The following is a 72,089-nucleotide window of genomic DNA, read 5'->3' as shown; positions in this document are numbered from 1 at the left end:
GCCCGATGCGGGACTCGATCCCAGGACCCTGAGATCATGACCTGAGCCGAAGGCAGCGGCTTAACCCACTGAGCCACCCAGGCGCCTCTTGATTTCTTTTTTTAAATTAAGTTCAATTAACCAACATATAGTACATCATTAATTTTTGATGTAGTGTCCAATGATTCATTAGTTGCATGTAACACCCAGTGCTCATCAGATCACCTGCTCTCCTTAATGCCTATCACCCAGTTACCCTATCGCCTCACCTACCTCCCTATCAACAACCTTCAGTTTGTTTCCCAGAGTCAAGAGCAGTTGCATCCATGTCAATGCAAAGGGTAAGTATTCATCTTTTCTGAAGGTGGAGTAATATTCTGTTGTATATATAAACCACATCTTCTTTATCCATTCATCTGTTGAGATCTGGGCTCCTTCCACAGTTTGGCTATTGCGGACATTGATGGTATGAACATTGGGGTACCTGTGTCCTTCTTTTCACTGTATCTGTATCTTTGGAGAAAATACCTAGTAGAGCAATTGCTGGGTGATAGGGTAGCTCTATTTTTAACTCCCTGAGGAAACTCTATACTGTTATATATATATATAACAGTATATTATTATATATTATATCTATATATTTATATATATATTTATATTTAAAATATATTTATATTTTATATAAATATATTTTATAATTAATATAGATAAATATAATATTATAATATTACATATTAATATTAATATATTAATTAATTAATATTAATGATTAATATTGATAATAAATATATTATTTATATATTTATATATAAAATATAATATAATTTATATATAAAATATATTATATTTTATATATTTAAAATATATTTATAAATATAAATATATTTATAAATATAAATATATAAATATAAAAATATATATAAAAATATATAAATATAAATATATAAATATAAAAATAAATATATATATAAATAAATCTATATAAATATATATAAGTATATATATAAAATATATAAAATATATAAATATATATACTTATATATATTTATATATTTTATATATTTTATATATATAAATATATTATATTTTATATATAATATATATAACCATATACTGTTATATATATAACATATAACATATATATAACATATAAACATATAAACATATAAAAATATATTACATAACATATAAAATATATTATATTTTATATTATATTTTATTTATTTATATTTATAGTTATATTTTATATATTTATATTATTTATATTTATTTACTATATTTATTTATTTATATTATTTATTTTATTTATATTATTATTATTTATTATTATAGTATATTATATAATAATATAATATATTATATTATTATATTATATTATTTAATAGTATATTTTTATATTGTTATTATTTATATAATATTATTTATATTATATATATAATAAATATATTTTATATATTTATTTATATTATATTATATTATATATATAATTATATATTATATATATAACAGTATAGAATTTCCTCACGGAGTTAAAAATTATATATTTTTATTATATTATATAATATATATATTTCTATATATTCTATATATTACATATATATTATATATTATATTGTATATATATTATTATATATATAATATATAATATATTATATATTATATATATATATTTCTATATATGGAGAGTGGCTGCTCCAGCTTCAATTCTTACCAACAGCGTAAGAGGATTCTTTCTCTGCACACTCAGCAACATTTGTTGTTTTCTGCCTTGTTGATTTCTGCCATTATAATTAGTGTAATGTGGTATCTCATTGTGGTTTTGATTTGTATTTCCCTGATGGTAAATGATGTCTCCACTTGCTTTCTAAGAGATGTTTTTAACTTTATCTTAAACTCCGGCTACTGAATTATTTTTATTTTGGATATCCAATTTTTAATTTCCAGGAGATCATTCTTTCTACTTTTTCCCTTTAAAAACAGTGCTCTTGTTTCATAGATAAAAATATCATTTATTTCCTTGAGGACATTAATGATAGTTCTTTAATGCTTTCTCTTTCATACTTCTACTTCCACTGGGTTTCCCTAACTCTTGATTATTTGTTTTTATCTCTGTGTCTAACATTAAGGGTTTTCCTCAGCTAGCCCTTCACATTAAAAAGGATAAGCACAAGCGTGCCTGGGTGGCTCAGTTGTTTAAGCATCTGCCTTCTGCTCAGGTCCTGATCCCAGGTTCCTGGGATTGAGCCCTACATCGGGATCCCTGCTCAGTGGGGAGTCTGCTTCTTCCTCTCCCTCAGCCCCTCTCCTATGCTCATGTTCTCTCTCTCTCTCTCTCTCTTTCTCTCTCTCAAATAAACAAATAAAATCTAAAAAAAGAAGGAATAACCATAAAGTATATGGAAGTTCTGTGTGGGATGTGGTGTGGTGTGTGGGTATGTGAGAGAGTGTGTGAGTATGGGGGTAGATATGTCTGAGTGTGTGAATGTGTGTGGGAAAAGCGTGTGTATGTAATTGCATTTGTCTTAATGTGTGGTAGGTGCTTGTTGACTCTTATCTTCCCCTGTAGGTAATTAGACACCAATCTAATGCCCTGGCCAGGGCATCTCACAACTTTTTCTGAGGTGGTCACTTTCTGTCTGGTGCCTCAGTCCTGCCCTCTGATGTGGTTGATGCTCCAGTTCTGGAGCATTTCTGGATCAATTTCTTCAGAGAAATAGCCCCAGCTTCTGGAAGGCAGGGAGTGGAGTGGTTCTGTCATGGAAAGGGATAGCTTCTTGGAAGTCTACTTCTTCCAACAGACTTCCCCTGCTGTTAGCCCCAGGACTAATCCTGCCCACCCTGGTACTTAGGTCTCCAATTCTGGAAACTTTCTGTGTCTCTGTGGCACACAATGCCACATTTTATTGGTGTTCCTACACAGGCCATCAGGACTTTCCAGCTCTGCCCCTGGAGATACCCATCCCTCATTTACTGTATATCTTTGATTTTTGTTGACCTTACTGTCTACTATTATCTCCTACCCCATTTGTGTTTGTAGGTTTATATATCTTCCCTCCTTTACTTTCATTTGGCAGAAATTGGGGAAGCAATGAAGAAAAAAGCTGCTGCTCAATTTACTACTGGTAACCTGTGTCAGTAATTCCTGTGTTAATGGTCACATCATAACCAATCAAATGAATTTATTATTATTTATTTATTTGCCTTAAAGGGGTATTTTAAGCTGTTCTCAGTTTTTTGTTATTTAACAAATGCTTAAATGGACATCCATGTAAATAGAGTCTTATATTTTTGTTAAAATTTTTTTCACTCAAAAACAAAAATAGATATAACTAACATATAACATTATAGACATCTGAGGTGTTCATTGTGTTGGTGTGATGTACTTATATATTGCAATATGATTATTAAAGTAGTGTTAGTTAATACCTTTATCATGTGACATAATTATTTCTTTTTTGTCTTGAGAACAGTTAAGATCTAGCCTCCTAGCAACTTTGAGTTTATAACATAGTATCGTTGACTATAATTACTATGATGTGCATTAGATCTTCAGAACTTATATATCTATGAGTTGCAAATTTGTATTTATCTATGAGTTGCAAGTTTGTACAACACCTCTCCAGTTCCCCCAACCATTCTATTCTCTTTTCACCAGTTTAGTTTTTACAGATTGAAAATATAAGTGACATTGTATAGTATTTGTCTTTCTCTGTCTGACTTATCTCACTTAGCATAATGCCCTCCAGTTCTAGTCACATAATTGTCACAAATGGCAGGATTCCCCTTTTTCTCTTGACTGAAAAATATTCCATGTATTTATATGCCATGTCTTCTTCATCTAAGCTTATACTTAATGACGTTTAGATTGTTCCATATCTTGGCTTCTGTGAATAATGCTGCAATGAACATGGGAGTGCAGGTATCTCTTTGAGATCCTGATTTCAATTCCTTTGATTGTATACCCAGGAATGGCATTGTTGGATCACATGCTAGTTCAAATTTTTTGAGGAACTACCTTTTTGTTTTCCATAATGACTGCATCAATTTATGTGCAATCTACAATGTATAAGGGTTCCTTCCCTTTCCTCTATATCCTCACCAACATTTATTATCTCTTGTCTTTTTTGACAAAAGCCATCCTAACAGGTGTGATGTGATATCTCATTGTAGTTTTGATTTCCTTGACAGTTAGTGATGTTGAGCATCTTTTCTTCTGTTAAATTATCTCCTCAGGATAAATTTCCAGGATGGGGCTAGTTGCCATCCTCATAAACTTTTGTGTCTACTGCTTTCCTCACTGGTAGCTGCTCCTATCAGAGGATGTGTCCACACTGGCTTTTATTTTCAGTTGGCAGCAATGGTACTGTTAGTCCCAAAGTGTCCTCTGTGTTCACTTGGGGACAATAAGGAACATATATGTTTATCTGGAGAAGGCTTGCAACTTTCAGGGAAATGTGGGTTTTTTGACAAGTGATAACATTAGCTTCATGAAGAAAGGAGCAAGCTGTAGGTGAGAGGGGAGTAAGGGAACCTCACAGAGGAGGAGATGTCTCTGCAATGACATTTAATCACTGGACATTAACAGGGGACATCTGTCACTGCTCTCAACAGGGAGGGCAGGTTTGCAGCCTTGGTATGACAATATGTTCTGGGCCTCATAATCACTTGAAAAATACCACTTTTGCTGAGGGTCCTTCCAGCATTTGTTGCAAATCCTTCTATTTTATTACAGAAATCCCAGGCAAATCCTTCACTGGGGGGACTTTCTATTAACACACAGCTGTTAAGTGAAAATAAACAAGAGCAAAACCAAACCAGACCCTGAATAATCACACACTGACCCTGTGAACACAGCACTGTCAGGCAGAGCAAAGCCTTTAAAGCTTTGAGCAGTGCTCTTTTGAAAGGCAGAGCAGGAATCACAACCCCAATGTTTTAAAATTTAAGTTTATTTAAATTCAATTTATTAACATATAGTGTATTATTAGTTTCAGAGGTAGACTTCAGTAATTCATCAGTTGATTATTACACCCAGTTCTCATTACATCACATGCCCTCCTTAATCCATCACCCAGGTACCCCATCCACCCACTCCCCTCCCCTCCAGCAACCCTGGTTTGTCTCCCTCTCTGATTTTGTCTTGTTTTGTTTTTTCCTCTCTGCCCCTGTGATCCTCTGTTTTTTTTTTTTATTTTAAATTTATTTATTTTTTTCAGCGTAACAGTATTCATTGTTTTTGCACAACACCCAGTGCTCCATGCAAAACGTGCCCTCCCTATTACCCACCACCTGTTCCCCCAAGCTCCCACCCCTGACCCTTCAAAACCCTCAGGTTGTTTTTCAGAGTCCATAGTCTCTTATGGTTAGCCTCCCCTTCCAATTTTTTTTTATAAACATATAATGTATTTTTATCCCCAGGGGTACAGGTCTGTGAATCGCCAGGTTTACACACTTCACAGCACTCACGATAGCACATACCCTCCCCAATGTCCATAACCCCCTCCCCCTCTCCCAACCCCACCTCCCCCCAGCAACCCTCTGTTTTATTTCTTAAATTCCACCTAGGAGTGAAATCACATGATAATTGTCATTCTTTGATTGACTTATTTTACTTAGCCTAATACCCTCTAATTCCATCCATGTCATTGCAAATGGTAAGACTTCATTTTTTTTAAAGATTTTATTTTATTTATTTGACAGAGAGAGAGATCACAAGTAGGCAGAGAGGCAGGCAGAGAGAGAGAAGGAAGCAGGCTCCCTGTGGAACAGAGAGCCCGACGCGGGGCTCGATCCCAGGACCCTGAGATCATGACCTGAGCCGAAGGCAGCAGCTTAACCCACTGAGCCACCCAGGCACCCCTTATTTTAAATTTTTATTTTTTAAAGAAAATGTATTTACTTGACAGAGGGAGACACAGCGAGAGAAGGAACACAAATGGGGGGCATGGGAGAGGGAGAAGCAGGCTTCCTGCTGAGCAGGGAGCCTGATGCAGGGCTCCATCCCAGGACCCTGGGATCATGATCTGAGCTGAAGGCAGATGCTTACCGACTGAGCCACCCAGGTGCTCCCATCTTTTTTTTTTTTTAAGGCAGGTTTTAATAAAATTGAAAAGCAGTGAGATCCATCCTGTTTTATTTTACCTTTTTTTTAAATTTAAATTTTAGTTAGTTAACGTACAATGCAATATTATTTTTTGGAGTAGAATTCAGTGATTCATCACATAGGTACAATACCCAATTTTCTCCAAACAAGTGCCCCCTTTAATATCCATCACTTACCTAGCCCATCCACCTCCTTCCATCAACCCTCAGTTTGTTCTCTATTGTTAAGAGTCCTTAGGGTTTGTTTCCCTCTCTCCTTTTTTTTTCTTTCTCCCCTTCCTATATGTTTATCTGTTTTCTTACTTAAATTCCACATATCAGTGAGATCATATGATAATTATCTTTCTCTGATTGACTTATTTCACTTAGCATGATATGCTCTAGCTCCATCCACACCATTGCAAATGGCAAGATTTCATTCTTTTTGATGGCCAAATAATATTCCATTGTGTATTATACCATATCTTATCTTTTTTATTATTGTTATTAGTATCAGGGATAGAATTTAGTGATTCATCAGTTACATATAACACCCAATGTTCATTACATCAAGTATCCTCCTTAATGGCCATCACCCAATTATCCCATCCCCCCATCCACCTCCCTTCTAGCAACCCATAGTTAATTTCCTATAGTTAAGAGTCTCTTATGGCTTGTCTCCTTCTCTGTTTTTATCTTCTTTTTTTTTTTTTAAAGATTTTATTTATTTATTTGACAGAGAGAGATCACAAGTAGACAGAGAGGCAGGCAGAGAGAGAGAGAGGGAAGCAGGCTCGCTGCTGAGCAGAGAGCCCGATGCGGGACTCGATCCCAGGACCCTGAGATCATGACCTGAGCCGAAGGCAGCGGCTTAACCCACTGAGCCACCCAGGCGCCCTGTTTTTATCTTCTTTTATTTTTTTCACTTCCCCTGTGTTCATCTGTTTTGTATCTTAAATTCCACATATAAGTGAAATTGTATGTATACCATTTCTTCTTTATCCATTCATCTGTCTATGGACATTTGGCCTCTTTGCATACTTTGGCTATTGTTGATAATGCTGCTATAAACATTGGGGTGCATGTGCCCCTTCAAATATGTATTTTTTATCCTATGGGTAAATACCTAGTAGTGCAATTGCTAGGTCACAAGGAAGTTTTATTTTTAACATTTTGAGGAACCTCCAAACTGTTCTTCAGAGTGGCTGCACCAGTTTGCATTCTCACTAACAGTGGAAGAGGTTTCCCCTTTCTCCTCAACCTTACCAACACCTGTTGTTTCTCCTGTGGTTAATTTTAGTCACTCTGACAAATGTGAGGTGGTATCTCATTGTGGTTTTGATTTGTATTTTCCTGATGGATGACGATGAGCACCTTTTGTATGTGGGTTTTTTTTTTAACTATTATTTATTTATTTGACAGACAGAGATCACAAGTAGGCAGAGAGGCAGGCAGAGAGAGAGAGGAGGAGGAGGAAGCAGGCTCCCTGCTAAGCAGAGAGACCAATGAGGGGCTCGATCCCAGGACCCTGGGATCATGACCTGAGCCGAAGGCAGAGGCTTAACCCACTGAGCCACCCAGGTGCCCCCTTTGTATGTGTTTTATAAGCTATCTGGATATCTTCTTTGGAAAGTGTCTATTCCTCTATTCTACCCATTTCTTAACTGGATTCTTTGTTTTGGAGTGTTTCATTTTGTAAGTTCTTTATGTATTTTGAATACTAGCCCTTTATCAGACATGTCATTTGCAAATAATTTCTCCAGTTCCTGGGCTGCCTTTCATTTTCACCTTTCCTTTTGACTGATCAATATATTGTATTGTTGGGGCCAATTCTATGTTAAAACCTGTTAAACCCCTAGGGCCTGCCTGGGCCTACTTAGCCATAGTGACTGCATGTTGCCTTGGTAGCTATTTTGTTGTTTAATAAATGCCTCAGCAGTTACTGATACCTGTTCCGGGTCACCGTTGCTAAAACACATACCTAAAACAAGGCCATTTTGTTCTTTAATAAACACCTCAGCAGTTACTAGTATCGGTTCTGGGTAACTGTTACTAAAACACACAGGTAGGAGACATCCAATCAGCCAAAGCCACATATGTAGATGTCTGCAGTTGTGCCCTATAAAACTAGCCTGTAAGACCAAAGAGGGGTGGCTCTCTTCAGAGGCAACCCTGGCCGGTCAGTCTGACTTCCAATGCTTGGCATAGAATAAAGCTTTACATAACTTTCACTTTGTCTCAGTCTTGTTCCTTTGATAATGGACCCAATAGTATTTGCCTATAAAAGTATTTTGTTGATTGTTTACTTTGCTATGCAGAAGATTTTTATCTTGATGAAGTTCCAATAGTTCATTTTTGCTTTTGTTTCCCTTGCCTCTGGCAACATGTCTAACAAGAAGTTGCTATAGCTGAGATTAAAGGGATTTCTGCCTGCATTCTCCTCTAGGATTTTGATAGTTTCCTGTCTCAAATTTAGGTCTTTCATCCACTTTGAATTTATTTTTGTGTATGGTGTAAGAAAGTGATCCAATTTCATTCTTCTGCATGCTGCTGTCCAATTTTCCCAAAACAAATTTTTGAAGGGACTGTCTTTTTGCCATTGGATATTCTCTCCTTTTTTTTTTCTCCCATTTTATTTATTTTTCAGGGTAACAGTATTCATTCTTTTTGCACAACACCCAGTGCTCCATGCAAAACGTGCCCTCCCCATTACCCACCACCTGTTCCCCCAACCTCCCACCCCTGACCCTTCAAAACCCTCAGGTTGTTTTTCAGAGTCCATAGTCTCTTATGGTTCGCCTCCCCTTCCAAATTTTTTTTTTTTAATAAACATATAATGTATTTTTATCCCCAGGGGTACAGGTCTGTGAATTGCCAGGTTTACACACTTCACAGCACTCACGATAGCACTTACCCTCCCCAATGTCCATAGCCCCCTCCCCCTCTCCCAATCCCACCTCCCCCCAGCAACCCCCAGTTTGTTTTGTGAGATTGAGAGTCATTTATGGTTTGTCTCCCTCCCAATCCCATCTTGTTTCATTTATTCTTCTCTTATCCCCCTACCCCCCCATGTTGCTTCTCCATTGTCAAATATTAGTTTACCATACAGTTGTGGGTCCATTTCTGGGTTCACTATTCTGTTCCATGAGATCCAATTTGTTTAATGTGCAGTTCTATGAGTTACACTCATGTACTCACCACAGTCTTGGAGGCCCATCCTTCTGTAGCCACTTGGCGCATAGGTAGGTTTCATGGAATCAGAGTCTGAGATGGGATTTTTGCCTGCGGTTTGTTGAGGGAGAGCTCTTCGGGAGTGAGGAGGTAGGACAGGTTAGGAGAAGGAGCTAAGCAAGGACACAGAGCAGCAGTTGAACCACAGTGAATCCATAGTGAACGGGGCTATGCCTGAGGGCCTGTTCAGTCAGCCAGTGGCTGTTCCTGAGAGGAGGTTCATCCTCAGACATTTGGGGGCAAGGTGGCTCTGCCAGGCTCAGGAAGATTCCCAGGGAAGGATGCCCCAGTGAGCTCACACCCATTATCTCCCACAGCAGTGGGGGGTTGGTGGCACCAGACCAGCAAAAACATCTGGGTAGGCACTGATCTTCCTACTAAACTTCCTTAGAATCAGAATATTTAACATTTACAAAAACTATCTTGGAAAATACCGGTGTGCTGGAAGCATGTCAGTTCTGCACTCCAGCCTTCTCAGTTATGGGGAAAAGCTTGCAGAGGGTATGGCCCCTGTCTCTGCTATACATTTTAATGTCAAAGCAAAGGAGGTGAAAATACTCACCTTTCCTTTTGACTGATCAATACATTCTATTTGCATATGAAAATGTTGGAAAAAAAGTTCCTAGTTTATGTATTTTTAGAAAATTCATCTAAATTTGTAGGAAAAATACCTTACTTTTGCCAAAAAATTGTTGGATATTGGAAATCCATAAAATAGAAAATAAAAATAAAAACACATTTTATCTTGCCACAAGTCTCCTGCTCTCAGTCATGATCCATTTCTCTTCTGTTTCAATGATGGGGGAGTGCATTGTGGCATGCTCTGTAAATAACACACTTAGAAGCAATCATTCATGCTCCTGCTGTAAGCCTGGATTATAATGCTCTCCTACCAGCAGAACGTACTGCATGTATGTGCAGGATAAACATCTTCCTACAACATAATCTAGGAATCAATTCCCTGAATTTGAGAAAATCGGCTTCATTTGAGTAGGATTAATTCCTTCCTCTCAGATATGGTGAGGCTACACTAAATCTGTCAGAAACATTATTTTAAAGTCAATTCCTATGTCTATGTATTATACATATATCTATCTCTCTTTCTATCAAGCATTTTATTTTTAAGCACTGTAAGATAACACATAAAATGAAAATTGACTGAAAATACTGTTCTGTTGGAACATTTTTAAAATGCACATTTTCCAATCTTATCTCAATTTCACAGTTTTGTTCCTTAAACACTACCTAACAGATCTTAGTGAATAGTAATAATTGAGGTACCTGTAAGTAAGAGAATAAAAGCTACAATTGACAATCATTTGATAGGCCTAAATAAAGCTTTTTCAGTTATGCTTTTTTGAAAATGAGTAAGTAAAAGATTCCAATGACTGGATAAGAAATGACTTCATCAGTTTGTTTCTTATTCTTTGTTTTAACACACTGAAAGAGTACCTTATTAGGTTGTCAGTTAATAGATAATCAATAGATTATCAACGAGATTTGGGGCATGGAATCAGAAAGGGGTTCAAAAAATTAAGTGATGTTGCTCTGAAGAAATTGCTTCTAGCCCCATCCACTTCTTTATGTAAACAGGTGATCTCAATGCTCCATACATAAAAAGTTGAAATAGATGATGCAAGCTCTCTCAGGCTAGTTTCAGGCAGTATTCACCCATGCATACATGAAGTAATTGAGAAAAGTTTCAATAAAAGATATATTTCCAATAAAACTGAAGTTTCAATATTCAATGGTTCTTTAAAACTAAAATATATTATAGTGCACTATTCATTTGTGCATTAATAATAATTGTTACAGTTCAACTCAGGTGACTTTTTTTAGTTTTTATTTAAATTCCAGTTAGTTAGCATACAGTGTTATATTACTTTCAGGTGTACAATATAGTGATTTGACACTTCCATACATCACCCGGTGCTCATCACAACCAGTGCACTCCTTAATCTCTACCACCTGTTTCACCCATCCTCTGCTCACCTCCCTTCTGATAACCATCAGCTTGTTCTCTGTAGTTAAGAGTCTGTTTCTTGATTTCAATATCTCTCATTTTTTCCCTTTCCTTTTTGTTTTTTTTTTCTTAAATTCCACATATGACTGAAATCATATGGTATTTGTCTTTCTCTGACTGACTTTTTTCACTTAACATTATAGTCTCCAGCCCCATTCATTTCATTGCAAACGGCAAGATTTCATTCTTTATTAGTTCATTTTATATTATTTCTTTCTTTATTATGAACAAATAATTATAATTATTATATTATATTATAACATATATTATATATAATATTATGGCCAAATAATAATAATTATATATGTATGTATGTATGTATATCACATCTTCTTCATTATCCACTCATCTATTGATGGACACTTGGGCTGCTTCCACATCTTAGCTATTGTAAGTAATGCTGCTGTAAACATAGGGATGCATGAATCTCTTTTCATTAGTGTTCTTGTATTCTTAGGTAAATACCCCATAGTGTGACTACTGGATCATAGGTTAGTTCTATTTTTAGCTTTTTGAGGAAGTTCCATACCATTTTCCACAGTGCCTGCATCAGTTTGCTTCCCACCAATAGTGTAAGAGGGTTCCCCTTTCTCCTCATCCTTGCCAACTTCTTTTGTTTTATGTGTTGTTGATTTTAGCTATTGTGATACCTCATTGTGGTCTTGATTTGCACTTGCCTGATGATAACTGAAGATGAGCATTTTTTCATGTGTCCATTGGCCATCTGTATGTCTTCTTTGGAGAAATGTTTACTCATGTCTTCTACCAAGTTTTTAATTGGATTATTTGTTTTGTGGGTGTTGCATTTTGTAAGCTCTTTATATATTTTGGATACTAACCCTTTATTGGACATGTCATTTACAAATATCTTCCCCCATTCCCTAGGTTGACATTTAGTTTTGTTGATTCCTTTTGTTCCTTCCCTGTGTAGAAACTTTTTATTTTGACGAAGTCCCAATAATGTATTTTTTTTTACTTCCCTTATGCATTTTTTTCTTTATTTACAGCATAACAGTGTTCATTGTTTTGTCATCACACCCAGTGCTCCATGCAGTACGTGCCCTCCCTATTACCCACCACCTGGTTCCTCAACCTCCCACCCCCCCGCCCTTCAAAGCCCTCTGGTTGTTTTTCAGAGTCCATAGTCTCTCAAGGTTCATCTCCCCTTTCAGTTTCCCTCAACTCCCTCTCCTCTCCATCTCCCCATGTCCTCCATGTTATTTGTTATGCTTCACAAATAAGTGAGACCATATGATACTTGACTCTCTCTGCTTGACTTATTTCGCTCAGCATAATGTCTTCCAGTCCCATCCATGTTGCTACAAAAGTTGGGTATTCATCCTTTCTGATGGAGGCATAATACTCCATTGTGTATATGTACCACATCTTCCTTATCCATTCATCCGTTGAAGGGTGTCTTGGTTCTTTCCACAGTTTGGCGACCATAGCCATTGCTGCAATAAACATTGGGGGTACAGATGGCCCTTCTTTTCACTACCTCTGTATCTTTGGGGTAAATACCCAGCAGTGCAATTTCAGGGTCATAGGGAAGCTCTATTCTTAATTTCTTCAGGAATCTCCACACTGTTCTCCAAAGTGGCTGCACTAACTTGCATTCCCACCAACAGTGGAAGAGGGTTCCCCTTTCTCCACATCCTCTCCAACACACGTTGTTTCCTGTCTTGCTAATTTTGGCCATTCTAACTGGTGTCAGGTGGTATCTCAATGTGGTTTTAATTTGAATCTCCCTGATGGCTAGTGACGATGAACATTTTTTCATGTGTCTGATAGCCATTTGTATGTCTTCATTGGAGAAGTGTCTGTTCATATCTTCTGCCCATTTTTTGATGTGATTATCTGTTTTGTGTGTGTTGAGTTTGAGGAGTTCTTTATAGATCCTGGATATCAACCTTTTCTCAGTACTGTCATTTGCAAATATCTTCTCCCATTCCGTGGGTTGCCTTTTTGTTTTGTTGACTGTTTCCTTTGCTGTGCAGAAGCTTCTGATCTTGATGAAGTCCCAAAAGTTCATTTTCGCTTTTGTTTCCTTGGCCTTTGGAGACATATCTTGAAAGAAGTTGCTGTGGCTGATATCGAAGAGGTTACTGCCTATGTTTTCCTCTAGGATTCTGATAGATTCCTGTCTCACGTTGAGGTCTTTTATCCATTTTGAGTTTATCTTTGTGTACGGTGTAAGAGAAAGGTCGAGTTTCATTCTTCTACATATCGCTGTCCAGTTTTCCCAGCACCATTTATTGAAGAGATCGTCTTTTTTCCATTGAGTATTTCTTCCTGTTTTGTCGAAGATTATTTGACCATAGAGTTGAGGGTCCATATCTGGGCTCTCCACTCTGTTCCACTGGTCTATGTGTCTGTTTTTATGCCAGTACCACGCTGTCTTGGTGATCACAGCTTTGTAGTAAAGCTTGAAATCGGGTAACGTGATGCCGCCAGTTTTGTTTTTGTTTTTCAACATTTCCTTAGCAATTTGGGGTCTCTTCTGATTCCATACAAATTTTAGGATGATTTGCTCCAGCTCTTTGAAAAATATCGGTGGAATTTTGATCGGAATGGCATTAAAAGTATAGATTGCTCTAGGCAGTATAGACATTTTAACAATGTTCATTCTTCCAATCCAAGAGCATGGAACAGTCTTCCATCTTTTTGTGTCTTCTTCAATTTCTTTCATGAGTATTCTGTAGTTCCTCGAGTACAGGTCCTTTACCTCTTTGGTTAGGTTTATTCCCAGGTATCTTATGGTTCTTGGTGCTCTAGTAAATGGAATCGATTCTCTAATTTCCCTTTCTGTATTTTCATTGTTAGTGTATAAGAAAGCCACTGATTTCTGTACATTGACTTTGTATCCTGCCATGTTACTGAATTGCTGTATGAGTTCTAGTAGTTTGGGGGTGGAGTCTTTGGGGTTTTCCATATAAAGAATCATGTCATCTGCGAAGAGAGAGAGTTTGACTTCTTCCTTGCCAATTTGGATACCTTTTATTTCTCTTTGTTGTCTGATTGCCGTTGCTAGAACTTCTAATACTATGTTGAACAAGAGTAGTGAGAGTGGGCATCCTTGTTGTGTTCCTGATCTCAATGGGAAGGCTGCAAGCTTTTTCCCATTGAGGATGATATTTGCTGTGGGTCTTTCATAGATAGATTTTATGAAGTTCAGGAATGTTCCCTCTATCCCTATACTTTGAAGCGTTTAAATCAGGAATGGATGCTGGATTTTGTCAAATGCTTTTTCTGCATCAATTGAGAGGGCCATGTGGTTCTTCTCTCTTCTCTTATTGATTTGTTCTATCACATTCATTGATTTGTGAATGTTGAACCAACCTTGCAACCCAGGGATGAATCCCACCTGATCATGGTGGATAATCTTTTGAATGTGCTGCTGGATCCTGTTTGCTAGGATCTTGTTGAGAATCTTTGCATCCATATTCATCAGTGATATTGGTCTGAAATTCTCCTTTTTGGTAGGGTCTTTGCCTGGTTTGGGGATCAGGGTGACGCTGGCTTCACAAAAAGAGTCTGGAAGTTTTCCTTCTGCTTCAATTTTTTGGAACAGCTTCAGGAGAATTGGTGTTATTTCTTCTTTGAAAGTTTGGTAGAATTCCCCAGGGAATCCGTCAGGTCCTGGGCTCTTGTTTTTTGGGAGGTTTTTGATCACTGCTTCAATCTCGTTACTAGATATCGGTCTATTCAGGTTGTCAATTTCTTCCTGGTTCAATTTTGGGAGTTTGTAGCTTTCCAGGAATGCATCCATTTCATCTAGATTGCTTAGCTTATTGGCATATAACTGTTGGTAATAATTTCTGATGATTGTTTCTATTTCCTTGGTGTTAGTTGTGATCTCTCCCTTTTCATTCATAATTTTATTAATTTGGGCTTTCTCTCTTTTCTTTTGTATTAGTGTGGCCAATGGTTTATCGATCTTATTGATTCTTTCAAAAAACCAGCTTCTAGTTTCATTGATACGTTCTACTGTATCTCTGGTTTCTACCTCATTGATCTCTGCTCTAATCTTGATTATTTCCCTTCTTGTGTGTGGAGTTGGTTTGATTTGTTGTTGATTCCCAGTTCTTGAAGGTGTAGAGACAGCTGGTGTATTCTGGATTTTTCAATGTTTTTGAGGGAGGCTTGGATGGCTATGTATTTCCCCCTTAGAACAGTCTTTGCTGTATCCCATAGGTTTTGGACCGAGGTGTCTTCATTCTCATTGGTTTCCATGAATTGTTTAAGTTCGTCTTTGATCTCCTGGTTGATCCAAGCATTCTTAAGCAAGGTGGTCTTTAGCTTCCAGGTGTTTGAGTTCCTTCTGAACTTTTCCTTGTGATTGAGTTCCAGTTTCAAAGCATTGTGATCGGAGAATATGCAGGGAATAATGTCAGTCTTTTGGTATCGGTTGAGTCCTGCTTTGTGACCCAGTATGTGGTCTATTCTGGAGAAGGTTCCATGTGCACTTGAGAAGAATGAGTATTCTGTTGTTTTAGGGTGGAATGTTTTGTATACGTCGATGAGGTCCATCTGGTCCAATGTTTCATTCAATGCTCTTATTTCTTTATTAATTTTCTGCTTCGATGATCTGTCTATTTCTGAGAGAGGCGTATTAAGATCTCCTACTATTATTGTATTATATCAATATGACTCTTTATCTTGATTAATAGTTTTCTTATGTAATTGGGTGCTCCCATATTGGGGGCATAGATATTCACAATTGTTAGATCACCTTGGTGGATAGTCCCTTTAAGAATTACGTAGTGTCCTTCTGTATCTCTGACTACAGTCTTTAGTTTAAAATCTAATTTATCTGATATGAGAATCGCTACCCCAGCCTTCTTTTGAGGCCCATTGGCATGAAAGATGCTTCTCCATCCCTTCACTTTCATTCTGAGTGTATCCTTAGGTTCAAAATGGGTCTCTTGTAGACAACATATGGAGGGGTCCTGTCGTTTTATCCAATCTGCAACCCTGTGTCATTTTATCGGCGCATTTAGGCCATTCACATTGAGAGTGATTATTGAGAGATAGGTTTTTATTGACATCGTGTTGCCTTTGAAGTCTTTCTGTCTGTAGATTGTTTCTATATTTCTGTTCAATGATATTCTTAGGATTTTTTCTTTTTTATAGGACCCCCCTTAATATTTCCTGCAGTGTTGGCTTGGTGGTTGCATAGTCTTTTAAGCCTTGCCGGTCTTGGAAACTCTTTATCTCTCCATCCATTTTGAATGTCAGTCTTGCTGGATAGAGTATTCTTCGCTGCATGTTCTTCTCATTTAGTACTCTGAATATATTTTGCCAGCCCTTTCTGGCTTGCCAAGTCTCTGTGGACAGGTCTGACATTATTCTAATGGGCTTTCCTCTGTAAGTAAGGAGCTTTTTTGTCCTAGCTGCTTTTAAGAGGGTCTCTCTTGAAACATAATTCCTCATTCTAACTATAAGGTGTCGTGAGGACTTTCAAGAATCTAAAATCTTGGGAGGAAATCTCTCTGCCTCTAGTACATGAACGTTGTTTCCATTCGTGAGATTGGGAAAATTTTCATAGACAACTTCTTCCACTATATCTTCTAGACTTCTTTCTTTTTCTTCCCCTTCAGGGATTCCAATAATTCTGACGTTGGAACGTTTCATGGCATCGTTTATTTCCCTGATTCTGTTTTCGTGGCTTCTGAGCTGTTTGTTCCAGGCTTCCTCCTGATCCTTTCTCTCTATCTGTTTGTCCTCCAGATCACTAATTCTATCTTCTGTCTCAGTTCCCCTAGCTTTTAGAGAATTTCGATTAGATTGGAACTCATTGAGAGCATTTTGAACATCATCCCTGGTGGCTTTCAGTTCTGCCCTAACATTGTGAACATCATCCCTGGTGGCTTTCAGTTCTGCCCTAATCAATTCTGTTTGGTCATCCATGGCTTTCTCCAACCTAGCTATTGCCTGGATAATTGTTAGTCTGAATTCCTTTTCTGACATATTGCCTATGTCGATAGCCATTAGCTCTGTTGCAGAAGGCCCATCCTCTGTATTTTTCTTCTGTTGGGTATTCCTCCTCCTAGTTATTTTGGAAAGAGATGACTGAACAGATGCAGCTGGACTTATCGATTGTGGTGCAGTCAATGTGCACCCTGGAATGCTTCTGTGCAATCAGGATTCCCCACCCAAATGAGAGAAAAAGGAAAAGAAAAAGAAATAGAGAAGAAGAAAAAAAAAAGAAAAAGGGGGGAAAGAAAAAATTAAAAAAAAGAGAGAGAGAGAGAGAGATAGGAAAAAAAGAGAAGATAAAAGAGAAGGCTCAGACCAAATGGGCTACAAGGTAAGATTTATGAAGTATGCAAACAAAAACAGACAAACAAAAAGAGTGATAAAAGTATATGAGAAGAGAAAAAAATATATATATAAGCAAAAAAAAAAAAAAAAAAAAGGGAAGAACCTCATCAGAAAGAACCCCAAGTATAAGATTTATATATTATCAGGACAAACACAAATTCACAGAAACACTGACAGAAGGAAAAATTGGGAGAGTGGTTATAAATTCTCAGTGTGGATGAGGAAGGTTATTTTGATTCTTCCTGAAGGTATCTTGATGTTTTTGTTAAGGGACTCAACTTTCCTAAGTTACAGGGGGATTAGAAACTGGTTTGCCTATAGTGGTAGCATTGATTGAGGAAAGGGGATTACCTTGAACTTTAACTCTATATGTATAGTAGAAAATAAAAATTAAACACGAATAAACTAGACTAAACTAAGTTAAAATTAAAAAAGAATTAAAAAAATAGAAAAGCAAAAGAAAAACACAGGTGTATGTATCAAAAAAGTTCAGGTTAGAAGGTTATTAAAGAATTTGATGTACTGGACATCTCAGTGTGGTGGTAAATAGTTTAAAAAATTATCTGTATGTATAAAAAAAAGAACCAGAATATGGGTAAAGAGTTAAAAATAAAAGTTGTATTTATGAAGTAGTGGTGGTTGTTCTCTTGTAGTCTTTTTTTTTTTCTTCCTTCCTGGTTGGTTTTCTGGGTGAGGGGCCTGCCACGTGGGTTTTCAGACAATGATGTTCCCTGAGTTAGGTCCTCCCACTCCCCTCAAGGGGGTGAGCTCTGAGGAAACTGTTTTTTTCAGCCTTTAGTTCTCTGGGGGTTTTTATGTTCTTTCATCTGCTTTCTCTCGCCTTGACAGCTTTTGATGGTTTTTGGAGGTTTAGAGGAGAGCAAACTGCACCCCGACCTCCCTCTTAGAGAGAAGCCTCAGAATGTTTTGCAAAAGCTGCTGGCAGAGTCGGTTCTGAGTCACTGTCCCTGGGGATGCAGGAAGTCCTCGTTGTACCCAAAACCAGGGCAGCGGTGGCTGTCTAGGCAGCTCCAGACTGCCAGAGAGGTTCCGAGCAGAGATCGCACACTGAGATTTTCCCGCTGTCCCGGGCTGGGAATGTCTGGTTTTTCTGGATGCCAGGGCTCCAGGCTAGCACCTATGAGCACATATCCCAAGGCGGGGTGTGGGACATGCGCATTTCAGGATTGCCATCTGGCCAGGCTCCCAGCCCCTCACGGGAGCCAGACCCCACTCGTTCTAGGGCATGCTGGCGTTCAGGCGCCCTGGCGGCTCAGGAATGGAGACCTGATTTCTCTGCCGCACTCTCTCTGGCTCCGCGCCAGGGGAGGCTGTCCTGGGTCCGGGGATTTAGGTCCCTGACCCTAACCACCCAGGTTCCCAGTATTACCCGCGCGATCCTTTGCTCTTTGTTTTTTGAGTGCTTTCAACCAGACTCCAAGTTAATGCTGGTCCCCAGATGCAGAGCACTCTCGTGTTGGGGTATTACTTTCCAATCGGTCACCTCTGGTGGCTCCCTCCCCCTTTTGTTTATTTTCCGATATCAGTCCGACGTTCCCAGTCTGCTTTACCTGCCACTGGCGTCTTCTGCTCCTGTAGAGATCCAGACGTGTATAATTCTGATCTCAGGCTGATTTCATGGGTGGTCGGTGTTCTTTGGTAGGTAATCAGCTCACTTGAGGGTACAGGTTGAAATGGTGCCTCTTCCTACTTCCTCGCCATCTTGAGTCCCCCCCAATAATGTATTTTTGTTTTTGTTCCCCCTGCCTCAGGAGACATATCTAGAAAGATGTTGCTGCTGCCAATGTCAAAGAGGTTGCTGCCTATGTTCTAGTCTAGAATTTTTATTGTTTTAGGTCTCATATTTAGGTTTTTAATCCATTTTGAGTTTATGATTATGTATGTGTAAGAAATTGGTTTAGTTTACTCTTTTGCATGTTGCTGTCCAGTTTTTCCAATTCCGTTAGTTGAAGAGGTTATCTTTTCCCAATTGGATATTCTTTCCTGCTTTGTCAAAGTTTAACTGGCCACACAGTCTGGGTTCATTTCTGAGTTTTTTATTTTGTTCCATAGATATGTGTGTCTGTTTTTGTGCCAGTATACCACAGTGTTTTGATCACTACAACTTTGTAATATAGCCTGAAATCCAGAAATGTGATGCCTCCAGCTTTGCTTTTTCTTTTTCAAGGTTGCTTTGGCTATTCAAGATCTCTAGTGGTTCCATACAAATTTTAGGATTGTTTATTATAGTTCTGTGAAAGATGCTGTTGGCATTTTGATAAGAAATGCATTAAGTGTGCAGTTTGCTTTGGACAGTATAGACATTTTAACAATGTTTATTTTTTCAATCCACGAGCATGGAATGTCTTTCCATTTCTTTGTGTCATCTTTAATTTCTTTCGTCAGTGTTTTATAGTTTTCAGAGTGCAGGTCTGTCACTTCTTTGGTCAAGTTTATTACTAGGTATCTTATAGTTTTTGGTGCAGTTGTGAAGGGGATTGAGTCCTTAATTTTTCTTTATGCTGCTTCATTATTGGTGTATAGAAATGTAACAGATTTCTGCATGTTGATTTTGTATCCTGTGACTTTACTGAAATTATTGATCAGTTCTAGTAGTTTTTTGGTGGAGTCTTTTGGTTTTCTATATAGAGTATTATGTCATCTGCAAATAGTGAAAATTTTACATCTTCCTTGCTGACTTGGATGTCTTTTCTTTCTTTCTGTTGTTTGATTGCTGAGACTGGGATGTATGGTACCATGTTACATAGCAGTTGTGAGAATGGACATCCCTGTTTTGTTACTGTTCATAGAAAAAAAGCTCCCAGTTTTCCCCTGTTGAAGATGATATTAAGTGTGGGTTTTTCATATATGGCCTTGATTATATTGATGTTTTTGAGGGTTTTTATCATAAATAGATATTTTATTTTGTCAAGTGCTTTTTCTGCATCTATTGAGAGGATCATATGGTTCTTATCCTTTTTTTAAATTAATGAGGTGTATCAAATTGATAGATGTGCAAATATTGCATCACTTTTGCAATGCAGGAATAAATCCTACTTGATTATGGTGAATAATATTTTTACTGTATCATTGGATTTTGTTTCCTAGTATTTTATTGAGAATTTTTGTGTACATGTTCATCAGGGATATTGGCCTGTAGTTCTCTTTTTTAATGGAGTTTTTTATCTTGTTTTGGTATCAGGGTAATTATTACTGGCCTTCTAGAATGAATTTGGAAGTTTTCTTTCCTTTTTTATTTTTTTGGAATTGTTTGAGAAGATGAGGTATTAACTTTTTAAATGTTTGATAGAATTTGCCTGTGAAGCTATCCAGCTCTGGACTTTTGTTTGGAGATTTTTGATTATTGATTCACCTTCTTTGCTTGTTATTGGTCTGTTCAAGTTTTCCATTTCTTCCATTTTCAGTTTTGGTAGATTATATGTTTCCAGAAATTTATCTATTTCTTCCAGGTTGTCCAATTTTTTGGTCTATAGTTTTTCCTGATATTCTCTTATAATATTATTTGTGTTTCTGTGGTATTCATTGTTATTTCTCCTGTCTCATTTATGGTTTTATTCATTTGGATCCTTTCTCTTTTCTTTTTGGCTGGCTAGAGGTTTATCAATTTTATTAATTTTTTCAAAGAGTCAGCTCCTGGTTTCACTGATATATTCTATTTTTTTCAACTTTCTGTATCATTTATTTATGACCTAATCTTTATTATTTCCTTCCTTCTGCTGATTTTAGATTTTGTTTGTTTGACATTTTTTTTTAGCTCCTGTAGGTGCAAAGTTAGGATTTTTCTTTCTTCTTGAGATAAGCCTGTATTTCTAGATACTTCCGTTTTAGAATCTCTTTTGCTGTACCCAAAAGTTTTGGACAGTTGTGTTTTCATTTTCATTTGTTTCCATATAATTTTTAATTTTTTCTTTCATGTCCCAGTTGACCTATTCATTCTTTAGCAGTATCTTATTTAATGTCCATGTATTTATGCTTTTTCTAGATATTTTCTCATGGTTGATTTCTAGCTTCATAATGTTGTGGTCAGAAAAGATGTATGGTCTGACTTCAGTCTTCTTGAATTTGTTGAGGCTGGTTTTGTGAGTTAATATGTTATCTATTCTGGAGAAGTTCTCATATACACTTTCAAAGAATATGTATTCTGTTGTTTTAGAGTGGAATGTTCTGAATATACATGTTAAGTCCATTTATTCCAGTGTGTCATTCAATGCCATTATTTCCTTGGTTATTTTCTGTTTAGATGATCTGTCTATTGATATAAGTGGGGTGTTATGGTCCCCTACTATTATTGTTATTATCAATTAGATCCTTTATGTTTGTTATTGAATTATTTATGTATTTGGGTGCTCCTACGTTGGGTGCATGATATATATAATTGTTAGATATTCTTGTTAGATCGTCCACTTTATGATTTTATTTTTTTCTTTTAAAGATTTTATTTACTTATTTGACACACAGAGAGAGAAATCACAAGTAGGCAGAGAGAGAAGGGGAGGCAGGCTCTCCACTGAGCGAAGAACCCAATGTGGGACTTGATCCCAGACCCCTGAGATCATGACCTGAGCTGAAGGCAGAGGCTTAACCCACTGAGCCACCTTATGATTTTATAGTGTCCTTCTTTGTCTCTTGTTATAGTTTTTCTTTTAAAGTCGGTTTTGTCCAAAATAAACATTACTAACCACTCTTTTCTTTCTTTCTTTTTCAGTTCTTTTATTTTTATAAACATATAATATATTATACCACTCTTTCTTTTGAATTCATTTGTATTATAGATGTTTCTCCACCCCCTCACTTTCAATCTGCAGGTGACTTTAGGTCTGAAATGGGTCTCTTGTAGGCACCATATAGATGGATCTTTTTTTTTTTTTTTATCCACTCTGTCACCCTATGTGATTTGTTTGGAGTTTTTAGTCCATTTATATTCAAAGTATTTATTGATAGATATGTATTTCTTGTTATTTTATTACTTGCTTGTGATTGCTTCTCATAATTTTCTCTGATCCTTTCATGTCTTCCTCTCTTTCATTGTTTGCTGGGGTTTTTTAGTAATATATTTGGATTTTTTCCCTGTTTTCCTTAAATATTTATTAGTTATTTTTGATATATGATTACCATTAGGTAACCATTAGGTTCTTCTGCATATAGCAATCTATATTAAGTTGATGATCATTTAAGTTTGAAACCCATTTTTTTCTTCTCTCCTCTCCCACATTTTAGGTATATCTCATTAATTTTCTATCCTTTTTTCTTGAGCTCCTTCACTTATTTTTTACAGAAATATTCATTTTCACTGCTTTGTGTTTCCTATCTTTATTCTGTCACTTTTGGTCTCACTTTTCCACTCAAAGTGTCCCTTTAATATTTCTTGCAGGGCTGATTTAATAGTCATGAAGTCCTTTAGTTTTTCTTTGTCTGGGAAACTCTTTATTTTTCCTTCTGTTCTGCCTTGCAGGATAGAATATTATGGACTGCAGATTTTCTCCCATTCAGTGCTTCAAATATATCATGCCACTCCCTTCTTGCTTGCAAAGTTCTGCTGAAAAATCTGCTAGCCTTGTGGGTTTTCCCTCGTAAGTTAATGACTTCTTTTGTCTTATCAGTTTTAAGATTTTTCTTTATTGCTATATTTTGCAAGTTTGGTTACAATATGTCTTGGTGTTGCTCTGCTTTTTAAAAATTTTGTTGGTAGTTCTCTGTGCCTCCTGGATCTTGCTATCGGTTTCCTTTCCCAGAGTAGGGAAGTTATCAGCTATTATCTCTTTGAATAAATTTTCTGTCCTCTTTTATCTCTCTTCTGAGATGCGTATAATATGAATGTTACAATGTTTGATGGACATACTAAATTCTCTAAGTCTATTCTTATTTTGTGTAATTCTTTTTTCTCTTTTTTGTTCATCTGGATTACTCTCCATTACTCTATCTTCTAGGTCACCAATTCATTTCTCTGCTTCTTCTATCCTGCTTTTCATTTCATCAATTGTGTTTCTCATTTTGCTTACTGAGTCCTTTATCTCTGCTCTATTATTCCTTATCTCTGTGTTGAGGGACTTACTCATGTCTTCCACTTTTTTTCTCAAATTCAGTAAGTATCCTTATGATTATTGTTTTAAATTTTCCTTCAGGTATATGATTTACATCTGTTTCACTTAAATCTCTGGATGTGTCTTTGAACTGTTCTTGTATTTGGGATAAATTTCTCTGTCTCCTCATTTTGTCTGCCTCTCTGTGTCTGTTTCTCCATGTTAAGACAGTCAACTATGTCTTTGGGTCTTGAAAGTAGTGACTTTATGAAGAAGAGGTTCTAGGGTGACCCACAGTGTTAGTGTACCCTGTTCATCAGAACCTGGCACTTTAGTAAAGTATCCTCTGTATTATGTATGTCCTGCTGTTATGTCTGAGTTACTTTTCTTTTCAGTGCAGTCTTCTTCACTGACTCTCTACCTGGTGTGAGCTGTGCTTGCCCTCTGTGGTGTTAGCCCTGTGGGGAACTCTGTGGGGAATGCCCAGAAGGGAACTTGGGAATGGGGTGGTGGTATTAGAAAAAAATTGGTCTGGGCCACTAATCCTATGCCAGATCCTCTGAAGCACTGTGGTGGCTTGGGGCTCCATTCCAGCTCTGCTGGGGCTGTGGTTGGCAGCATGTGGCTAGGACTGCACAGTGGATATGTGCAGTGCACTGTGGCACGTGTGGACCCAGTGGCTGGTCAGGGTGCATGCACAGTTTTAACAATATTTTCACCAGCCCCAGAGCTGAGACCAGCAGTTGTGGAGTGGGCTAGTACTCAGAAGACCTCGTGAGTGTGGTGCACTGCCAGCAGGTCAGGCATCAAGTGTCTGTGCAGCCCACCACTTGCAGTCTGCTCTGTATTTATGCTGGAGGGTAGGGGAGGAAAATGGCACCTGCTAGCTCCTCTGTTTTCAGAGAAGTCCCCCAACATGCTTCAAAATCAGTATGAAGAGATCAGTCTCCCATTTGTCCCCTGCACTGCAAAACTGCTGTTTTTGTTATTGTTGCCTGGCTGCTTAGGCTGCTTTCTCTTTAAAGGTTGCAACACAGCTATCACTTGCCATCCTGGCCTGCCCAATACTGAGTCAGCAGACTTTTAAATCTCCATGTCCACTGGTTTTATAATTCAGCCCCTCTGGGTTTTAAAGTTATAAGTTATGGGGATTAGTCTTCCCTGTGTGTGTCCCTGGTGCAAGGGCCTATTTCTCTGCCTTTCTGCACACACAGATCCTTCTTGCCTTTCTGACCTTCATAAGCTTTGAGCTGCAGGTTCTTCTCTATATTTAGTCATGGAATTTGCTTTTCCAGTCTTTGGACTGCTCTCCAGTTTGTTTATTTGGATGTGGATGGTATCTAGTTAAAAATGTGTGACATGATGAGCTCAGGGTCCTCCTAGTCTGCCATCTTCCTAATCTTTGGGTTCAAGTTGTTTTTGACACCTGCAAACAGAAGAGCCTTGAAATTTTTTCTGAAGGAAAGTATTTGATTTCCATTTTCAGCCATAAATGTGAACTGACTAAGCTAATAACCTTCTCTAGAAATACTGAATAATCTATCATAAATGTCCATTTAGAGTCAAAGCTTATCTCTTAAATGGGGAATTTACAGGGACCAAAAATGAGGATGAAAACCAGGGATGTGAAGTACTGAGAGCCAACTCTCTTTTGTGGGTTTTGCCAACATCAGTGATAAGACTTCATTTTTAAAATTATTTTAAAAATTTGGGCAGAAAGTACAGAGGATTCCCACATATAAAATCTGCCAAAACTCTTACAAGAAGAAATAGACAATCTGAATAGATCTGTATCTATTAAAGAAATCCAATTAAAAATTAATAAACTTTTAAGTCAAAAAGCACCAGACCCAGATGCATTCACTGGGGAATTCTACCAAACACTTAAGGAAGAAATTATACCAATTCTCTACAATTTCTTTTTTTGTGAGGCTGCTTTAGTGACAAACTCCTTTAGCTTTTGCTTATCTGGAAAACTCTTAATTTTTCCTTCAATTCTTAATGACAGTCTTCATGGGTAGAGAATTCTTGGTTGACAGTTTTTCTTTTGGGCACCTTGCCACTTACTTCTGGTTTATAAAGCTTCTGCTTAAAAACCTGCTGATATGGTGTTTTCCTTGTATATAATATGTTGTTTTTCTCTTGCTGCTTTAAGATCCTCTCTTTACCCTTAATTTTACCATTCTAATGATAATACTTCTTGGGGCATTTCTTTTTGTGTTTATCTTATTTAAAATTCTCTGGGATTTATGGACCTGTATGTGTGTTTCCTTCCCAGATTAGGGAAGTTTTCAGCCATTATTTCTTCAAATAATTTTTTCTGGCCTGTTCACTTTTTCTTCTCCTGCTTGGACTCCTATAATATGAACATTATTCCATTTAGTGGTGTGTCTGATGTCCCTTAGGTATCTCTACTGCTTTTAAATTCTTATTTATTTATTTATTTATTTATTTATTTATTTTCAGTGTTCCAGAATTCATTGTTTATACACCACACCCAGTGCTCCATACGATATGTGCCCTCCATAATACCCACCACCAGGATCACACAACCTCTCACCCACCTCCCTCCAAAACCCTCAGTTTGTTTCTCAGAGTCCACAGTCTCACATGGTTCATCTCCCTCCAATTTCCCCCAGCTCACTTCTCCTCTCCATCTCCCCATGTCCTCTGTGTTATTCCTTATGATCCACAAATAAGTGAGACCATATGATAATTGTCTCTGCTTGACTTTTTTTTTTTTTTTTTTGGTGGTCTGTCTGAATGTTTTACATTGCTTTGTCTTCCAGCTCACTGATTTGTGCTTTTAATTTATCCACTCTCTGTTGGACTCTTCTAGTTATTTTTCACTTCATTATAACTTCTGTTTCATATTTTCTTATACTATCTATCTCTTTATTGAAGTTCTCACTGTTGTCATTCATTCTTCTCTTGACATCAGTGAAAATCTTTATGACCATTACTTTTAACTCTTTAACAGGTAGGTTGCTTATCTCCATTTCCTTAAGGCAATGGGATTTTCCTTGTTCTATGGCTTGAAATAAATTTGGCTTGAAATAATACTCCTCTGTCTCTTCATTTTGCCTGTCTGTTTGTCTATATGTAGTAGGCAAACCAACTACTTCCTTCAGGCCTGAAGACATGGTCTTACATAGGAGCTGCTCCATGTGGCCCAGAAGTGCAGTCTCCCTGGCTGCCAGAGCCAGATTTTTATGGGTATCTCTGAGTGGGATGCATATGCCTGCCAGCTGTGATAGGGCTATGGTTACTTCAAAAGGAATGCGGAGTTTGGGGCTCTTCCTCAGCCTGGTTGTGGCTTAGTCACTATATGAGGACAGTAGGGTTTAAGTTGCTTGCCTACAGGGATTGCATTGTTGCAGCTTGGTCTTTGTGTGGGATGGCTAATTCTCTGGCATGCGCATCAGGCAGCCCATTGTGACTCATTAGTGATATGGGGAGGGCAGGGTTTGGGAAACTAGCCTAGCTAGACTGAGGCTCATTCTCTGTGTTATGTTGTCAGGGCTCAGGATAACATCATACTTAATGGTGAGATAGTAGAAGCTTTTCCACTAAGATCAGGAATAAGCTAAGGATGTCCCCACTCACCATACCTTTTCAACATTGTATTAAAAATCCTTGCTACCCTCAACTCTATGGTCAACTAATCTTCGACAAAGCAGGAAAGAATGTCCAATGGAAAAAAGACAGCCTCTTCAATAAATGGTGCTGGGAAAATTGGACGGCCACATGCAGAATAATGAAATTGGACCACTTCCTTACACCACACATGAAAATAGACTCCAAATGGATGAAGGACCTCAATGTGAGAAAGGAATCCATCAAAATCCTTGAAGAGAATGCAGGCAGCAACCTCTTCGACCTCAGCCATAGCAACATCTTCCTAGGAACAACGGCAAAGGCAAGGGAAGCAAGGGCAAAAATGAACTATTGGGAATTCATCAAGATCAAAAGCTTTTGCACAGCAAAGGAGACAGTTAACAAAACCAAAAGACAACTGACAGAATGGGAGAAGATATTTGCAAACGACGTATCAGATAAAGGGCTAGTATCCAAAATCTATAAGGAACTTAGCAAACTCAACACCCAAAGAACAAACAATCCAATCAAGAAATGGGCAGAGGACATGAACAGACATTTCTGCAAAGAAGACATCCAGATGGCCAACAGACACATGAAAAAGTGCTCCACATCACTCGGCATCAGGGAAATACAAATCAAAACCACAATGAGGTATCACCTCACACCAGTCAGAATGGCTAAAATTAACAAGTCAGGAAATGACAGATGCTGGCGAGGATGTGGAGAAAGGGGAACCCTCCTCCACTGTTGGTGGGAATGCAAGCTGGTGCAACCACTCTGGAAAACAGCATGGAGGTTCCTCAAAATGTTGAAAATAGAACTACCCTATGACCCAGCAATTGCACTACTGGGTATTTACCCTAAAGATACAAACATAGTGATCCGAAGGGGCACGTGTACCCGAATGTTTATAGCAGCAATGTCTACAATAGCCAAACTATGGAAAGAACCTAGACGTCCATCAACAGATGAATGGATACAGAAGATGTGGTATATATACACAATGCAATACTATGCAGCCATCAAAAGAAATGAAATCTTGCCATTTGCGACGACGTGGATGGAACTAGAGCGTATCATGCTTAGTGAAATAAGTCAATCGGAGAAAGACAACTATCATATGATCTCCCTGATATGAGGACATGGAGAAGCAACATGGGGGTTAGGGGGATAGGAGAAGAATAAATGAAACAAGATGGGATTGGGAGGGAGACAAACCATAAATAACTCTTAATCTCACAAAACAAACTGGGGGTTGCTGGGGGGAGGTGGGATTTGGAGAGGGGGAGGGGGCTATGGACATTGGGGAGGGTATATGCTATCGTGAGTGCTGTGAAATGTGTAAACCTGGCGATTCACAGACCTGTACCCCTGGGGATAAAAATACATTATATTTTTATAAAAAAAAAATTGGAAGGGGAGGTGAACCATAAGAGACTATGGACTCTGAAAAACAACCTGAGGGTTTTGAAGGGTCAGGGGTGGGAGGTTGGGGGAACAGGGGGTGGGTAATGGGGAGAGCACGTTTTGCATGGAGCACTGGGTGTTATGCAAAAAGAATGAATACTGTTACGCTGAAAAAATAAATAAAATGGAAAAAAAAATCCTTGCTAAAGCATTAAGAAAAGAAAAAGAAATAAAAGAAAGAAAGAAATCCACTTCTGTTCCCAGATGACATGATTATCTATGTAGGAAACCAAGGAATCAGAAAAAAAATTTCCTGGAACTAATAAGTAATTATAGCAAGGTTGCATAATACAGGGTTAAGATTCACCAGTCAAGTGGCGCCTGGGTGGCTCAGTGGGTTAAGCCTCTGCCTTTGGCTCAGGTCATGATCCCAGGGTCCAGGGATTGAGCCCCACATCGGGCTCTCTGCTCCGCAGGGAGCCCGCTTCCTCCTCTCTCTCTGCCTGCCTCTCTGCCTAGTGTGATTTCTCTCTGTCAAATAAATAAAATATTTAAAAAAAAAAGATTCACCAGTCAATTTTTTTTATATACCAGCAATGAACAATTAGAATTTGAAATTAAAAACATAGTATCATTTACATTAGCATCCCCAAAATGAAATACTTAGGTATAAATCTAATAAAATATGTATAAGATTTATATGAGGATAACAAGAAAACTCTGATAAATGGAATTAAAGAAGAATTAAATAAATGGAGAGATACTTCATGTTCATGGATTGGAAGGCTTAATAGTATCATGATGTCAGTTCTTCCCAACTTTCTCTATTGATTCACTGTAGTCACAATCAAAATACCAGCATTATTTTGTGAATATCGACAAAATGGTTCTAATGTTTATATGGAGAGGCAAAAGACCAAAAATAGCCAACTTAATAATGATGCAGAAGAACAAAGTTGGAGGATTGGAGCTCCTTGGCTTCAAGACTCACTATAAAGGTACAGTAATCAAGACAATTCAGTATTGTCAAAAGAATAGACAAATAGATTAATTGTCATGAAAGAAAGTCCAGAAATAGATCCTCATAGATATAGTTAACTGATCACTGACAAAAAAGTGAAGAGAATACAATGGAGCAAATATGATCTCTTTAACAAATGGTGTTGGAATAACTGAATATCAATATGCAAAAAATCAGTCTAGGCACTGACCTTACACCTTTCACAAAAAGTAACTCAAAATGGATCATAGAGCTAAATGTAAAACACAAAACTATAAAACTTTCAGAAGTTAACATAGAGGAAACCTAGATGACCTTTGGTGTGGTGATGACTTTTTAAATACAAATGTATTATCCCTGAAAGAAATAATTTGTAAGCTGGACTTCATTAGAATTAGAATCTTCTTCTCTGTGAAATACAATGTCAGGAGAATGAGAAGGCAAACCACAAACAGAGATAAAATATTTGCAAAACAAACATCTGATACAAGACTGTTTTTCAAAATGTATAAAGAATTCTTAAATCTCACAATAAGAAAACAATCTGATTAGGAAATAGGCCAAAGACAGATACCTTACCAAAGAAGATATATAGATGGAAAATAAGCATGTGAAAAGATCATATGACATCGTATGTCATCAAGGCAATACAGATTAAATCAACAGTGAGATATCACTACATAGCTGTTAGAATAATCAAAATCCAGTACAAGGACAACAGCAAATACGGGGGAGGATGTGGAGCCATAGGACCTGCCATTCATTGCTACCAGGACTGTAAAATGGTTCAATCACTTTGTAAATGTAAATGTAAATGACAATTTGGTGGTCTCTTAGAAAAATAAAAATACTTTTATCATAAGATCCAGCAATTGCACCTGTTAATATTTATGCAAAGGAATTGAAAACTTATGTCTATACAAAAACCTGCACAGATGTTTATAGCAGCTTTATTCATAATTGCTAAAACTTGGATGCAACTTATTCAGCACAAAAAAGAAATGAACTATCAAGACATGAAAAGACATGGAAGAAATTTAAGTGCATATTACTAAGTGAATGAAACCAATTTAAAGGGGCTACATAACATACAATTCCAACTATATGATATTCTGGAAAAGGAAAAACTATGGAAACAGTAAAATCAGTTGTTTCCAGGATTTAAAGGTAGAGAGGGATGAACAAGTGGAGCCCAGAGGATTCTTAGGGCAGTGAAAAATGCTCTGTATGATACTTTAATGGTGGATACATGTCATTATACATTTGTCCAAACCCATAGTACATACAACATGAAGAGTGAACCAACTGTAAACTATGAACTTTAGGTGATAATGATTTGTTGATGTAGGTTCATTGAATGGGGAGGCTGTGCATGTGTGGGGGCAGGAGGTATATGGGAAATCTGTGTATTTCTGCTCAATTTCTGTGTGAATCTAAAACTGCTCTTAAAAAGAAACCCAAAGTCTTGATAAAAATAAGCAAAACTATTGTGAGCATTAGCAGAAAGAACAAATGACAGAATTTGACCTCTAAGTGCTTCAGATACCAAGCACTGATGGCAACTCTAAAATGAGTGGGTTTAAATCAGACATAAATCAGACATAAATGAAAAAATACAGTCTTAAACTTAAAACACAATGGACTGTTTATAAAGCAGGTTAGGCAAAATCGGAGAGAGATTGGGGAATATCAAGTTAGAGCTGTAGCAAAATGATTGGAGGACAGAAAATATGAAAGAGAGGCTTAAGAGTCATGGAAGAAAGAGTGAGAAAGCTCAGCCAAAAAATAACTGGAATTCAAAAAGGACAGCCTAGAAGGAATGGAGGAGTGGTGATATTAAAAAGGATAAAATCTGTTAATATCCAGAACAAATGAAATACATGGGGTGCCTGTGTGTCTTGGTCGTTAAGTGTCTGCCTTGGGCTCAGGTCATGATCCGAGGGTTCTGGGAATTGAGCTCCACATCTGCTTTCCCTTTCCCACTCCCTCTGCTTATGTTCCTGCTCTCTCTGCCTCTCTGTCATCAAATAAGTAAATAAAATCTGAAAAAAAAAGAAAGAAATATGGGAGACCTCAGTCTGGGGAATCATCAGTGAGCTCCTAGCACGTGAGGAGCATGCGATGAAAGTCCCTCCAAGCATGAGAGGACCAAGAGCACAAACCACCTCCAAATACTTTCCCCCTTTGCAGATGAAAGCTTTGGCTATAATGTGGTATAAAGAATAAAATGTCTCAGTATTTACGACTTCCTCTCTCTCTGGGGAGCTACACATTGAATAGAGGCATCTTTGTTGTGTTCAGTAAGGACTGATTTAAAACATATGGCAGCCTGTGTCTGCAGGGTGGGGGTAGGTTTTCACTGTCATACCTTCTCCTGTTTTTGCTTCCTCCTCCCCTCTTTAATGAGGTTTTCTCTAGTTGACTTGAGGATGTCTGGTTTAATTAGCATGTTTGGGGGGAGTGAGCTAGAACAAGTAAGATACAACAATCGGACAGACATGTTGCCATCTTTTGTCCAGGCTGACAGAGCACAGATGGCTTGCTCCAACCCCATCCTGCACCAGGCCTGGGTCACCACAAGTCCCATACACACCCCAGCCTCTAATGCCACTTCCTTTGGCCTCACAGGCAAAAACCTAGCACAAATGAAAATACAGCTGCAGAGTATCTGGGCAGCTTGGTGCCACACATTTCTAAACCTTGGTCGACAGCAGTGAACATAGCAGGTCTGTGGGAAGAGGCAGGATGACTAGTCCCAGGGCTGGGCTATGAGTTCCATGGTTGGGCTCCTTTCTGTTTCAAGTGCCAAGGTTGCCATGGAGATGTGCTTTCCGCCCATCTTCCTTGGACCAGGCCTTGAGCATTTGGGGAGGGGATTCTTTTTTTTTTTTTTAATTTATTTTCAGCGTAACAATATTCATTGTTTTTGCATCACACCCAGTGCTCCATGCAGTACATGCCCTCCCTATTACCCACCACCTGGTTCCTCAACCTCCCACCCCCCACCCCTTCAAAACCCTCTGGTTGTTTTTCAGAGTCCATAGTCTCTCATGGTTCATTGGGGAGGGGATTCTTGAGAAAGAGTGCTGAGTAGACGGTGAGGAGCTAGTTTTGGCAGCAGATGCATGGTTCATATGTATCACAGCCTTGGACTCTTCCATTCTGCAGACCTTCTGGAAGCAGTCACTGTGTGCCAACCATGTGCCAGGCACCCAGCACACAGTCCTGCCAGGCCTGCCCAACTCTGCTTTTGTGGAGCTTTCCACTATTCAGATTTAGGTCCCCAGAGTAGACCCTGATACAGAGACTGGATGAAATGGTTCATCTGGAAGGTAAAATAAGTCATCTATGGTAGAGGAGAGGGGGAGGACACAGAGAAGCCTGATAATGAGTGGGGTTTGCCAGGCTCAGTGCTGATATGGCCTTTGGAGTGACTGTGAAAAATGCTCCAGTTTCATTGCCCCATTTGACAAGGATGCTTTTGTATTACACACCAATTCCCAGTCACCCTTAGAGGGTTGTTGCTGGGGCCATTGCCTCCCTGGATCCCAGGCCTGGCCACTGTACTCCTGGGGCCTGAGAACATCATCAGGCAGAGTTGCAGGCGCTGAGGTAAGATGTTGTTGGTGTGTTTGGGAAATGTCCACAGATGCTGCAGGTGACCTGGGGGGTTGGTGGGCAGCCCTCAGACGGTGCGAGCTGTAGCATCTGGTAAGGGTATAGGAAAAGTGCAGTAATGGACATGAGTAATTATAAATGTGGCAGATAACTCTAAGAGAGCTGGCAGAGCTAAGCACTGTGGTAGGAGAGAAGACTCCTTCCAATGAGAAGTATCTGTGTCCTAGGAGAGCCCCCCTCAAGCTGGTGGAAACTGCAGTCACCCCTCCCTGGCAGAACCGTTCTTACCTTCTCCCAGAGCATCAGGCTAGGTGTGGCCTGGATGGTGACCACATATTCACCTCTATTACAAATCCATTACAAGCACATTGTCATTTGCTGCCAGATAGCTTTCTCCACCAGTAGATGACCTAATGCTTGTTTAATGCTGGAAATGAAGCTCATCAACAGCTCCTGCCTGCTCTTAGTGTCCCCTTCCCATGATATTTTGGTTGACATGATCTGTGCCATTACCCTCTCACTCCATTCCTTGCCCAAACAACACACTTGCCAGTGTCTCTTCTTCCCATGCTCACCTTCTGTCAAGTGTTCTCTCTTCCCTGGGGATCCCAACTCAGTCTTGCAGTTCATTTGACTTCATTTGAAATTAGGGAAGGTGGCCATGAGCCTTTTGATGAGCTAAATTGAGGGAAGGGCTAAGCAAGAGAGGGGTAGGGAAGAGGAAGGAGGAGAGAGATAGACACAGGATCCCAGAAAGAGGAAAGGAAGCACATTCCTTGGGGCCAGAGTGTTAACCTGCATTCCTACTGGGGATTTCCCTACTATCCCAGAACCTAAGGAGAAAAGAACAAACATGGCACAGAAATCTGCCTCAAGCCCACAGCACCATCAATTGATGGCAATTGGAGATGTGCAAGATTAAATCTTTTACAGGCCTCAAGTCCATAGAAATCAAAATCCAAAACAATCCCTAACCACAGACAAGTGTGAGGAACATTATCATTCTCCCCATCATGACTTTGTTGCTTCAAGGATGACAGTAGATCCTCACTTCTCCACTGCCTGCCAGACTAGTTACAGCTCTGTGTCTTGGTTTTCTCATTCACAAAATGGGGATACGAAGAATTCCTTCATTAGGGTTTTTGCACGTATTAAATGAATTGATACACGTAAAACACTTAGCACAGCACCCAGCACACAGCCAGTCCTCCACCGAAGGAAGCTATTAGTTTTATTGTTAACATTTTTTTAAAGATTTTATTTATTTATTTATTTGTCAGAGAGAGAGAGAGCGCGCGCGAGAGCACAAGCAGGCAGAGTGGCAGGTAGAGGCAGAAAGAGAAGCAGGCTCCCTGCCGAGCAAGGAGCCCAATGCAGGACTCGATCCCAGGACCCTGGGATCATGACCTGAGCCAAAGGCAGTGGCTTAACCCAATGAGCCAACCAGGCATCCCATAACATGTTTTTTTTTTTTTTTTTAATACACATGAGTTTTAAATGAAAGTTTTTCTCTTCCTTTTTTGGTGCCCCTGATTTACTGGTTCCCATAGTTCACATCTGGCTGATAACTGTTATCCTACCCTTGAACTTGAGCATTCCCCATAGCTCCCAGGTAATAATGGAACTGCCAGAGAGTGGGAAGAGAAAGCATCTACATTTTACCCCACTCAAAGCACCTCGTACAGGGCACCTCAAAAGTTGTTTGTATACTGAGTAGCCATCTACTGACAAATACATTTCCCTCCAGCAAGTGCTAGCTTGACCAGACCCATTGAGCAGCAATGGGCAGGGAGAAAACTTGAAGACAGATGCAGACTAACTAGTGGGAAAGATCCAGGCATTAGTCTCACAGAGTTTGGGTTCAAATCTGGCTCTGCCACTTGGCAGTGTGGTGCCCTAGGGTAATTTATGTGATTATTTGCCCCACTGAATCTTTGTTCCTTTACCTGAAAGATATAGACAACACTACCATCCACCCTTAGACCACCAGTGGTCAGGATGAAATGCAAACCTTTTGATAAGGCATATATATAATAGTAGCTGCCTCTAGTAAGAACCCAAGAGATGTCAGCCCTTGTTGTTACTCATGTTATCTTTGGTAATTAGAGGTTGACCTGGTGTGAAGGGCTCTCTTTGGGCCCACTGGTGTAAACGTGAAGAAGACTTGGGGGCAGATGTTGCATTCAGTGCTGATGGACTGTGTTGTGGCACTCCTGAGACACTGGGACAGAAGTCCAGGAGGCCCTTGATGTGGGCCTGAGCTGCAGGAGCACATACCAGGCTGGAGACAGATTTGGGAGTTCTTGGCAGGCAGATGATGACTGAATCATGGGATCTCACATGAGGGAAGAGACGGGTGCCCAAGGGAGCCTGAGAAATAGGATGTGTGAGTTTGGGTTTCCCCAGAGGTGGGCATTGAGTCAAGTACTCCAGAATAAGTCATTTATCTGGGAGATGCTTTTGGATGTCTATATGGGATGTGGGGAAATGAGATGGGAACAGGTTCCTAGAAGCAGAGCTGGAGAGAGAATGTGGATGTATAAGCTTTATTGAGGTTGAGGCTGAAAAGGTCTCAGAGATTAGGGAAGTCAGAGAAGGGGGAGGAGCGGGGCAACAGTGTGCTCATAGGTCCAGCTGAGCCTTGGCCTAATCCTTGAACAGAAAGAAGTTTAAAGCAGAAATGGCTCTGTGGAGTTGTTCCTCTGGAGGCAAGGGGTAGCATTGTATCATGTCTAATATAAGTCAGTTAAACATTCTGGATGTGGGGATGGGGGGAGTTGTAGATTAAAGGCTTTTGTCAGCAGGGGTAAATTCTCATTATGGGCAATGTAGTTAGTAGCCTACATTCACAGCAGCTGGAGGGAGGTACCAGAGCCCAAGAATGGGAGCCTGGGTGAGGCACCTACAGCACCTAGGAAGAAAGCAATTTGGATATGATAATTAACCAATAACTGGGGCACGTCCTGCTGGAGACCTCTGGGAAGCAGAATAGAATGCATGCCTGAGTTATTCCACCCTAGACCTGGCACAGGTGGTCTGGGGCTTCTCAGGGCATTTTAATCCTTCTCAGGGCACCTCTGGTTAGTGGGCAAAGTAGCCTCTGGAGACCAGAGAAAGTCCCCAGGCTAAGACATGGGTGGTTTGGCACCTGAGGTTGGGCAGGCCTGCAAGGCAGAATGGTCAGGGCTTGAAATGGTGGAGAGGGCAGAACAGTGTCTAGGCAGCCTTTGAGGGGTGGGGGTGAGGGGACACAAAACAACCAAGAAAGAGTAGCCAGAGAGGTAGGAAGAAAATCAGAAGAGGAACAGAGTCATAGGGCTTGTTTGTGCACTCACATGGAGATCTGTTTTATTCATCCCCATCCATCCCATTCCTATTATTTTAATGCTGCCAGGCTGGCTAGGGGCGGCTCCTATAAACCTCAGACGCAACTCAGTTGAGCCACTCACACCCGGTCCTGTATCAGCCTGGAGCTGGGCAGGGCCGGAACGCGTGGGAGTTCAGGTTAAGTGGAGCACACATTCGTGGTTGGCCACAGAGAGGGGATGGAAACTTTTCTTGGAAAATAATGAGCGGAGAAACGTTTACTGATCAGTTAAATCCCGGATAATCCTGGCTGATGAAGACAGATCCGGACCCCTTAACGGATTTGGGTTCCAAAACGACTCCGGGGGGTGAACCAGGGCGGGGATGCTCCAGAGGACTCATCCCCTGGCTGCAGATTTGTTTGTGGAGGGAGCGGGCTAGGAGGAGACTACTCTCCACCCAGCCAGGGCGCGGAAAAGTTCCTCAGACCCTTGCGCCCACCCATAGACTCCGCACCTGCCCCAGTGCCAGGGGACTCACGAAGTGTGGGTGGGCCCAGAATGGCAGCAGGTCGCACTCTCCTTCCGCAGTTTCCTAAACGAGTGGAAACACTCTCCGCACCTTGGCAGATGTAGAGCTAGGGGCTTCGTCCGTCTTTTGTGGCTGCGTTTGCGTTCTCTGAGCGGACCCTGCAGAGTTCCTGTAGCAAACTGATAGTCTGCAGCAGTGGGGACGTGGGTTAGAGCTGCAAGGGGGTAGGGAAGGTGCTTCTCCTTGGGGAGGAGACACTGTAGGTGTTCTCAGGTTCTGCGCTCCCGTGGCAGCCACTCTGCAAAAAGGAAGACACCCCGGCTTCATCTAGCTCCCCAACTTGGTCCAGAGGGCCTCTTCCTGCAGTTGGAGCGAGAGGAGGCTTTGGGGACGCTCCTGTGCAGGAATTGCAAAGAGCCCTTAGAACTGCAATCCCTGCTCCTTCTTCCACTTTCTTTCAGCTTCACTTTCTCGGTTTCTCTATTCGTGTCCAGTGTACTGGGTTAATAAGCCTCAGTTTTTCTCATCTGCAAAAGAGGCCTTCCGAAGGGGTTGCTAACCAGTGTGCTCTTTGCTCTGTGAGGAGGTCACTGCGTGGGGTGACGGAAGTTGGGCTCCTCCCACCCTGCCTTTTAGTACCTCTGTGTTCCAGACCATCCACTGGAGGCCTGTCCTCTGAGTAATCATCTGCCTCCCTGAGCAGAGATTAGGGGAGAGAGACTTCAAGACCCTAGCAGAGGCACGGGGACATTATTAGCCCTCCAGGCTGCAGGCGTGGCGCGAGCGTCCGCGAGAGTTTCTGTAGGAAACGGGGAGCCGCCTCTTACACCCTCCCCTTGAGAGTGACCCCGGTTGAGCCACCTTGGGGCAGATAGTCCCTCCTGTCTACCCCGGACTCAGTCTCAAAAGGTGTGGATCTTTAGGTGTCTTCCTAAACTGCGGCCTCAAATTCTTAATTACAAATGACTACTCTGCGGACCAAAGAGTGACTTGGTCCTGTACCAACAACACCTTCCTTTAAATTCCTGGCAGGGCCAAAATTGATGCTGGGGTCCAAAGCCGCCCCTGACCCTCAGCGATTCAAAAGACAATTATCCTAAAGGAAAGTTATTGTTTTGCTAATACCAGGAACAGCTTGTGGGGGTGGGGGGGGGGAGGAGGAGGAGGGGAGGAGATTTGGGTCTTCCTTTAATAATGGAAAGTTAATGCTCAGCCTATTGTAATTATCTTTATCGGAAGCTCCTCGTTTAATCTGCATGTTTAACAGGACCCACTTGAAGGTGCAGCAAGCTGGAGACCCACTTTTCAGGGCTTGAGCTCCTCTCTTTGGGGAAGGGAACCACTTGGGTCGGACCCAGAGTTTTTACCTCTCTCACTAGGTGACTTCAGACTGCCCGGCCCTGGGTGGGGGGGTGCTGTGTGGAGACACTGAAGAAATTCTGTTTCCAAGATTCTTGTTTAGAAAGGGTGGGCTCAAGGTTTCCAACGATTTGGGTTTGGAGGACTCAAATTTTCTGTGTGTGAGCCCAGAGTGGTTTAATCATGTAATTTGGCGTCAACTTTAACAAATCAGGGAGCTCCACAGGAAAATCAGACTTTCTTTGAATGATGGTAAAATCTGACAGTAATTTATTTGCCTCCTTGAATAGGGGTGCCTCTCACAGGTCTTCTGTTCTGATTTATCCCCCACCCAATTAAGAGTTCCCAGATAAAATACTGGTACATTCTTACACTAAAAAAATAGTCTTTGGTTATCTGAAATTCAAATTTTACTGGACCTCCAGTACTTTTGTTTACTAAACTGGGCACTCCTCCCTGGTTCACTTTACATCTGTCACTCTCTACTACTTCCCCTAGCTCCTGTGAGTTTAACACAGGCTAAAGCCATTTAGCGAGCAGGGAGTAATTTCGGCTGGAGATGGAGAAGGAGTGGTTTAAATAAATGTTTCCCACTCCCTTCCCTTGGAGATTTTTGGGGAAGGCCCTGGCGGTGGAGTTGGAAGGCTGGCATGTGTCATATTGGTGGTAGTATGGCTGGGAATGAGGTCTTAGGTCTTTTTAAAACATATTTTTAAAAGTTTTACTTATTTAATCTCTACACACCACGTGGGAACTCAAACCAGAGAGTCAGTCTCATGTTCCTCTGACTGAGTCAGCCAGGTGCCCAGAGGCCCTAGGTCTTGGGAGGAGGCTTTGGGGGCAGCTGTGAGCCGGACCTCCACCTAGAGAATCTGGAAGGAAAAGGAAGACCACACCGGGGCCTGGAATATGTGGCTTTTAGAGGAACCGGCATATAGGGGGGTCGTCCCCTTCTTACTTTCCTCTCCCTGAGAATGGGGGCGGGGAGAGGTTTGGCTGCGGAATGGGCAGGAGGACAGCTGGAGAGGAGAGAGAAGGAGGTGATTGAGGGGACTGCAGCTGGGAGGGCGGCGACCGAGGGAAGGGAAACTTGTGGCGTCCCCATCTCGCGGGGTCCGGGGCGATGACGCGTCCGCGACCCACTGATTGGACCCTCCTGGCCTTCCGCGCCCGACGGGGTGTCCAGCAGTATAAAGCGTCCTCTGAGCTGCGCCCGCTCAGCAAACGGGACCTAGTGAGGGTCAAGTCTCGCCCACTGAGAAACAATGACCTACCAGGACGCGCTTTCCGACGGGCGCTCCAGGAGCAGGGCGCTGGTGCCTGGCGGCTCACCTAGTGTTCCGCGGCCCCGCGGCTTCGCCATCACAGACCTGCTGGGCCTGGAGGCTGAGGTGCCCGCGCCTGCCGACCCGGGGCCAGGATCTGGTTGCGAGACCTCCCTGGCCGCACCCTGCACGGGTCCGGGTGTCAGGAGCTCCTGCCTGGCGCGCGGGGCCCTCCCAGTGGGGCTCGGCCTTCTCTGCGGCTTCGGCGCGCAGCCTCCTCGGGCGCCCTGCCTGCTCCTAGCCGACGTGCCCTTTCTGCCACCCGGAGCGCCCGAGTCCGCTGTCCAGCAAGCCCCAGGTGGTCCGCCTCCCCACTTCAGCAGCCAGAAGAGCAGCGAGAGCGTCTCGACGTCCGGTAATCAGGCCAGCCCATCCGGGTCTTGCCCCTGTTTCCTCCGGTTTGGGGCAGTGCAGGGGTAATTCACCATAACCTCACTGAGCCCCTATTCCCAGCGTCCCGGATCTAAGGGAAGTCGGGCCGTGGTCCCGTCGGAAGAGGCGTATTCTCTCAGTCTCGATCCCTGCCCCTTGCCTCTTCCTAAATCCCTGCCTCTTCTCCGGGATCCAGTCCCGCAGCACAGCGGATATCACCACCACCCGGTTCTCGACCTACCCTGGGGGTCTCGGCAACCAAGCAGCGGTCTCCTGAGGGTTTTTCCTCAGCGCCCGACGCGAGTCTCGGTCTCTACGAACGGCATAGGTCAGTGAGGCCCGGGCGTGCTTGTTCATCACCTGCACAGAACCCAGTACCCTGCGTGCGCTCAAAGGTTTGCTGGATTAAAGATTGAATAGCGCGCGGCCTTGAGGCCTGGAACTGTCCGCTTTCTGGGGTGCTGAAAAGGGAATCTAGGTACCGCGTTTTTCACCTTATGCTGCCTTCCCTCCTTCCCACACGCGAGAAAGGAACTAAAGTCGCCAATTTCGTTGCGCTGTGCTCAGCATTTTGTTCCGAGCCCAGTTATTTCCTCAAAGAAGTTGAGGCGGAATATGGGGAAAAAGAAAGAGGCAAAAAGAAAAAAAAAGAGAGGTCTGGGGTGTGGGTGGAAGAAAACAGAGAATTGTATTAGAAAACGTGGACTGAGAGAAACTGTGTAGAGCCTAAAGCTGAGCATCCAGGCAGCCAAGGCAAAAGAGTACATTGAGTCTTCACTGATAATAAAAGTAACAAAATAATAAAACTAAACATGACAGATCAGCAGGCAAGCAAACTTTCATTTTGCTTTTTTTTTTAAAAAGGTGTATTAGTAGGTCTCTCTGTAAAATAAAACAAACCATTATATTAGTAATTTCACTAAAAATTTCAGAAACCACCTTCATAGGATGAGTTTTTTTCCTTCTGAGCACTGGTAAAATGAAAGACAAAATATGACTAGATTGTGTCAAGAATGAGTTTCCTGGATCCCACTTGCAGAGATTCAGAATTGGTATATCAAGGCAGGGAGTGCAGTTCTGACAAGGTTTCTAATGTCAAACCTTGGCCCCCACCCCTGGTTAGAGAAATGTTGATGTATTGGTTAAGAGGAGGGGTTGGAGGTAGAAAGAAGTGAATGAATTTGGGAGTTGGGAGTTAAGTGGTGGTAGAGAGTGCCATTAACAGCTACGTAGCTTCACACAGTCTTCATACAATACTTCACCATGTACAACCTGTGTGATCTTGGGCAAGTTACTTAATCTCTCTGCACCTCAGCTTCCTCATCTGTAAAAATAGGACAATACTAGCAGCTCCCCTGAAGTTCTTTTATTTTATGAAGAATAACTGTGATAATTCATGGACAATGCTAAGGAGAGTGCCTGGAATACAGTAAGTGCTAACAATGCTAGTGTGTATTAATAAATATTAACATTCCCCAGCAGAATCATAACTTCAATCTTCATAGTAGATCTAAAGAAAGTGAAAAATATGCTCACTTTTTTCTGGGGCTCCTGGGTGGCTCAGTGGGTTAAGCCTCTGCCTTCGGCTCAGGTCATGATCCCAGGGTCCTGGGATGGAGCCCCACATCGGGCTCTCTGCTCAGCAGGGAGCCTGCTTCCCCCTCTCCCTCTGCCTGCCTCTCTGCCTACTTGTGACCTCTGTCTGTCAAATAAATAAACAAAATCTTTTAAATTAAAAAAAAGAAAAATATGCTCGCTTTTAAAAAAAAGACTTATTAATTTATTTGAGAGACTGCATGCATAAGTGGGGGATGGAGAGGGAGAGAGAATCTCAAGCAGACTCCATGCTGAGCATGGAGCTTAACTTGGGGCTCAGTTTTATAACCCTGAGATCGTTACCTGAGCTGAAACCAAGAGTGGGAGACTTGACTGACTGTGCCACGCAGGTGCTCTGAAAAAATAGGCTCACCTTTAAAAATAGGTTTTTTTTTCAATAAAAGGTAATGTGCTCACCTTTAAAATCTTCTCTTTCTCCTGTGCTTACAGATGAGGACAGCCCATCTGAAGATAGGAGTGGCCTGAAACTGTCCCCCACTCCTAGCAAGAGGAAGAAGAGGCGGCACAGGTATATAACCAGGCTGTCTTCCCTGACCCTTTACTTAGGACACAGAATCTGAGAATCTATGGTGCTGCATTATGGCAGGCCCTGTGGCCTCTTTGTTGACACATAATAGCTATTTGGGAACATAATTCTGTTATTCACAGGAGGCTGCAGGATAATCTTTGTAGCATTTTAAAGACACAATTTTGTGGACCTTTAAAATAGATCTTAGAATGAGTTGATAGAATTCATCAAGGAGGAAAAAATATGTTAAAGAACTTCTGGACTTTCCAGAGGCCAATCATTTAGAGGTGGGATATCCAGTTATCATGAGGTGACCTTTTAAGGTGTGGAAAGGCAGGCACGGGGTCTTCTACATCTGGGAAGCCTGGCAGCCTCCTGTGGACATGCACTTACACATGTGCTTTGGGTCTCCCTACAGGACTGTTTTCACTGCCCACCAGCTGGAAGAGCTGGAGAAGGCATTCAGCGAGGCCCACTACCCTGATGTGTATGCCCGGGAAATGCTGGCCGTGAAAACTGAGCTTCCGGAAGACCGAATACAGGTGTCTGGTGTCCCCTTTCTCTTTCGCAAAGACGTCACAGAGAACATGCTTTTTTCACATACACACAGGCACCTCTAAACAACCCCACATGTTTCCCTTGACACACAAACCGAAGCTCACTTAGCTGCAGGTACCACAATGCTAGAGCCATTCTGTGTGTTTATTCCAAGAAGATAGCACCCGTAACCCTAATGTCTTTTTCCTTTTATTAATTAATTCCTTAAAATTACACAATAATCTGTGCTGCAACTAAAAACTACATATTTAGTTATATCTATCTATAACTCTATTTATCTATCTATCATTTATCTATCATCTCTTTGACTATCATTCCCTGAGAGAAACCAACATAAATAGCCTGTTGTAACCTTTCGGCATACCATCTCTGTCATATATATTTGGCCCTGAATATGTTTACAAGTGTATACCTATAGATATATGTATATTTACACACATGGAATTTTTTTCTTTGTTTATACAAAAAGGCGTTGTGTTATACTTCTTAGCCTCTTTGCTTGACAACACATTTTGGACACTTCCCCAGGTCAGAAGATATGTCACTCTTTTTTTTTTTTTTAACAGCTAATCATTGTTCCTTATTGTTTTCTTTATTAAGATAATATTTTCCCGGAGAAATTTCACCAACAAACCAACAACCTAACATTAAAAGGGACGATTGCCATGATGAACTCTTTCCAACCAATGAGAAAAATCAGGAAACATAATAGTCCACTTCTTTACACGACATGGGAAATAATACTTTGGTTTTACTTTTGTCATTCCTGGCTCTCTGGAAAACCTTAGTGGAAAGTGACTGCATATTAGTCCCTGTGAGTTTTGATGAATAGTAGACACACAGCTCCTTAAGGTCTGGGATTTGAACCACTAGTTGGCTGTTTTTAGGACTCCCTGCTAAGGGACACTTAAGAGCATCCTCTTTACTGTGTCTCCTCCTGTATGCTCTTCTGCTTCCTGTCTTGCCTCACATCAGGTCTGGTTTCAAAACCGGAGGGCCAAGTGGCGGAAGCGGGAGAAGCGTTGGGGTAGAAGCAGCGTGATGGCTGAGTACGGCCTTTATGGGGCCATGGTACGACACTGCATCCCACTGCCAGACTCCGTCCTCAACTCCACCGAGGGTGGCCTGGTTGGTTCCTGTGCACCCTGGCTCTTGGGTAAGGAAGAGAACCCTGCAGCCAACAAGAGGGCCAGAAATGCTAGGGGAGGGGCCAGGGTTCCCTGAAGGGCAGCCATTTGCCAAGCCAGTCAACATCCATTTACTCAGTTTTGAGTCTAGAATATCACATTGATTTTAATTAATTCCAAGGCTGAAACTATGGTCAGCAGAATTATTTTTCATCAGAACTGTGTAGGCAGTGTGTGGAAAGGTCACATCAGTTCTTGGTTCTAAAAGTGGAATGATATACTTGTAATATGTGAAATATGTTTCAAAACTGTTGAGTGCTATTACAATGTTTGGAAACCATACAATGTAGAGCTCATGGCAATAGGAATGAGGATAGTGCTAAGCAGAGAAATCTGTAGGTGATTAACCCCCTACATACAAGAAGGTTTGGGGTCTGAGTCCTAGTTCTGCCATTAACAACTTGCTTTTTTCTGTCTCATAGACAGAACAGTCTACTCAAGAGAGGTCCAAGCTTTGGGACTGGGCATTCTGTGTGTTTTCTGTACCAGAAACTAATGGGATCACACCTGAGAGGAATGAGTCACAAGATAGCCCGTGGGGCAGGGTGGGAGATTAGAATTAGGTGTGTGTGTGTGTGTGTGTGTGTGTGTGTGTGTGTGCGCGCGCGCGTGCGTGCGTGTGCGCCCGTGCGCAGTTGGGGGAAGGAGTTTTTTGTTTAGCAAACACTCATTTAGCCCCTAGGGTCATTCGGTCATTTGCTGTGGTGAGACTAGAGATAACAGTTGTAAATATGGCCTAGATTTTGCCCTCAAAGATTGAAGAGTCAGAGAGAATTTTGGGCTGGGAACCAAATCCACCCCTCTGAACTTCCACAAGCAGATCAGGTGTAGGGTGGTTGTACTTACTGGTATCTGCTGACCTGTGGCCACAACAAAGTGGGCCCAGTGCTGCCAGACATATTACTTTCAGAAAAGCTGAAGTCTGGCCTTTGATGTGCCATCTCCTGATTTCAAAACATTGGCAACACTTAAATTAAGAGAAAATCATTTTAATACCTTTGCTTGCTGCACCCCAAAGGCAGACATCAGATTTTAACACCTAATGGGGTTAGTTACCTACTTGGCATCCTTAAAGACCCCAGAGACAGGCACTGATGAGGGCACTTCTAATGGAATTTAGAGAACAATGACCAGGAAAAGATTTACAAAATTGCTGAATTTGGAGATATCTATTTTTTATTTTTTCTCTTCTTTTTTTGGAAGGGATGCATAAGAAATCCACAGGAATAATAAGGAAACCGGGAAATGAAGAAAAGCTGACAGGACTCTGGGATTCAGACCACCTCCAGAAAGGTTCTAGCCCAAGACTGGCAGGATCCCAGAGAGGCTCAGATGAAGCCCGCCCTGAGAATGGGTTGGAAGATGTGGCTATTGATCTTTCCAGCTCTTCTCGGCAGGGGATTGAGAAAGCACACCAGGGCACCAGTGCCCTAGGATGCTTAGACTCCTCCAGGCTGGAGGGGCTCCAGCCAGGAAAGGTAGGAGCCTGATGAGGCCCACAGGACCCACCCTCAAAGGGTGGGCAATGTGTTCATCCCTCATGGCATTTTCCACAAGACAGAAGTTGTCTAAGACCAGTACTCTCAGCTGGACTTTCTTCTTCCAGTGTCAGGATACAATGCAATGCCACTTGCTTTAAGAGGACAAAGCGATGGCTTACATTTTACTCTAGATGGAAACCATTCCTTAAAGGCACTTGAACCAGTTAATTTCATGAAAAATTTTACATCTCTTTTATAGAACTTGAAGAGGGAGGATTTAAAGTTCAAAAAGCATATTTACTTCTGGGCCTCATTTTGAAATTTGGTTCAATATACTCTGTAGATTAGTAGGTGAGGTCTGATGTTCTTACTCTGAACTTGAAAATATAAATTTATTTAACCTCCGGAGAATCAAATGTCTTTAAAAATAGCAAAGAGCCCATACAGACATGAATGAATTAAAGTATCTTTACCTTACACTTGGCTTTGGACATTTTGATTTTCTTGTTAGGGAATACTTTTGTATTATCCTGAGTGTCATTTGATAGGCTGTATACATTGGAACTCATAAGTAAGAAAGAAAGCCATACTTTTCCTTCCCTTCTGAAATATCATGGGACCATGTTTAAATAATTTTTCAATATCTGTAAGCAATGTTTTTTTTAATGTTTTTTTATTTTTTCCATTTTATTTATTTTTTCAGCGTAATAGTATTCATTCTTTTTGCACAACACCCAGTGCTCCATGCAAAACGTGCCCTCCCCATTACCCACCACCTGTTCCCCCAACCTCCCACCCCTGACCCTTCAAAACCCTCAGGTTGCCCCAACCTCCCACCCCTGACCCTTCAAAACCCTCAGGTTGTTTTTCAGAGTCCATAGTCTCTTATGGTTCGCCTCCCCTCCCCAATGTCCATAGCCCGCTCCCCCTCTCCCAATCCCATCTCCCCCCAGCAACCCCCAGTTTGTTTTGTGAGATTAAGAGTCATTTATGATTTGTCTCCCTCCCAATCCCGTCTTGTTTCATTTATTCTTTTCCTATCCCCCTAACCCCCCATGTTGCTTCTCCATGTCCTCATATCAGGGAGATCATATGATAGTTGTCTTTCTCCGATTGACTTATTTCACTAAGCATGATACGCTCTAGTTCCATCCATGTCGTTGCAAATGGCAAGATTTCATTTCTTTTGATGGCTGCATAGCATTCCATTGTTGTAAGCAATGTTTTAAAGACAGATGAGTCTTCTTGGTCTTTTAAAATTTATGTTTGAAAGCAACTTGGATTTCATGAATGTTTTCTTTCCTGTATTTCTTTTGCCACTAATTTATTTTTTAAGAATAAATGTTGTGTGGTGTGTTGCTTCTCAGGGTGCTCCTTCTGTTACATGTGTATGCAATGCCACTATCACTGATTCCCTAAAGAAGCTCCTCCCCACTCCAGCCCCTTTGGCCCTTTTCTTTTTCTTTTTTTTTTTTTTTTAAAGATTTTATTTATTTATTTGACAGAGAGAGAGATCACAAGTAGGCAGAGAGGCAGGCAGAGAGAGAGGAGGAAGCAGGCTCCCTGCGGAGCAGAGAGCCCGATGCGGGGGCTCGATCCCAGGACCCTGAGATAATGACCTGAGCCAAAGGCAGCAGCTTAATCCACTGAGCCACCCAGGCACCCCCCTTTTCTTTTTTTTAAAAGATTTTATTTATTTATTTGACAGACAGAGATCACAAGTAGTCAGAGAGGCAGGCGGGGGGCGGGGGGAAGCAGGCTCCCTCCTGAGCAGAGAGCCCAATGTGGGGCTCCATCTCAGGACCCTGAGATCATGACCTGAGCCGGAGGCAGAGGCTTAACCCACTGAGCCACCCAGATGCCCCTCCTTTGGCCCTTTTTAATCTCAGAATATCTTTAGGCTGTAGCATGTATCATGTGTAGCTTTGTAAACTCCCACTGGGTAGCAGCCAGGTCTAATTCACGTTTTATTATTTTATTTTACTACTTTATTTTATTTTTGAGAGAGAGAGTGCACACATGTGAGAGAGTGCCCTCATGTGAGAACTGGGGCAGAGAGGGGCAGAGGGAGAGGGAGAGGGAGAGGGAGAGAGAGAATCCAATAATCTCATGACCCTGAGATCATGACCTGAGTGAAAATCAAGAGTTAGATACTTAACAGACTGAGCCACCCAGCTGTCCTTAATTCACCTTTTAGAGTTCAAGTTCAGAGAGAGCTTAGATTCATGAGGCAGAAGTGTGAAGCTTCATGACAAAGCCAGAGTGGGGAAGGAAAGTGGGGATCCCCCATTTGAGAGGCCTTCTCTGGAAGTTGGTGCAGTCAGACTGGGTCTGTTTTTCCCATCTATCCAGATGATAAAACAGAGGCTCCCCTCCTTCGGTCTTTCTTATCCTAGCTAGTTCCATACTATCGTGAGAAGTAAATGTTACCTTTTCTTACGGTAGAAACAGAGAACCACGAGCACTACCTCCTTTTATTCATTCTGGCTCATAGAGAGCATTGCTGAATCCCGAGACTAAAGGGAGAAAGATCAGGTGTTGGCAAAGAACTCTAGAAATTATGTTCTAACTTTCCTGTCTAGAGGCACCAGACCATGCTCAAGCCAAATGGCCATGCTTGTTCTGGACCATCTTCTGCCTCACAGCTGGTTGTAAGATTCTTGCTTCCATCTCTCTTCCATCTCTAGGGTTGAGTTTCGGGGAGGGAGCTAGTAACCTGTGCAACCAACATACATCAAAGGTCTCCCACAAATGGACACATTTTCTGGAAAAATACATATTACTAACACTGACTCCAGAATAAGCATGAACTTTGAAAAATCACTAACCAAGAAAGTCATAAACATTTGTACTATAGACAGAAGTTCCTACCCCAGGAAAGCAAAGTGAATTTAGTATCATAAAAGTAAATTATTTAAAGATTTTATTAACAACTCAAACAATGAATATTAACATTCATTCAAGAAATACCTATTTCTTAAAAAAAACAAAACTTAGAATTAGGAATAGAGGATACTTATTTTAAAAAATAGCATCTTAGGGGCTCCTGGGTGGCTCAGTCCTTAAGCGTCTGCCTTTGGCTTGGGTCATGATTCCAGGGTCCTGGGATCGAGACCTGCATTGGGCTCCCTGCTTGGCTGGAAGCCTGCTTTCCCTCTCCCACTCTCCCTTCCCCGCTCCTGTTCCTGCTCTCTCTCTCTCTCTCTCTCTCTCACTGTCAAATAAATAAAATCTTTCAAAAGCCCCAAAACCAAAAAAACCCCACAAAAATAGCATCTTTCTCTCTCCCTCCCTCTCTCTCTCTCTATATATATATAATATATATGATTTTTATTTATTTATTTGACAGAGGGAGAGAGACCACAAGTAGGCAGAGAGGTAGGCAGAGAGAGAGGGGGAAGCAGGCTCCCTGCTGAGCAGATAGCCCAATGCAGGGCTCCATCCCAGGACCCTGAGATCATGACCTGAGCCAAAGGCAGAGGCTTAACCCACTGAGCCACCCAGGTGCCTCATATCTTAATATTTTGTAATGCATATATATATATACACACACACACACACACACACACACACACACACATACATACATGTATCTAAAAGCCCAGTCTTTGAGGTGGCTCTGTTACCTTCCTAACTGTGGATGCATTATATAAACTTTCTGATCTTTAAGTTTTTTCAGTCATAAAATGGGGATAATAATAGAACATTCTCATTTCTCCAGAAGATGAGATTAGAGGACATTAGTAATGTACTTAGCTCAGTTTCTGGCATGGCAGAGAAAAAGCAAAATAAATATAAGCTATTATATGACTATTAGTGGCGTTCCTATTAATATCAAGACTCAAATGAAAATACTTTCCACCATTATTTAACAACATGGGATCGACTAAGTACAGAATGGAAGAGTAACCTATTAGAATGCTCTGTGTATGCAACATTTAGGAAGAGTTCCAGGAACAAAGTGGGACAGACTTTTGGTCTTCTTTTGTATTTTCTAAATTTCATAAAATTAGTATGTAAAAATAAAATTAATTTGTTAGTATTATTAAAATAGTAATACCTCTTTTTCAGTTTAGAGCTAAATTCACACTGGACAAAAACTCTTGAAAATACAGTGTGAAAACTTTTTATGATGAAAAGTCTGTACTCTGCTCACATTTCTTGTCTGGTTCTTGGAAGTGCCAATTTGATAACGAAGAGACAAGCAGGCATTTTACACAGAGTCTTCTCAAACCCTTGCTGAAAGTATGCAGTAGGTCAAAGTGAAATCTGAGCACAGACTGACAACAGGACTAAATCATTCCAGCTTTCAAAATTGCTTACTGGCTAAAATGTGGCTGTAAAATCTCAAAAGGAGATTGTAAAAAATTACAATTTTAGCAAGGCCAATTTAAAAAGATTCCTCATATGTCACATCCCCAGAATCACACTCCCAGCTCGCTTTCAGCAGCAGGAGGCAACACATCAGTGCATGAGAAATTTCATGAGCTCAGGAGATATTTCCAGAAATGACATTTGAACAAGATGTGGAAATCACTGTTGTTTCCTTTGGTTTAGCAGTATAAATATAATAAAATATCCACACACAATATATATATTTCTGAACCACTTAAGAGGAAGTTACATATATCATCTGCCTCTTTATCTCTTTTTTTCCAGGCTCATTGTGATATAATTGACAAAGCCCATTGTGTAAATCTAAGGTGTACAGTCTGATGATTTGATACATGTGTATATCGCAAAATGTTTACTGCAATAGGTGAGTTAACACATCTTTCACCTCACAGCATTACCATTTGTTGTTACGGAGAAAACATTAAAATGCTACTTTCATAGCTACTTTAAAGAACACAGTGTGGTAACTATGGTCACCTTGCTGACGTTAGATTCCCCCAGAATTTATCTTATAACTGAAAGTTTGTACCTTTTGACCAATAACTACACATTCCCCCACTCCTCTGCCCTGGCAATCACTGTTCTACTCTGTTTCTATGGGTTTCACATTTTCAGATTCCTCATAAGTGAAATTGTAGTTTTTGTCCTTCTCTGTGTTAGAAGGTCCTTGGGAGCTTCCTAGGTGAAACCTGAAATCTGTATGGGACTGTATGTGGAGGGTAGGGAGACATGGACAAAAGAGGCAGGCACTCCAGGTTGGTAGGTGGCAGTTCTAATAGCAAAAGGAACACACATACAAGGCTTGTCTTGGGTGGCAGCAAGATAAGTAGATTTCTGCACCTGCCTGCCAGATCTTAAAAGTTTTTACAGAGGTCTTAAGTGTGTTCAGTCACATATACTGGTCAGATGGTTTTAGGACCACATTGACTTTCTCAAGTTTGTGTCCTTAGCGAAGCCCTGGAAGTGGAAAAGGCAATGGAATGCACATTCTAAGAAAAGGGGAGGGGTTGAGCAACCTCTGATTATCATGGTCCAGTTCATGGGCGAACTGGCAGTCATATCTTCTGGATGACGTCCTCTAGCAGTCAGTCTGACTTACTTCACTTAGCATAAAACTCTCATGGTCCACCCATACTGTTGCAAATGACAGGATTTTCTTCTTTGTATGGCTGAATAATATTCCATTATATATTCATAAATTAGACATATAATACATTTATCTCACATATATTTATCAATCATATGTATATATCTCACTTTTTTTTTTATCCATTTATCTGTCAGTAGACACTTAGGTCGCTTCCATGTCTTGGCTATTGTAAATAATACTGCAGTGAACAGGGGGATGCAGATATCTTCTCAAGGTACTGATTTCATTTCCTTTGGATCTACCCCCAGAAGTGAGATTGCTGGATCATATGATAGTTCTGTTTTTAATTTTTTAAAAGCACTTCCATACTTTTTTCCATTGTGCCTGTACCTGCTTCTGTATCTCTTAAAGCTGTGTGTATTTCCTAAGAAAAAGGACCTTCTTTTACATAACGTGACTAGTTATAGACTTCAGAAAATCTACATCAATGCTTTGAATGTGAACATAATATTTAAACCTGAATAGACTACAGTATTTCTAAATCTAAATCCTATACTTTTATCTAATACAATATAGTATCAATTAAATACAATAGCTTAATACTGCATTAAATACAGTATTATAATCTGAACATGACATTTTATCTACTATACACTGTATGATTATAATATTCTAAATCTGAAAAAAAATACAGATTTCTAAATCTGGACAGAAGCCTCTTATCTAATTCCCCAGTCACATTTCAATTTTGACAATTGGTTCAGTAATGTCTTTTATAGCAATTTCCTTTTTCTTTACAGAATCCATCTAGAATCATGTATTACATTTAGTTGTCATTTCCCTTCAATCTGGAACATTCCTCAGCCTTTCTTTGTCTTGCATGACATTGATATTTCTGAAGCACACAGATCAATTATTTTATAAGATGCCCTCTCTGGGTGTGTTTAATGTATCTTTGTGATTAGATGTCAGGTTATACAGGAATATCTCTTATGTGAACAGCTGAAAGGATTAGAAGATGGCTGAGTGGAAAGTTTGAGGGTGAGAGGAAGGAGAGCAGAGTCTCCTGTTACCTGCTATACATCCTCCTGCATTATCTGAGTTTTTAGCAGTGACATATAATTATTTGAAAACAATTTTTTAAAGATTTTATTTTTAAGTAACCTCTTCATCCCGCATGGGGTTCCAACTTACAACCCCGAGATCAAGAGCCACATGCTCCCTGGCTGAGCCAGCCAGGTGCCCTAACAATTTTTTAAAATAAGGGAAACTTATGTTGGAAGGCACATATTTTGGAGGTAGGCAGGCATGCTAATTGTTTTCCAAATCCTTTGAGGAAGTCAAATTGGTGGAAAGGCTATGTATGATCTGGGGAAGAATCCTTTCAGTCTAGAAGGATAAATCACTTCCCATCTACTCAGGCACTTAGAAATTCTTGCAGGTGGTGTCCTACGAATTTAAATTGTAAGTATTTTGAAGGTTGAGAGACTTAGACTTTCTGCTCTGCATTTCCATATTGCTGAGTTCATGCTGGGCAAATAATGACAGCTAATGAACTCTGGGCCATTGGTTCTGATACTGATTTTGAGATTCTTTGGCCTCACTTTGGACTCTGAGTAGGGGCTGCAAAGTCTTTTCAGAATTCTGGGAATGAGAAAAGGCTTTGTAATGGGTGTGACGATTTCCCTAGCAGCTCTAGGAAGATGTGCCTCTCCAAGAATTGTGAAATACTCTATTTCCCAATTTTACATTTGGTTCATCTGGGTCCCTATTTATGGGATTTTATGGGGTAGCACACAAGTTGCTTCAAACCCTGTTTTGGTGCTTGATCCCCTTTAGCTACACGCTCTAATGCTGCTAAATTTTCCTTCTTTGGGCAATTTCTTTTCTTTTCTTTTTTTTTCTGTTTTCTCAGTTTTTTTTAAATTTAATTTTTTTTATTCTTTGGGCAATTTCTTATGCAGCTTTTTTCTCCCTAGTAAGCATGCCAATTTCCCTTTGTTATCACTGAGAATCCCTCTTCCAGACTCCCTACTTGTAGGCCTCCCAGATATGCAAATGTTCAACAACCTTAGAATGAAGACAACACCTCCCAGGTTTGCCATATTCTTTCCCACATCTGGCACCTGGTTGAGAAGAGTAAAATGGTATTCATGACATCTGGGTCCAATGTACAGATGTAGAAAGCTGCTCTTTCAGAAACATCTCTCCATATTAAAGGGCTTTGTCCATCATTCTGAAGTCCTTCATACCAGTTATGTATCAGGAGGGAACTGTAGATTCCCATGGCACTATTCTCACTTTTTTGGACACCCTCTCTCCTTAAAAGTTCATCTAAGGCTGGCTGCCTTTTCTCTCTTCCTTCCATGGAAAGGAAAAATGGAAAGAAAGAAAGAAAGAAGGAAGGAAGGAAAGAAAAGGCAGGAAGGAACAAAAAACACATGAACATCAGGCGTTTACACACTGGTGCCCCCTGTTGGCAAGCGCTTGATATGCTTTTGCCTTGTTTTTAGCTTAGTATCCATCTAAATTCACAGTTTGAACATTTTTGTGAAGGAATTTCTGTTGTTCTACCTCCATTTTTCCAGGTTGCCCTCCAAATCACCAAGCTGTGACAGTCTTCTCATTAACTGCTGATCTTTGAAATGTCTCTGTCATCATTGTCCTGTTAGCCACCTTGCTGGTCTGTGGTTCAGCCTCACTTACCGTTTTAGGACTTCTCTTTCACTCCCTTCCACCCAAGGCCGCCTGCATTACCTCTTTTCTCTTTCCCTCTTCAACACAATGTCAGTTTTGCGCAATGACTAAAGTTGCACTAAATCCTGAGCAAAGGCACTAGGGATGCAGCTGAGTGTGGGAGGTGGGGAGATTCTGGGATCTCTTTACATATCATGGGCAGAGAGCATGTGAAGGGGCTGGAATTACATAAAAATGAATATTGCAAGAAGTGTGTGTTCACATGTGTGTGGGGTGGGGGACAGAAATCCATTTCTTTTGCCAAGTAATGCGATGAAGAGTCCTTTAAGAAATTTCTGATTGAGGGGCGCCTGGGTGGCTCAGTGGATTAAGCCGCTGCCTTCGGCTCAGGTCATGATCTCAGGGTCCTGGGATCGAGCCCCGCATCGGGCTCTCTGCTCGGCAGGGAGCCTGCTTCCCTCTCACTCTCTCTGCCTGCCTCTCTGCCTACTTGTGATCTCTCTCTGTGAAATAAATAAATAAAATCTTAAAAAAAAAAAAAGAAATTTCTGATTGAGATACTCCTGAGACACACATCACATATTCTTGAACATTTCTTACTCTGGCTGCATCAACTGGCTTTGCAAGTCTGGCTGCTGCATGGAGAGTCTCAGTCTCTTGCTTTCCATCTGGGCTTCTCAGACACTGAGGTATGGATCCTTCTTGGAATCCACCTGGTGCTCTCACCTGTGAGACTTGGAAGTGCCAAGAGCCACAACTCATGACCTGTGGTGGAGGGGGGTTGAATCCTCGTGAATGAATGTTCCCCTTTCCACTTCTGTGATGGGCAACTCTAATGTGCATCCCATAAAGAAACTTGAAGGTCTTGGTGGGACCCCAGCCCCAGTGGCCCACGGGGTGACTTGTTGGAGAATGGACCCTTGCTGTGGTGTCCCCTCCTTCCTCCTCTGTCTCCTGCTTCTCTGCCACCACTTCACTGCTTTCCAAGCCAAACCATGTGCTCACAAGACCTCAAGAGTCTCAAGTCGGGTGGGAAGGGGTAACATCTTAGTCATGACAGAATTATAGTGGAATCTGAAAGAGCTCTTACGATCTAAAAAATTCCATCTGCACACAAACTGGCTTTACTGAATTCGGTTTTGTAAACAAAGCTTGAATCCAAAAAACAGCCATTTTTGTCAGTCTAAATGATATCCAGTCATTGTCCCAAATTTTATGAGCTGTTTTTTGGGATTGTGTATACATGGCCTGAAAATTGTGAGGATTGATTTGTTAATTTCTCCCTGTATTTCTGTCAATTTTTACTTTATGCCTTTGCAGTTGTATTTTTAGATGTATATAAGTTAAGAATTCCTGAATTTTCCTGGTGACCATTTACCATTTTACCATTTTTTATTTTATTCTTGAATTTTCCTGGTGACCATTTACCATTTAAAAATTTCACCTTTTCTTTCTTTTGTTTCTTTTAAATGTGTTTCTCCTTTCTTTCTATAGCTCAGACTGCTCAGATTCTCTTATTTTACTTTCCCTGCTACTAGATTAGAAGTTGTGTTTCTATTTGTGGTTAATCTAGAAAATGTAACAGTCATATTTACTTAAATTTAAAACTTTTCCCAACCACGGGAAGGATTGTAGGATGCTACCCCCATCCACTTCTACACTCTTGTTGTTCAGGATTTTGTTTCCCTCTCTGATTCACTCCACCATGTAGACATTGCTGTTCCAGTTATATAGCTAATGATTGTTTTGATTTACCCACAAGTGCAACAACTTCCTTACGTATGGCCCTCTTGAATTTTAGGTCTTCATTTGGGGCTAATTTCTCTTTCTCCTGAAGGAATTCATTAGCGAGGGAGTCGAGTGGAGAACTCTATTAGTTTTTGTTTTGTACTTTGCACTTGTTCTTGAAAAATGATTTCACTAACTACACTATTCACAGTTGACAATTATTTTCCTATAGGAGTTTAAAGATATCCCACCTGTGCCAGATGTCAATCTAATCACCATTCCTGTGTAGGCAATCCATTTTTTCTTTCTGTTTTTATGACCCGCTGCTTGTCTGTCTTTGATTTCTGACAGTTTTACTATGATGTGTGTAGGTGTTGATTTCATTTTACTTAACCTGTTTTGACTTGTGCACTTTAGTGGCTGACTATGTTTCACTAATTCTGGAAAATGTGCAGCTTTTAAATCAATGAATATTGCCTCTTCTTATCGTCTCCTCAGGAACTTCAAATGTGTGTGTGTGTGTGTGTGTGTGTGTGTGTGCCACACTGCATGTCTTGCATCCTCTTTTTCAAATTTTCTATCCTTTTGACTCTATGCAACATACTTAAGGGGTAAAATTTGATTAATTATAGCTATTACAGATAAGATGTTTGGACATACATCCCCTGATCTTGTTTTATATTTTCTAACTTACCTTTCTTGCTTATTCCTTTCCCATGTTACTCATTCCAGCTTGTTTTTTGTTTTTTTGTTTGTTTGTTTGTTTTTTGATTGGCCAACTTTTTTTGTGATTTTTTTAATTTTATTTTTTTTATTTGTTTATTTACAGCATAACAGTGTTCATTGTTTTGGCATCACACCCAGTACTCCATGCAGTACGGGCCCTCCCTATTACCCACCACCAGGTTCCTCAACCTCCCACCCCCCCGACCCTTCAAAACCCTCTGGTTGTTTTTCAGAGTCCATAGTCTCTCATGGTTCATCTCCCCTTCCAGTTTCCCTCAGCTCCCTCTCCTCTCCATCTCCCCATGCCCTCCATGTTATTTGTTATGCTCCACAAATAAGTGAGACCATATGATACTTGCCTCTCTCTGCTTGACTTATTTCGCTCAGCATAATCTCTTCCAGTCCCATCCATGTTGCTACAAAAGTTGGGTATTCGTCCTTTCTGATGGAGGCATAATACTCCATTGTGTATATGTACCACATCTTCCTTATCCATTCATCCGTTGAAGGGCATCTTGGTTCTTTCCACAGTTTGGCGACCGTAGCCATTGCTGCAATAAACATTGGGGTACAGAGGGCCCTTCTTTTCACTACATCTGTATCTTTGGGGTAAATACCCAGCAGTGCAATTGCAGGGTCATAGGGAAGCTCTATTCTTAATTTCTTCAGGAATCTCCACACTGTTCTCCAAAGTGGCTGCACTAACTTGCATTCCCACCAACAGTGGAAGAGGGTTCCCCTTTCTCCACATCCTCTCCAACACACGTTGTTTCCTGTCTTGCTAATTTTGGCCATTCTAACTGGTGTCAGGTGGTATCTCAATGTGGTTTTAATTTGAATCTCCCTGATGGCTAGTGATGATGAACATTTTTTCATGTGTCTGATAGCCATTTGTATGTCTTCGTTGGAGAAGTGTCTGTTTATATCTTCTGCCCATTTTTGGATATGATTCTCTGTTTTGTGTGTGTTGAGTTTGAGAAGTTCTTTATAGATCCTGGATATCAACCTTTTGTCTGTACTGTCATTTGCAAATATCTTCTCCCATTCCCTGGGTTGCCTTTTTGTTTTGTTGACTGAGGAAACATACTCTTAATTAGAGAACAAAAGGACAGTTACCAGAGGGGAAGGAGGTGTGTGGGGAGAATGGGTAAAAAGGGGGACTGGGATTAAAGACTAGATTTATAGTGAAAAAAAGTTAAATGAAGAATTCATCACCAGGTGGCAGTGTTGGTTGGCTTTAAATTTCTCCAAACACCGTGCTATCAGATGTTTGGTGCTACCAGATTTACATTTTCTACCACCGGTTTTCTGATCCAGTCAATGAGTACACATCCTCCTGTATTTTCAGCTGGTGCTTTCAGGGTTAGGGTCCTGTTTAATCTGTCTTTGGAACCAGCACCCAGAGAAAGCAGTGTCTTCTCCAGAGAAAGGAGTGTCCTCCCCAGGTGGCCAGCACCTGTTTGCTGGCTGAGCCTTCTGTTTTCAGGGTGTTTGTCTCAAAGTTGTGCTGTATGTAAAACCTCATATTTGGGTTGATTGAGGTGAGAGGCTGGGGAGCCCATGGAAGCATTCCTGTTGCCACAGGCAAAGATAGCAAGAGTGTTTTCAGCTGCCTTTTGCCTTCTTGGGGCAAGAAAAATGGCCTGATAGCTCAGACCTGCTCAAAGACTGCTCCCTGGATGCCCTTCCTCCCCCGTAGACTCTTGCAGTGGAGAACCCAAGCATCCAGGGTGATCATTGCCAGACAAGTGTCTAAGCAAGGATACCCACTGCACTGAGACCATGAAGGGGACAGGGTGGGCTGCTGGTGGGCATTAGGGTCTTTGAAGAGGAGTGAGTGGACTCTGCAAGCCTGTGCCAGAGGATGAACCCACCGGATGAACCATGAGGACAAGTGGCCCCTGCGCCTTTCTGGCACATGCAGGAAATCCACACACTGTTCAGGATGGCTATCCTAGTTTGGAAGGTGGCTTCTCTGAACAGTGTTGACTTGGCTGTCTCATCCACTTTGCCCTCTGGACTATAAGCCTACTGCTCCTCCTGTTACCTCCCCAATGAGTCACCAGTTGAGCTCAGTGGGAACCCCAAGAATGAGCTCAGAGCCCTCCCTAGTTGTCCACCCCCTTAATTTTTTGTTTCATCCAAGTTGAAATGCAAATCTTCCCAGGCAGAACTGGCTGCCATTCTCAGAAGCTGCTGGACCAGAAACCCATCAGACCATCCATCCCTGGTGGCACTTCTGTCCAGAACAAAGCCAGTTCTAGCTGGGCCAGCTTTAAAGAGCCGCATGCTCCTGACCGCATCGGTCAGGTGAGAGCTGCGGCAGATGGTATGTCTTCTTTGGAGCCCTTGAGTTCATCCTGATTTTCACCTCCTTTGCTGCTCTTTGGTGGGGAGTGCTCCCACCCTGTAGTTGCTGTGTATCATTGGGTTAACCCCACAGGACATGGGGTCGGGCAGCTCATCCACAGGGATGTGGTGTGCAGGGTTACAGGATAGGAGACAAAGGTTGTGCTGCAGCTATATGGGAATCCTTGAGCCCCCACTACCAAAGGGGATGGAAACAAACCTCCCCAGATGTCATCATTACCACTGAGGTCATGGCAACACTGCAAAGTGGGAACCTGGGGGGAAGATTTTGCCTACACCCTTCTGAAAGCACTCCTAGACTCCCAGCCCACCAAGTGTTCTCCTCCTTCAGACGTGCTTCAAGCCTCCTATTATGGAATTTTTTTGGGGTTTTGTTTTGCATTTCACTCATTTGAGTGACTGTCTCTCTGCCTCTCCCTGTTACACCCATGGTAAGCTTGAGCTCAGGGGCTGTGTTGGGGTCATCCTTGTCAAGCTGTCAGCCCTTAGCCCTGGGCTGTGCACACAGGAGGGGCTCTACAGACCACCTCTGTATGTCATTGAAGAGAAGTGCAGAGTGGGTAAGCAGAGTGCTTTGAAGACTTTTGTGGAAGCACCTGATTTACAGATTTGGTGAGTCAGGGCTAGGTCTTGCTGACAGGGGGCAGGCAGTTCTCCCAGGTCCATTGCCAACAAAACTGTTTCTAGGAGCACTCACATGCTCTGAGTAATGTAGGTGGTTGGATCTAAGGAGGCAAGTGTCAAAGGTGGTGTTGGTGGGCTATAGCCTCCAACGTGAACATCAGGCCTAAGATGTAAATTAAGCCCCAGCTTCCCATGGAAACCTCCCAGGCCTCCCTACTTCTGCACATGCCATTGTACAGATTTCAGTGCTGAGGACTTTGCCCAGGGGCCTGTTGGGAAGGACATGTGACCAGCTCTGCCTGGATGGTTGGCTGCTCTCTCAGCACCACTGGGGCCCCAGGGAAGCAGCCCGGGGAATATGGCTGGGGCAGGTGGACAGTGGCTCCACTCAGTTCTAGTCATGGGAGATATGTTTCCAGGAGGCAGAAAGGATGGCTTTGGTCTCAGGGACCCCAGGGCTGTGACACTCAGGAGGCAAGTTCTCAGGTCATCTCTTGGGTAATGGGCTGACTGCTGAAAGTGCAATTCTGTACCACCTGAATTCTGAAATGTTTTATGTCCACATAATCACTTCTCTTTACCCAACCTGAAGAAAATAAGAAGTAGGCACTTCTTTGTTTTCTTTTTTTCTTTTTATGATTTCACTTGCATTTGGAATTTAAGAAATGACCATAGGGAAAATCAGAGACACACAAACTGAAAACAGACTCAACTATAGAGAGCAAACTGATGGTTACCAGAAATAGTGAAATAGGTGATGGGGATTAAGGAGAGCACTTGTGATGAGCACTGGGTGTTGTATGGAAGTGCCAAATCACCATATTGTACACCTGAAACTAATATAATACTGTATGTTAACAACTGGAATTTAAATTGAAACTTAAAAAATTTTAAAAATCAAATCAATAATCTGATTTTATATCTAAGAAAGTAGATTTTAAAAAAAATTTTAAAGATATTATTTTTTTATTTGACAGAGATCACAAGTTTATTTATTTATTTATTTGACAGAGATCACAAGTAGGCAGAGAGGCAGGCAGAGAGAGAGGGAAGCGGCTCCCTGCTGAGCAGAGAGCCCGACACGGGACTCGATCCCAGAACTCTGGGATCATGACCTGAGCTGAAGACAGAGGCTTTAACCCACGGAGTCACCCAGGCACCCCTTTTTTAAAAATTTTGAAGTGTTTAATAAATATCCAGAAGTAGAATTGCTGGATCATATGGTAGTTCTATTTTTAATTTTTTAATATTTATTTTTATTTGTTTATTTACAGCATAACAGTGTTCATTGTTTTGGCATCACACCCAGTGTTCCATGCAGTACGTGCCCTCCCTATTACCCACCACCTGGTTCCTCAACCTCCCACCCCCCCGCCCCTTCATAACCCTCTGGTTGTTTTTCAGAGTCCATAGTCTCTCATGGTTCATCTCCCCTTCCAGTTTCCCTCAACTCCCTCTCCTCTCCATCTCCCTATGTCCTCCATGTTATTTGTTATGCTCCACAAATAAGTGAGACCATATGATACTTGACTCTCTCTGTTTGACTTATTTCGCTCAGCATAATTTCTTCCAGTCCCATCCATGTTGCTACAAAAGTTGGGTATTCATCCTTTCTGATGGAGGCATAATACTCCATTGTGTATATGGACCACATCTTCCTTAACCATTCATCCGTTGAAGGGCATCTTGGTTCTTTCCACAGTTTGGCGACCGTAGCCATTGCTGCAATAAACATTGGGGGTACAGACGGCCCTTCTTTTCACTACATCTGTATCTTTGGGGTAAATACCCAGCAGTGCAATTGCAGGGTCATAGGGAAGCTCTATTCTTAATTTCTTTTTTTTTTAAATTTATTTATTTATTTTTATTTGCTTATTTACAGCATAACAGTGTTCATTGTTTTGGCATCACACCCAGTGCTCCATGCAGTACGTGCCCTCCCTATTACCCACCACCTGGTTCCTCAACCTCCCACCCCACCCCCCTCCTGCCGCCCCTTCATAACCCTCTGGTTGTTTTTCAGAGTCCATAGTCTCTTATGGTTCATCTCCCCTTCCAGTTTCCCTCAACTCCCTCTCCTCTCCATCTCCCCATGTCCTCCATGTTATTTGTTATGCTCCACAAATAAGTGAAACCATATGATACTTGACTCTCTCTGCTTGACTTATTTCGCTCAGCATAATGTCTTCCAGTCCCATCCATGTTGCTACAAAAGTTGGGTATTCGTCCTTTCTGATGGAGGCATAATACTCCATTGTGTATATGTACCACATCTTCCTTATCCATTCATCCGTTGAAGGGCATCTTGGTTCTTTCCACAGTTTGGCGACCGTAGCCATTGCTGCAATAAACATTGGGGTACAGATGGCTCTTCTTTTCACTACATGTGTATCTTTGGGGTAAATAGCCAGCAGTGTAATTGCAGGGTCATAGGGAAGCTCTATTCTTAATTTCTTCAGGAATCTCCACACTGTTCTCCAAAGTGGCTGCACTAACTTGCATTCCCACCAACAGTGGAAGAGGGTTCCCCTTTCTCCACATCCTCTCCAACACACGTTGTTTCCTGTCTTGCTAATTTTGGCCATTCTAACTGGTGTCAGGTGGTATCTCAATGTGGTTTTAATTTGAATCTCCCTGATGGCTAGTGATGATGAACATTTTTTCATATGTCTGATAGCCATTTGTATGTCTTCATTGGAGAAGTATCTGTTCATATCTTCTGCCCATTTTTGGATATGATTCTCTGTTTTGTGTGTGTTGAGTTTGAGAAGTTCCTTATAGATCCTGGATATCAACCTTTTGTCTGTACTGTCATTTGCAAATATCTTCTCCCATTCCCTGGGTTGCCTTTTTGTTTTGTTGACTGTTTCCTTTGCTGTGCAGAAGCTTTTGATCTTGATGAAGTCCCAAAAGTTCATTTTTGCTTTTGTTTCCTTGGCCTTTGGAGACATATCTTGAAAGAAGTTGCTGTGGCTGATATCGAAGAGGTTACTGCCTATGTTCTCCTCTAGGATTCTGATAGATTCCTGTCTCACGTTGAGGTCTTTTATCCATTTCGAGTTTATCTTTGTGTACGGTGTAAGAGAATGGTCGAGTTTCATTCTTCTACATATCGCTGTCCAGTTTTCCCAGCACCATTTATTGAAGAGACTGTCTTTTTTCCATTGAATATTTTTTCCTGTTTTGTCCAAGATTATTTGACCATAGAGTTGAGGGTCCATATCTGGGCTCTGCACTCTGTTCCACTGGTCTATGTGTCTGTTTTTATGCCAGTACCACGCTGTCTTGGTGATCACAGCTTTGTAGGAAAGCTTGAAATCGGGTAACGTGATGCCGCCAGTTTTGTTTTTGTTTTTCAACATTTCCTTAGCAATTCAGGGTCTCTTCTGGCTCCATACAAATTTTAGGATTATTTGCTCCAGCTCTTTGAAAAATATCGGTGGAATTTTGATCGGAATGGCATTAAAAGTATAGATTGCTCTAGGCAGTATAGACATTTTAACAATGTTTATTCTTCCAATCCAAGAGCATGGAACAATTTTCCATCTTTTTGTGTCTTCTTCAATTTCTTTCATGAGTGTTCTGTAGTTCCTCGAGTACAGGTCCTTTACCTCTTTGGTTAGGTTTATGCCCAGGTATCTTATGGTTCTTGGTGCTCTAGTAAATGGAATCGATTCTCTAATTTCCCTTTCTGTATTTTCATTGTTAGTGTATAAGAAAGCCACTGATTTCTGTACATTGACTTTGTATCCTGCCACGTTACTGAATTGCTGTATGAGTTCTAGTAGTTTGGGGGTGGAGTCTTTGGGGTTTTCCATATAAAGAATCATGTCATCTGCGAAGAGAGAGAGTTTGACTTCTTCCTTGCCAATTTGGATACCTTTTATTTCTCTTTGTTGTCTGATTGCCGTTGCTAGAACTTCTAATACTATGTTGAACAAGAGTGGTGAGAGTGGGCATCCTTGTCGTGTTTCTGATCTCAACGGGAAGACTGCAAGCTTTTTCCCATTGAGGATGATATTTGCTGTGGGTCTTTCATAGATAGATTTTATGAAGTTCAGGAATGTTCCCTCTATCCCTATACTTTGAAGCGTTTTCATCAGGAATGGATGCTGGATTTTGTCAAATGCTTTTTCTGCATCAATTGAGAGGGCCATGTGGTTCTTCTCTCTTCTCTTATTGATTTGTTCTATCACATTGATTGATTTGCGAATGTTGAACCAACCTTGCAACCCAGGGATGAATCCCACCTGGTCATGGTGGATAATCTTTTGAATGTGCTGCTGGATCCTGTTTGCTAGGATCTTGTTGAGAATCTTTGCATCCATATTAATCAGTGATATTGGTCTGACTTCTTTGTTTTCTAAAGGTTTCTTTCTTTATTTGAGGGGGTGAGGGGCAGAAGGAGAAGAAGAGTCCTAAGAAGACTCTGTGCTGGGCTGGAAGGCCAATACGGGGCTCAGTCTCGGGACCCAGAGATCACAACCTGAGCTGAAACCAAGAGTTTGATGCTTAATGAACTGTACCATCCAGGTGCCCCTTCTTTATTTTAAAGTTGAGTCAATTGTATGTACTTTTCTCATTGTTCTTGTGAGACTCTTCCTCTAGAAGGCTACTTCAGCTCCCTTACAGCAGCACACCTGAGTTCCAAGAAAGCTGGAGCTTCAGCTGGGGCCTGCAGGGCCCAGATCTGGGTCTGTCAGTCAGGGATGCCCCCTGTGGTCAGGCATCAAAGCAATCCCCCAGCCTGTATTCAAGGGGTGGGGGACAGGCTCCTCTCTCCGTGGAGCAGCCAGTATCCCTTATACACAGGGACATGTAGTGTTGGTGGCAGTCTTTGGGACACCGCGCTACAGTCATAATCTTCATGGACAGTTTTGCATTTTCCATTAAAAATGAAGATTCAGGTCAAATGGTGAGGCAGCTACTGAGATGGCAGCAGGAGTGCTGGGTGTCAGTGCTGTTCTTTCATGTGACCGCTGTGGGCTTTTCAGTAAGATTGTTTATTTCTTTGTGTATCTGTCCCATCAGGGGGTTGGTCATCGGTGGTAGCTATAGATAATTTTAAAGCTAAGTAAAAAATGTGCTTGGCACAGAGCAAGTCACATGTGTAATGCTAGCTATTTCACTCTTCACCAGCCTTAAAATCCTCAGTTCTCTGGCAGGAGGCAGGCATCACACACACACACACACACACACACACACACACACACAGCAGGGCCTGGGGTTGACTTCCAGTCGAAGCGCATCTGACATGTTCTCCTCTGCCTGATCTTTCCCTCTGCAGATCATACAGCTAACAGGAAGGAATCTTTCCCAAACCCAAAGAATGCAACCAATCAGTTTTCAAAATCCTGGTTCTCCTCTGCTTGCCCTCTTTATTACACTTTTACATCTTGGGTGTTGAAATCTTTAAGAATCTGGTTGAAACAAGATTCCATGAGTTTCCTTCTATCCTTCTTGGCTTGAGGACAACAACATAGCTTCCACTACTGAGCTTCCTGTGTGCCCACTGCAGGCTAGACTTTCCACAGATGCTATTGCATTTAATCTTGACCTCGGCCCTGGGGAAAAAGATGTTACTCCTCTTTTCAAGGAAAGGAAAATGAGGCACAGAGAGTTTAAGAAACTTGTCCAAGTCACAGAGCTAGCAAAGCCAAGGTGTAGGCCCAGGCCACAGATACGGGAGCAATGGGAGGAAACCCCCAGGTTTCCAAATCAGTCAAAGTTAGCAGAGCATTTGCTTTGCTTATACTCCCCAAGGGGCAGCTGGCTGCTAAGAGTATCAGTCCTTGGGCCAGGGTCTGTGCATCAGACCCCCGACCAACATGCTGGCCCGAGGACCATGAACCAGTCCCCTTGGCCCATAGGGGCCCTTATGTGTGTTTTGGAGGGTGGGGGTACAGGTCAGCCTGGCAAGATGATGGGCTCACTCTCAAGGGAACACAAAAGGGTTGATACTTGGACTTCAGCCTCTGAGATGCTGAAAGGATGTAATTGTGGTGGTCCTTGCACCCACCTGCGTGCTTCCCTCCACCAGTCGCTTACGTCCTTCACCGGCTCCTTCCTACAACAGGTGGTTCAGGGTGCCAGGAGCCAGGAGCCTGCATCCCGTCATGCATGGGTCATTGGTTTCTTCTTCTCCTCCTCCTCCTCCTCATTCTTCTTCTTCTTTCTTCTTTCTCCTTCTTCTCCTTCTTCTCCTTCTTCTTCTTCTTCTTCTTCTTCTTCTTCTTCTTCTTCTTCTTCTTCTTCTTCTTCTTCTTCTTCTTCTTCTTCTTCTTCTTCTTCTCCTTCTCCTTCTCCTTCTCCTTCTCCTCCTTCTCCTTCTTCTCCTTCTCCTCCTCCTCCTCCTCCTCTCCTTCTTCTTCTTCTTCTTCTTCTTCTTCTTCTTTTTCTCCTTCTTCTTCTTTTGCTTGGTGCAACTGTTGGTTCCTGAAGACCACAGGCTGAAACCAGACCAGCCCAATGCCCAGCATCAGGATGGGAAGGCAAAGACAAGGGCATCGCAGCTCTGCCAGAACCGAGGATCCCCCTTCCGCCCGCACTCCCTCATTCCCCCTCTTCTTCATATAGTTCTTTATATAGTCCAGATTTAAGTGTTTTATCAGATATGTGACTGGGAAATATTTTTTCCCCATCTCTGACTTGTCCTTTCAGTCCCTTAGTTGTGTCCTTCAAAGAGAAGTTGTGATGAGGGTGATGAGTGATCCTCCTCAAAACGTGAGGATCCAAATCTTCCAACCTGTGGTTCTGCACACAGAACAGATCAAGTTTCAGAGGCAACAGAGGAATGAGCAGACAAGTCGCCTAAAAGCCTCCAGCTCACTTCCCCTTTCTGGGCAGGCTCACCAGGGGGAAAGTAGTAAGAAAGACTGCTTAGAAAAAGAAAACCCAGTGAAGGGGGAAATGGGAGGAGAAGCCCAACCTGAGACAGGGAGATTCCCACCAGCTGACCCCCTCTCCTGTCCAAGCCCAGGCCAGGCAGGCGGCACTCACCTCAGGGAAGCAGTCTTTGCTGAAGACATGCAGTACTGCAGTTTTTCCCACACTGACAGTCTCCCACTACTACTAACTTGCATTTCACGTTCTGATTAGGATCCATGACTGATTTACTAGATAATTTCTGGCTGACTCTTCTCTCCTTCCTTGATCTTGCCTTATTTTCTCTTGGAACAGGAATTTTCTCATAAGAGGAAAAAATATATACTTTTCTCTCTATAAAAAGCAGATATAAAAATATAACCCGAAGCTGGTGGGAACTCTGGAAGCACAGTCCAGATGAGGGGCTAGAGGAACAGGCTCCTTATCCCCCTCCACACCTCGATTCCCAAGTTCAATTCCAATTCAACTGCTTTATTTCCTGCTCTCTGTGTGGCTTTATATCTCTGGCCTTCCAATGCTCTTTCTCAATGAGAGAAGAAACTGATCTGCCCCCTCCCCTTTTATGAAGACTGGGAGAAAAGAGTCCTTTCCTTACTCCCTGAAAATGTCCACAGTGCACCCTCTAGGTGACCGTGTAGGATCAATATCCAGACTAAATCTCTGGGACAAGTTGAAGCCCCCAACTATGCTTTGCTGATGGATGGTACTGTGCAAGTCCAGCAGGAAGTGGGAAATGGACTGTCTGTACATATGGATTTTTATTAGGATTTATTTTATTTATTAGGATTTATTTATTTTTAAGAATTCCTTTATAGGATTTCTTCTTAGTATTCCTTAGAAGCAAAAACATTTCTCACCCAAGTTAAAACATAGTTGAAAAAAAAAAAAAAAACAGAGGAAGCACTCTTGGGTTGGGAAGGGTTAAGTGGGTTTTTTTGTTTGTTTGTTTGTTTTGTCTTGTCTTGTTTTGTTTTTGGGGGTTTGTTGTTGTTGTTTTAGAAAGAAATAGTTTGTATCACGTACACACGCCATGGAATAATAGCTGAGCCAGGCTATTTTAGATGCCAGAACTGGCCTTTCTGGGTCACAGCAACACACTGGCTTTTGAAACCTGTCAGTTTAGGTCACTCAGGAGGAGGCTGGAAGGTTTTGAAGAGTGGGTAGAAGAGGTGGGAGCAGAGGAAAAAGAAAAGCAGGAGATGCTTATAACTCAGTGCAAAGGCTATTGTAAACCTAGTGCTATTGCAGTAGTAGCCCAAACAGGCAAGGCAGCCATTGCCCCCACTGCAATGAGGAAACCAGGTGGAGGGCTTCTGATTCTGCCCTGGTTTCCTCTATATGTAGCCTCCCCTTCCCCAGAATCTAAGATGCATCCAGAAAACACAAATATGCTTAGTTGGAAAATGCAGGTGCAACTCTGCTCCCTATACCCCTCATTTTTCACACCTATCCCCCACCCACCCACTCTAGCAATCTAAAAGAGGGGCAATAATGGCTATGCATTTGTTCTCTTTTCCCTATCAGCAGTCCTTCTTTTCTTGTCTTCATCTTCTGTGCTTCAAATGGAAAGGTTTCAGCTATTAAACTGTAGTAAGGACATTGGCCAAAAATATGATAGGTCCTTCTACGGAGGCTTCTATGCTTGTAAATGAGAAGGTGAGGTAAAAACCCAGAACATTCAGGGCACCTGGGTGACTCAGTCAATTAAGCATCTATGTGTGGCTCAGGTCATGATCCCAGAGTCCTGGGACGGAACCTGGAATTGGGCTTCCTCCTCAGCCAGGAGTCTGCTTCTCCTTCTCCCTCTACCCCTCCCACCCTTGCTTGTGCTCTTTCTCTCTCTCAAATAAATAAACAAAAATTAAAAAAAAAATGAAAACCCAGAATGCTCAGTATGAGGAATGAAAAGGCACTGAAAGGGGGTTAAAAGCAGACATGTTAAGTGTTGGATGCTAAGACCATGAAATCTCATGCATCCAAGGATGCTCTTGTCTCTCTTTCAGAGCTGAGAAAAACGGAGCCCTCCCTCCCCTGCTGCAAGACCCTGCCTCAGACCCAGTGTGTGGGTGTGTGTTTACACACATGTAGGGCTGACCCCCATAGGAAGGGATAGCTGGCCCTAATCAAGTTCCCAAAGCAGCACTGGTCAAAATTTTCTCAGCAGAACTTTAGTCCTCCTCACAAAAAAGCATCTTGTGCCCCAATGAATGATGGAGACACTATGTTCTTTTCACCCGTTGGAGATGCACCAAGTGCTTTGACATGTTATAGACATTAAAAAATTCTAACGAAAAGTAGCCTACTTAATTTAATTTGATGCAGCATGCCCTATTTAAGCACAGGAAGATTTTATCCAATTATTTGTTCTTTCATTTGAAAAGCAATGAGCAAAATCGTTGGGGGCAACTTCACCAAGAAGTGTATCTGTTGACCTTGGATGAATTCTTCACCCTCTCTGAGCCTCAATATGATCATCTGTAAAATAGGAATCATAATAGTAATGATGAGGGAGTGCAAGTGAACTTTGCAGAATAGTTTGCGGCACAATAAAGAATCTCTGCTCTGTTTTATATTCTGCATGTAACTCTTATTTACACTTCTTAGAATTATTAAACATATCTTGGGAAATACTGGCCTCATTAGTGGACTCACTAATTGGAACTGGGAGACTAGATCTACCCTTTTCTTCCCTCAGATTTTTTAAAAAGATTTTATTTATTTGAGAGAGACAGAACACAAGTGGGAGGAAAGGGACAGAAGGAGAAGCAGACAGCCCACTGAGTGGGGAGCCCAACATGGGGCTCGAACCCAGGACCCTGGGATCATGACCTGAGCTGAAGGCAGATGCTTAACCAACTGAGCCACCCAGGTGCCCCTTCCCTCAGATTTTTAACTTAAAAAGTTGCCCTTTTCTAGAGATAGGATGTGACCTTCCCCATTACTGAATTAACATGATCTGTGTGGGTAAGACACTCTAACTAGCAATAATTATGAATTATTAGTATTTGGCTGACAGTGAATAGGTAGGTAATTTGTCATATAAACTGGGTACTTTTGAGAGCAAAAAAAGGTAGTACTAATGATTATGTCAGAACAGCAGTTGTAAACAGGTCTATCCCAGGCAAAATGAGAGCCATACTCGCTTTACCAACGAAGAATCTAAAATCATAGTGGATGACTATTTTTGAAATCAGGTGACCTGAATCTCCAGGAATCTGCCAGTTGCTGAGTAAAATTTAATGGCTGTGTAATAGAGTAGAAAACCAACTGCCTGAAGTTATCAGTCTCTGAGTCTCATTAGAGCAAGAATTCTTTCCTTTCCTTCTCTGGATCTCTAGTGCTCAGTGTCTCATAGATCATCAATATTTTAAAAAATCCATTTAGTATTTAGTTCAACAGACATGTGTTAAGCACCTGGTATGTGTCAGGCACATTTCTAGGGATGGTAGATATAACAGTAAGCAAGCCAGCTCTGTTTGCTGTTCTCACAGTGTGCATATTTCAGACCAGAGAGAGACAATAAGGATGTAGGTTCATAAACAAGAATGAATGTACTCAGCGCTATGGAGAAAAAAACGGGGTGGCATGATAAAGTATAGTAGGTGGGGATTAGACCCAGTGGTATGGCAATGCCTCTTTGAGGAGGTTGAGTCTTCAATAATGAGCAAATGAGGGCAATGAGAGCAAATCAGCAATGAGAAGTTCTCCTGAAAGGAAAGGGGACAGAGAGTGAAAAGGTCCCATGCAAGGAAAGAGTCTGGCAGGTATGAGGAACAGAAGGAGGGCCAGAGGGATTGCGGCCCCCGAAAGAGGGAAGAAAATGGGTAGCAGAGCAGAAGGGAACAGACAGGAACTAAATAATTGGGGCTTGGCTATGTGATCATGGAATTTGGATTTTATTGTTATTTTTTAAGATTTTATTTATTTTAGAGAGAGAAAGTGAGAGAGTAAGCATGAGTGGGGGGAGAGGAAGAGAAGGAGGGAGAGAATCACAAGCAGACACCATGCTGAGATCAGAGCCCATTGCAGGACTCAATTTCATGACCCTGAGATCATGACTGGAGCTGAACTTGGATGCTTAACCAACTGAGGCACCCGGGAACCCTGGACTTTATTCTAAGGGTAATATAGTGTCAGACATAAGAGAGCTTAAAGCTGGGTAATAACATGATTACTTGAAAGAAAGAAAGAAAGAAAGAATGAATGAATGAATGAATGAATTGTTCGAGTTTAGTTCTGCACCTGTTACTTCACTAACTGTAAAACTCTGATGTAACTTCTCATGTTCAATGAGATTTTCAGATCCAAATGATGTCTAAAGTCCTAGAAAAGGCTATACTTTAGACTGCAAGGAATGATTTCCTTTAAGAAAAACATTCATTCATTTGGAAGATGTGAAACCCCATCTCAGGATCATACATTACTTAAAGTCCTTCTTTTTCTTATTCTCCCTATTTGCCTTCCTCTTACTCTAGCCTTTCTCCTTAACCCCTAAGTTCAAGAGAGAGAAAAAATAGCAAACATTTCAAGAAGGATTGGCTAATGAACCATCTGTATTCAGCATTCAGCTGCCCTAAGAGGTTTGAGCTTGAGAATCTTTCCTTTGTGGTTAACTCTTTGCATATTAGGGGAAGCCACCCTCCCCACAGACACTACATTTCATCTGACACACACACACACACAAAGTGTTGGTGTCAGGCCTGGAGAGAGGCTAACTGCAAGAGAATAGCCATCCAGGGGTTGCATCAAAGGACAGACAGCAACAGCTCTGTGTTCTTTCTGTAAGCACTGAACCATAAGTCAGGAGATTTGGATTTTGGTCCAGGTTATACGAATGCACTGTCTGGCCTTGGGCAAACACGGACTGAATTATTTCCCTTAGGTTCATCCTCACAAGAGCATGATAACATCTGCTTCCTTCACGTTACAAAATAAGGTTGCTTAGATCATCATGTGCCCTATGCTTTCAGACAGTCAGAAACCCACAACAGACATCCCCCCTTTTCAGTTCAGTGTATTTCCGGAGCTCTTGGTTCAAGGGGCAGTTTTGTAAGGCATACTCCTCATTGTTTATTCATGGTTGCTGCCTCTCTTCAGACTCCAGCAAAAGTGTTTGAAGGAACAAGTGCACCGTGAGGAGAAAGAACAAGTTTCTCATGGGCATGAGCAGCAGAGCAGAGGGATGTCAGAGAAACAAGAACACGTGTTTGGGGCGACTTTGTAGACATCATGTCAGAAAATAGGGATATGAGTCGCGGGCATTCTCTTTGAGAATTTAACTAAGATGGTGAGTATACGATAGCTTCAAATACATGAGCCTCAATATGAAAATAAAGGCAGATGCACACTCTGCTCTAAGGTTGTCTCTTCTCGCGATAGTCACTCGGCTGGCCTTATGTAACATCAACAAAATGGGAGGTTTGGGTCTGTTTTTTGTTTTTGTTTTTGTTTTTTTGAAGACAGAGGAATGGAGGAAAGGTTCATAAAATTCAATGGATTGAACTTGTTATCTGGGAAGTATTTATTCTCTTGGAAGGCAATCTTTACCTTTATTTCCTCTTAAAACCACGGCTGATTGCCCTGTCAGGGGCATTTCATTGAGCTGTGTAGTCTCTTTGGTAATGGTACTCCAGTTGGGTTGCAAAATTTGATCTTATTTCCTCATCATTGCTGACTGCTAATATGATTTACTGCTGCTGTGTAGACTTAGCTCTTACCCTTTAGCCAAGAGGAGATGACTGTGTGAGTGTTGAATAATAAGTGAATGCCCAAGTGATCATCTTTTTCTCAGTTTATAGCAAATTTAACAAAGAAATTACATTCTTCAGAGACCAGGACCACATAATTTTGGTTCTGTATATGACATGACACCCATAACCCTTCCCAATTGTTCCTTCCAAACTTCAGTGTCTTTGATTTCTGATGGCATTTCTTTATTTTATAGTTCAGTATTTCCTAGAGGAAACACAAAGATCAACATATAAGGGATTCATACAGGATTATAAGAATCATTGAATAATATACTA

The 72,089-nt window shown here is 41.3% G+C and overlaps 1 protein-coding gene across 1 annotated transcript; it reads left to right on the top strand.

Annotated features, from left to right (window-relative positions):
* Positions 1-39,765: 39,765 nt before the first annotated feature.
* VSX1 (visual system homeobox 1) lies at positions 39,766-45,557 on the top strand. The gene is made up of 5 exons (XM_045978606.1): positions 39,766-40,180; positions 42,244-42,322; positions 42,741-42,864; positions 43,856-44,036; positions 45,271-45,557. Exons 1-5 carry the CDS (start codon positions 39,766-39,768, stop codon positions 45,555-45,557), a joined length of 1,086 nt encoding a protein of 361 aa, XP_045834562.1.
* Positions 45,558-72,089: the final 26,532 nt, after the last annotated feature.

The sequence above is a fragment of the Meles meles genome, chromosome 15, assembly GCF_922984935.1.
Source record: "Meles meles chromosome 15, mMelMel3.1 paternal haplotype, whole genome shotgun sequence".
In the NCBI taxonomy this organism is placed as follows: Eukaryota; Metazoa; Chordata; class Mammalia; order Carnivora; family Mustelidae; genus Meles; species Meles meles.
The sequence above is the reverse complement of the archived record's forward strand: the minus strand, read 5'-3'. Positions and strand labels throughout refer to the sequence as shown.

What these genes read in the sequence shown, in the direction of transcription:
- VSX1 (XM_045978606.1), top strand. Translation starts at nt 39,766, where the DNA reads ATGACCTACCAGGACGCGCTTTCCGACGGGCGCTCCAGGAGCAGGGCG. An exon ending in CGAGAGCGTCTCGACGTCCG is followed by an intron (nt 40,181 to 42,243) that starts GTAATCAGGCCA and finishes CTGTGCTTACAG; the next exon opens with ATGAGGACAGCCCATCTGAA. An exon ending in AGGAAGAAGAGGCGGCACAG is followed by an intron (nt 42,323 to 42,740) that starts GTATATAACCAG and finishes GTCTCCCTACAG; the next exon opens with GACTGTTTTCACTGCCCACC.